Source organism: Symsagittifera roscoffensis, chromosome 5 (assembly GCF_963678635.1).
Source record: "Symsagittifera roscoffensis chromosome 5, txSymRosc1.1, whole genome shotgun sequence".
Classification (NCBI taxonomy): domain Eukaryota; kingdom Metazoa; phylum Xenacoelomorpha; order Acoela; family Convolutidae; genus Symsagittifera; species Symsagittifera roscoffensis.
The window spans coordinates 56,872,518-56,932,443 of NC_087066.1; the positions used below are offsets into that span (position 1 = coordinate 56,872,518).

Here is a 59,926-nt window from a genome sequence, read left to right on the forward strand (position 1 = left end):
ACGCCAAATTTCATTACATTATGACAATGTTAATTAAATAAGGTTTTCAAAATTGAATTTGAAGGGGGGACTGGAAAAGAGCTTAATTTTGGTACAAAATGGTCAGTTAACTAATAATTCCACCTTGCTTTCGTAATTTCTGTAAAATAAAAGCAACATGACATTTGAAAGATATTTGTGTTTCACTTTCAATCTTTTTCACTCACATGGAAACGCCGAGGTCACATCGATGTTGATCATTTTCTAAGTAGCCATCTTTGTCGATTATAACATCTGAAAGCTTTTGAAGTCCAAAACTCAGAAATAACATAAATCACTTGAGACTTATAAATCTCTGTAATTCAAATTGACATTTTTATTGCGCCATATTTTTGCCCCATTACGGCGTGGGCGCCAAATTAAATCATTCCAAATTGACGAGGTGAGCTATTTGCTCATTTTACGTTATCAGATGCAAGACATATCATTTTGTTTTACTTTATATGGCTTTTTGCTGATATAACCTAAAAACCAAAATGCAGAAGAAGTTGAAAATATTTTGCTTCACTCTCTGTAGCAAATAGTTTGGTTTCATGCAGAGAAATTGCAGATTTATGAACCAGGACGCCATCTTGATTGATAGATAGTACGTTGGCTTTATAGAGTTTGAAAAGATGTGATTTTGGGCTCTTTTCCACTTCCCCCCAGCTTTCAAAATATCGAGTTTTTTTATTGTTTTTGTGTTATTACGGCTAAATGCGTGAAGTTACGATGTAAAGTATGAAGAACAAATCTGTTCACAGTTGTTGATTTGTTCACCACGCCAAATTTCATTGCATTATGACAATGTTAATTATATAAGGTTTTCAAAAGTGAATTTGAAGTGGGGACTGGAAAAGAGCCTAATTTTGGTACAAAATGGTCAGTTAACTAATAATTCCACCTTGCTTTCGTAATTTCTGTAAAATAAAAGCAACATGACATTTGAACGATATTTGTGTTTCACTTTCAATCTTTTTCACTCACATGGAAACGCCGAGGTCACATCGATGTTGATCAATTTAAAACGGTAATTCAGCATTGGGTTTGAAGCATCATATTCCAGAGATATCTTGACCGTTTTAAAACCGTTTGAAGCTTGTTGGCGTCTAACCAAAACGAAGTTTGGTTTGATGTCAACAAGCTAATCTTAATCTGAACTATTTTAAAACGAATGCCTGTTACATTTTTGTCATCAGCAAACAGGAAAACTTTCGTTTTTTGGCAGCTCAGGATTAGATTATTATGTTAATTAAGGATAAAAGTGAACCTAATATAGACCCAAGAGGTAAACTTTCTTTAGTTTGAAGCATGATATTGAAATTGTTACTTCAGCTGATTGGATACATAATTAAAGACATGGCCAGTAGATTCTAAACCATACAAGCATAATCTATTAAAGATCTTTAGTTTCTTTTAGTCTGTCTGTTTATTTTTGTCGGCTTAGTACTCTTAGCTCGATAGTGCATCTTGATTCGAAGATGCTGTAACTCCCTATGCTTGAGACGACAAAGCGTGGGAGTTCTATTCCAGCTGAGACCTGTTTTTTTTTGCAATCAGAAAATATTGGCTAATTTAGATTTTTTGTCTCTGCTTAGTTCCGCAGAAAGGATTTTTTTTTTAAAACCTAGCATTCCCAAAACTCTTTGTAGAGTTTCTAATAGTGCAGGATTTTTCGTTCCGAAAACTTGGGGTTATATTGCATTTTAAATTGACAAAATGTTTTTCTGAATTTTTTTCCGTGCGATTTGCATAGTCATTCATATTTGTATCGTAAGTGGTGCGAAGCTCAGCTTCGCCTCTGTGTTAATTTTCTCTTTTGTCGCGCTAACGTTTCTTCTGCTCAAATGGTTTCGGTTTACGTAATGGTTTTCTATTTGATTCAAATATGTTGTTTAATTTACCAAAATAATCTGATTTGTGATTCGGTGTGATTTTTTCTAACTCAAAATTTCCACGCTAGTTTTTTCGGCGCAACGGTCGTGTACTCAATTATTGTGTGCTTAATTAAAGCTCGATAGCTGTTGTTTCATTACTTACTTAGCCTTCACAATTGTTGTTTTTGGCATCTTTTAACTTTTCCTCAAATTAAACCGCAATCGGGACAAACGTTAAAAAGTTTCATTCGATGATCTTTTCTTTTTTTTTTTCATTTCAATAGCTTTCGTCCTATCTGTTTTGGCTAGCCTCCGTGCTTGTCTGTATTTTGCTGCCTGTTGTTCGAAGCTTCGCTTCGCCTCTGTGTACCATTTCAATTAGAGAATTAACTTGACGTAAAAGTTTAAAACTTAAAAAGCATGAAGTATTTTAGTTTACTGCAATTTTTTGCCAAGAGGTTTACCGCTAAAACGTGATACAGTTTTGGCATGAGCAGGAAATGACGAGTGGTCGAGAAGTTTGGTACGTTTTTTTTGCGCTGGCTTTCTGATTAAATCTTTTTCGAGATTTGATTTTTATTCAATGTTAAATGAACGTTTACTTCAGGCCTTGATATGTATTGTTGTTCTAGTTTCTAGCCATTAACATTTTGCATGATATTCTTAAGTTATCTTGCTTCTTGGGCTCGTTACTTTCGCGCTCTGATTCAGCTTTTCTTATTCTCGAAAGCAATCGACTCGAAACTGTGAATTTGTTATTATGTTCTACAGCTAGAAGAAATAACTTGGTGTATAGTAACGGTGCATACAGCTAAAAAGGTTTATAATTGGTGCAGTGTCACTCCTGACAAAATTATAATCGAACTAATTGTCGATTTTTCGAAGAAATTGCTTTGGTTTTTTTTGGATTACAGAAATCGCAATTTGTTATTACACGTGTCAAAAATGATCAAATCAAATTTTACAAATATTGGCTTCCATTTCAGATAAAGCAAATCAAAAAATGAACAGATTAAATAGAATGAAAGCTCTCTTGATAGACTTAAATGGCATTATACACGTTGAGGACTCCACATTGAGGAAACCTCGAAGCAGGTTTTTTATTGCATTTGTACTGGCTTTCTGGTAAAGTCTCTTTTTTGAGATTTGATTTTTATTCAATGTTAAATGAACGTTTGCCAGGCAACAATATATATTTTTGTTCTTGTTTTCAGCCCTGAACAATCTATACTATTTTTAAATGCGTGGGATGCAAGGTCATAAATTTTTCAGTTATTTTTTTGAGGCCAAATTCAATCTGTTGTCTGTATACCTGCTTTTTCATTCAATTGGATTATGTCTGTTTACCCGTCTCCTAATTTTCTAACTTTCAATTTGGTTTCGACGATTCAGTTCAAAATAAAACTACTGTCAACCGGTTGTCTCCAATCTTTCTTTCTTGGTTTTCTATCTTTTTTTTCGAGCCTTCTTTCGATCTTTTTTCTTACCTTTTTTCTATCTTTTTTTGTCTTTTTTATCCTTCTTTTCGATCTTTTTTTAATCTATTCTTTCTATCTTTTTTACTAATTTTTTTCAGTCCTTCTTTTTCGATGTATCTTTTTCTATCTTTTTTTCTAGATTTTTTCTCTATCCTTTCTGTCATTTTTTCTCTTTTTCTTTTTCTATCTGTTTTTCGATCCTTCTTTTTCGATCTTTTCTGTCTTTTTTTATCCTTCTTCGATCTTTTTTATCCTTTTATTCTATCTTTTTTTTCGATCCTTCTTTTTCTATCTTTATTTATTTCATCAAATTTGAAATTAGCAATCTTGAATTTAAAAGTTTTCACAAAGTTTGATATTCTCAACCCTGTAGTGTCTTGCCTCCAAATTTCACTTCTCAAATTCTGGTAGGTTTTGAGATATGATGTTTTTTTTCTGAGACTACATGACTAAAAAACTGAGACTACATGATGGAGATTTTGAATCTCCAGCGTGTAGTTTAAAACTCTGGGGATACCCTCCGGGGTCGCGAATCTTGCCTCTGGATATGACTGCTCAAATCCTTATAGTTTTCGAGATTTGAGGTTTTTTAGGATTTTTTCAAAGAACTTAGATATAAAAAGTTTCAGAAAATTTGAAATTTCTATCTCTATAGTGAGGCTCTGTCAGTAGGGTATTCCCAGGAGTAGCGACTCTCAATATGATTACTCAAATCGTTGTAGTTCGAGATATGTTTTTTTTGAGGTAAGACGTTTTTTATGGTTTTTTCAAAAAGTGTCTTCTAGAAATTTTAAGTATAAAGGTTCTCAAAATTTGAAATTGCCAACGCTGTAGTGGGGTACTGTGAGAGTACTCTCAGAAGTTACCAATTTTGCATTGCGTTTTTTCATTTGCTTTTACTTTCCGAGATTTGGCTTTTTTGATGTCATTTTAAAATGTTTCAAAAAACTTCACAGAATTTTATGGTTTTTCAAAGTTTAAGTAAAAAAAACTTGAGTAAAAAGTTTTACAAAATTTGAAATTACCTTTCCTGTAATTGGGTGCTGTCAGAGTACTCTCAAAGAATGCAGATTTTTTTCCCAATATCTGCGATTTTTTTTTTATAATTTGTTAAAAACTCGAAGCGTCGGAGGTGCGTTACACGCTAGTGGTATTTATGTTTTCTAACAGTCAGTGATGATAGCTATTTCTTAGAAAATTGGGCGTGTCTTAGAAAAACACTCCGCATGTAACTTTACTGCTTTACACCTTATGCGTCACAACGTTTTAACAAAAACTACAAAGAGTTGTCTCCAGAAGCTTGTTGGGTTGCCTGTGGCCGAATGGTTTTCAATCCCAAGTTGATGACTCTTGCTTCGCTATTTTGGGCGCATAGTCTACACATGCTCAGAGCCCAACTTGGTTTCGAGAAAGCTGCAAAAACTGCATTTAACAATCTAACTTAAATAACTTTTTTTCAATAGTTAATTGTTAGTTTGTTATTTTCGAAAAAACATACAATTTGCCAACTCAACTTGTTAACGCAGACGGTGGTCTTTTCTTTTTAATTGTGATTCCTGCGAACCGCAAGAAGCTATCAGTAGGCCTTAGCAATAGGCTGTTTCGTTTTCACTCTTAGTTGCTTTTTATGATCTCTTGAACTATTCCCATTCCCGCTTTTGCAAATTGGAAGAAGATTCGTTAGTAGGTATAAAGTTTTCGATGCTTAACCGCGGAGTTATTTCATTATTGGCGTGGTGATTTGTTTCTGAGTTGCAAAGGGGGAGGGAAATAGTAATGAGATCTGTTTTTGTTTCTACTGGAACCCTAATTGTAACTACTCATTGTTAGCCGGGTGGGTCCCACTGTGATTGGGGGAGTCGGTGGGGTTGTGGCTCTTCTCACTCTCCAACTCCAGAACTCTTCGGCGTCTTCTCTCTTTTTCGATAGTAGTTTTTGTTTGCTCTGAATCAACACATCACTCTTTTGCAGATTCCGCTGAACACAGAATAAATTTCTACCAGTTTATGTTTATTTGCTAGTGCTTTAGTGTCTGTAGTACTTTCTGCATGCTAAGTATTGGGTAGATTTTTGTCGATTAATGTTCTGACTTTGTGAGACAAAACCTAAATGAACGTAGTGATTTCATTACGTTTCTGCCCCTCAATCTATTTGAATTTGAATTTGATGCAGATAAAATTTTGACACACATCATTTTGATCAAACAGGTTAAATAAATCTACATCAGGACTGCTATACAGGTAATTCAACCTTTCGAGTAGCATCCCTTTAGGTTACCTAGAAACAAACGGTAGGGCACTGAAATTAGGAGTTACCGATGGTAAAACAGCGAAAACATACTTTCATTGTCTATTATGTAAAGCCTACTGAATTTTTTAAAGATCGACATTCGAGGTCGGTTTTTTGAGGTCGGACAAATTTTCTGCTTGATGCTTGAGAGTAAGGCTTTCAAAGAAAAAAAAGCTTTTTGTTAATGTATCATTTTTTGAAACCCTTCGCCCCACACGAGGCGACATGTACAAAATGAATTTTTTGCGCCTTATAATGCTATGTGTCAATAAATTGTCTTGAATCGATTTAGTTCGGATTGGTTTCTGACCTGTGATCATCTGGACTCATGAAATTAGCCTGTGCCCTGAAAAATACATGCTTGAAATTGTTGGTTAATTATTTGTTGATTGCTGCTGAGCTTCAACGCTGCGGCATAAAGTGCTAAATCAGGAATTTATTGAAATGCTAATTTTTAACAAATTGGATTGATAAATAGGGACGTCGTTAGAGACTGTTTTGTTTTCAGATACAAAATGACTGAATCTGTTTGCGTAGTTTGTGAAGAAACTTTCCCGAACATCAAGCTCTATCGTTGCCAGAGCTGCTCTGAAAAGCAAGATAGTTCTGCAGCCATTGAGTTTCATTGCGAAGACTGCCTAATCTCACATATCCGGAAAGGTCATTCAATTGTCGATTCTAAAGGAAACGAACCATTAACTTGTTCTAAACACAGTTTTGTCTGCACAGAATATTGCAAAACATGTGACGTTCCGTTTTGTCTGAAATGCGTGAGAAATCATAGCAAGCACGAGCTTCAGCTAATGGAAGAAAAAGCATCAGAAGTGAAAGCTGAGGTGTTCGAGCTTCTGACGGAATTAGAGGTCAAGGAAAAGCCACTAAGGCTGAAACAAGAGGCAAATTTGGATGTTTGTCTCAAAAACCAGCAACTAGTACAAGACTTGAAAGAATTGGTCAAGGAAGAGTGCAAGAAACTGGAAGAGAAAATGCTGGAAAAAATTGAGGAAAAATCGAAACTGAACGAGGATAAATCAAATGACCTGGAAATCGTTTATTCCAAATTGTTGGAATTGCAGAAAACGACGCGAGAGCTGTTAAGTCAATCCGATCCGAAGTTGCTGCAAAATGTAGCGGCGACTGCTAATGATATATACAGTTTTGAACCGATTTACAATGATTCAATTACAAAAGAAAGCAAAATTTTTTCTTGTGATTTTGGAGATGTTCGTGAAATGTTCGAAGAATTATGGGATGAATTTGAGAAGCTGATAACTTTGTTAACGATACAAACCATCAGCGTTGAATGAATCTTCTCGTTGATCGTGATAGCTGGGGGTTTTGGGATACTGTTTTTGTATATTATGAGAATTATAATCATGTGCTTCTAGCTTACAAATGTTGTCATAATCTTGAATTAAAAATTAGATATCATCCTTTTGATCCGATTCGAAATCGTAGTTGTGGCTTTCAGGCATGTAGGGTGTGCTAGGGTTTGCTTTTGGGTGTGTTAGAATTTCGCCCGAATTTGCCTGTTTTGCCGAAAGGTCAAGAGATCCGTTGCCGAATTTACGTGTTGACGGTTGATGGTTCTTTTTATAAGTTGAAGTTTCATCAATTTGTCGATTAAGTTGGGTGCTAGGGATTTTAGCAGACCGGTTTTTTAGCAGAATCAGAACAATTATAAAGTGTGATGGCTAACTTCAAACGCGGCATCCGCTGCGCTTCAATTCAACACGAGTGTTATTGTGCGCGTAACTCTTTGTTCTGCCGCAAATTTAGACTGTTGTCTGGGGAGGGTTCTCATGCTTGAAGGACCGAATGCTTGAAAAATTTCAACCAATCAAAATCGCTAAGCGTTTCTATTGGCTTAATGCCTTTCTTACAAAATCGAAGTCAATATTAACAGATTGGTCTGCTAAACGATCGGCCCCCACTAAGTTGGAGTGAGTTTCGATGTGTTGGATTGATACTTTCTTTGTTGAAATCGATCGATTTTTCGGTGCTTTCATTTTGCAAAACACTTCCATCGTCATAGAATTTTTCAATACTTAACCCGCTTTCAAGTTGGTTTGTAGCAGAACTTTGTTGGCGATATATAATTGCATCATCGTCGAATTGTGCAACGGGTAAAAACTGCTGTTCACTTGTTTTTACGCTGCGTTGTCGGCCAATTTTTTGTCGGCTGTTTGAATGCTCGCTTCGAAGCATTTTGGGCTTTTAGTTTGGACGCCAGCGTTTTTGCTGTGAATTCTCGCAATATGTTTAGGAATTCGGGGAGGGTTCTCATGCTTGAAGGACCGAATGCTTGAAAAATTTCAGCCAATCAAATTCGCTAAGCGTTTATATTGGCTAAATGCCTTTCTCACAAAATTGTCAAAAAGTCAATATTAGCAGAAAATGTATTAAATCAGTGGAAAAAAAATCAAAAATCTTAAAAATTGCGGGTTACAACCGCAATACTATTCGGATAATCATCAAGATAAATGAGGACAAAATTATAGGAATTTTTCAGTCTTGAAAACTTATCTGCTGATTATCTAATCGGTTAATATTATTACTAACGCCCTGATTTATTTTCTTAATTTGAGATTTTCGCGATTTACTTTGAGATTTTGAATACTCAATTCTGATTGGCTGAAAGTAAGCTAAAATTAATTTCAAGCATTCGGTCCTTCAAGCATGAGGGACGCCACCTCGGAATTCCATTGCTGTTCGAATCGTCATTATAGCGATTCTGATTTTCGTCAATCTGGTTGTGGTGATGATTTTTTGATTCGGAAGCTGAAAAATCTGGTTTGGATTGCAAACTTCGAAATAGTTTCGAGTCATTTTCAAACTCGTTTCGACGTGATTTGTCGTAAGAACTAACAGGTTTCTCGGTTTCATTCAATTTTGGTTTTTCTTTCTCTTATGCAGGAGGATTTTTGTTTGAGTATCTATTAGGTGATGGTGACTTTGAACGTTGATTGTGGTTTAAACTACGACTAAAATTGTTTAGATTCCTGTCATGGTTTCCAATTGGTGTTTCGGGTGGATAAGATTTCCGCTCGTATGTTTTGGTCAGTGTTCTCTTTTGAAATGGAGAGTGATTATCTCCTAATATAGCACCTTCTTTTTCGCTCAAGTGTTTGTCCCTATCGTAGAGGTTTTCGATTTCAAGTCGACCCATTGAGATGTTAGGGCTCTGATGGCAAGCTGTCTGTTGGGTTCTCGTTTCGAATAGGGGTTTTCGGTCCTAAAAACATTTTTACGGATAAAAGTTGTTAAGACATTCAGACATAATAATTGAAATTATACTTCGTAACAAGCGACGAAAAAAAAGAATATTTTTTGCTTGTGATTGAAGCTTTTAAAACTTTCTTGGTCGCTATTTAGGTTTTTCTTCCAAAAGCTAAATTTTTGAAAGTGTTCCATGATAGTGTGAAGTTAAAAACGTTTGAAAATAGGGGCGAATCTAGGATTTTCTCTCGAGGGACGGATTTTCATAAAATTTTCGAAAATTTTGTCGACCTTTTTTTTAGGTTTTCACGACCAAATTGATTTTCTGAGCTCTCCCAAATCACAATGAAGACACCATTTTGACCAACGTTTTTGCGCCGCAGGCAAATTTTTGAAAAAACAGGCCGACAAAAGGCGTTTTAGGCACTTTTTTTTGAAAATTTTGACAAAAATTCGCGTTTTTTGGCGTGCGCCCCCAATCAAAATTAGCATTTTGGCGCCAAAGGCGCCTTTAGAAAAACTTTTGGGTAAATCAGCCAAAGAGAGATATCTCAAAATAGTACAAAGGGGGAACCCTTAGGGTCGGCATGGTGTCGAATCCCTAAGGGGGGGGGGGTGTCCGCCCTCCCCCCGAAATCCGCCCCTGTTTGAAAATATCGTTCAAGGTTTTCATTGGAAGATTGGCAGCAAATCTGATGTGGAAAAATGGGGAGAAAGCAATACGACAAAATTGAGTTAAAATTATCTTTAAAAATGTAACGAAAAATTTGAAAAATCATATTAGTAAAGACGAAATTGAATATAAAATTTTCAAAACACTTTTTAACTGGTAGCGAAAAAAGCTTTTCAGCCTCATAACTTTGAAAAAATTGTTTAGGAATATTTGCAAAATTGATATAAAATGAGACAGAAAATCGAATAACGTACCGTGAAGTCTTCGGTGCTTCTGAACAACTTCTCCTCCCCCTCTCACTGACTGGACCCAAATGTTCCCTCAAACACTCCTGAACACGTTTTCAGTTCTTCGCGTCTTGGCACTTTTCCTAGAGGTCAGACTTGTTGGATATCTGTTCCCGTTTTGCATGATCGCAGGCGCACTGTCTTCTTTATATGCAAACAGATGTCCTGTGCGTTGCTCCATTTCGCTTATTTTCGTGCTGCTATCTAAAAAAGCTTCATTTTTTGAACAGCTTTTAACTAACTATCTAACAATGGAAATAGTTTTCACAAAAAAGTCAATACCTCTATTTCGTGCCAGTATGTAATTTTCAATTTTAAGGCCACATTTTGTGAAATGAAGTTTTTTTTTACTTCATTTTAAGCTGATGCTATGCGCATTTGATGGCATTTTTCGTATAAATTTTTTAAATTTATTATATATTGAGGGCTTCACTATCTCGCCATATTTAAGTTTATTCAACGTATTATTTTTCCATGTTTAAGAAAAGAATTTTTTCAGGTTTAAGCTATATTGTATATTGAAATGGTTAAGATTTTTTTTTCGATTTTCCTGTTTGAATTCAAGTGTTTATTTCACCAAGTTTGAAAATAGCAACCCAATAGTAGGATGATGTCAGGAAGGATTTACCTAGGTGTTGACGAGATACGACAATTTTCGAGATTTTTCAAAAAAAATCTAGAAAACTTAAATTAAAAATAATTTCGCAAAATTTGATATTCTCAGCCCTGTAGTTGGGTGCTGTCAGCGTACTCTCAGGGGTTGCAAATCTTGCCTCCAAATGTGACGGCTCCAATCCTTGTAGTTCTCGAGATATGACGTTTTTTTTTATCGTTTTTTCAAAAAATTTTACAGAAAACTTAAACTGAATTTTTTTTAAATTTAAAATTTCTAACCCTGTAGTCGGGGGAGTACTCTCAGAGGTTGCGAATCTCTCGTTAAAATATGACTGCTCAAATGTTTTTTTTTTGAGGTATGACGTTTTTTATGGTTTTTCAAAAAGTGTCTTCTGGGTTCAAAAAAGTATAAAGGTTCTCAAAATTTGAAATTCCCAACGCTGTAGTGGGGTACTGTGAGAGTACTCTCAGAAGTTACCAGTTTTGCATTGCGTTTTTCATTTGCTTTTACTTTCCGAGATGTGGCTTTTTTGATGTCATTTTAAAATGTTTCAAAAATTTTCACAGAATTTTATGGTTTTTCAAAGTTTAAGTAAAAAGTTTTACAAAATTTGAAATTACCTTTCCTGTAATTGGGTGCTGTCAGTGTACACTCAAAGAAGGCAGATTTTTTTCCCAATATCTGCGATTTTTTTAAATAATTTGTTAAAAACTCGAAGCGTCGGCGGTGCGTTACACGCTAGTGGTATTTATGTTTTTTAGCAGTCAGTGATGTTAGCTATTTCTTAGAGAATTGGGAATGTAACTGCTTTACACGCCTTATGCGTCAAAGCGTTTTAACAAAAACCACACAGAGTTGTCTCCAGAAGCTTGTTGGATTGTCTGTGGCCGAATGGGTTTCAATCCCAAGTTGATGACACTTGCTTCGCTATTATGGGCGCATATGCATATTCTACACAAGCTCAGAGCTCAACTTGGCTTCGAGAAAGCTGCAAAAACTGCATTTAACAATTTAGCAAAGTCTCAAATTTTGAAGATGCAAATCCTGTGGTTGGAAACTTTGACGGTACTCTCAGGCGTTGCGAATTTTTCCTCAGAATATGAGTGCTCGAAATTTTTTTAGTTTTCAATATATGGCTTTTTTCATGGTTTTTTTTTTGAATTAGACAATTTCAATTTCTCAAAATTTGAAGTTTCCAACTATGTAGTTGGGTACTGTGTGTACTCTCAGAAGTTGGAAATATTGCGTACAAATGCGACTATTCAATTGCTCTAATTTTCCGAGATGTGACGTTTTTCTATCATTTAAAAAGTTTTCCACGAACTTAGCTATAAAAAAATTCACAAAATTTGTATTGTTTTTTAAAATTTGAATTAAGAAAACTGGAATAAGTTTACAACATTTGAAATTACCGACCCTGTTATTGGGTTCTGTTTGAGTTGTCATAAATTTGATGCACCGGAGGTGCGTTACACGTTAGTATGTATGATAACCTTAGGTTTTCTTGCTTTTTGGATTCGTTATTTTCGCGCTCTGATTCTGCTTTTTTCTATTCTCAAAAGCAACCGACCCGAAACTGTGATTTCAATCTTTTGTTCTACAGCTAGACGGAAGTACTTGGTATATAGTAACGGTGCATACAGTCAAAAAGGTTTATCGTTGGTGCAGTATCGTTCCTGACAAAATGTAATCGAACTAATTGTCGATTTTCAGAAGAATTTGGTTTTATTTTTTTTTGTTGATAACAGAATTTGCAATTTTTTGTTACGCTTGTCAAGAATTATCAACTCAAAAACAAAAAATCTGGACTTTCATTTCAGATAAAGCAAATAAAAAATGAACAGATTGAAGAGAATGAAAGCTCTCTTGATTGACTTAAATGGCACTATACACATTGAGGATACCTCGACACCAAACGCCATTGAAGCGGTCACTCTTCTGAAGCAGGCGGAAGTGCCTTTCCTTTTTGTGTCAAATACAAGTAAGGAGAGCAGGCAAGGCATTCTTAATCGTCTGTACCGAGTCGGGTTCGACAAAAAGACAATCGTATTAGATCAAATTTTTACGTCACTCACAGCTGCCAAAAACTACGTCGAGCAAAACGACGTTAAGTTATTCCCTCTCGTTTCTGATTCGTCATTGACAGAAATACCTACAGAATTAGTTCACAAACAAAAAGATTTCACACAGAAATCAGTTTTGGTCGGCCTTGCTCCTGACTCGTTCACGTTTGAAAATATGAATTATTCTTTTCGTCTTCTGACCAATCATGGCGCCGAATTAATTGCCATGAACAAAGGCAGATACCACAAAACTTCAAGTGGACTATCATTAGGCCCTGGGCCATTTGTCGAAGCTTTAGAATTTGCTTCGGGTACAAAAGCAACTGTAATTGGTAAGCCGTCGCTTAGTTTTTTCAACCAGGCGTCTAAAATACTTGGCGTTCAATTAGCCAATTGTGTAATGGTTGGAGATGATGCTAGAGACGACGTTTGCGGAGCTTTGGAGGCCGGAGTTGGCTTTGGTGTCCTAGTTAGAAGTGGAAAGTTTTTACATGGCGATGAAAGTTTCCTGAAAGATTTTGATGATGATTCGTATTGTGTAGCAGACAATTTCGCCGAATTCGTAAACTTATATCTTTCTCAAATAGAGTGATATAGCAATTAAGGTTTAATTAATTAATTCAATTATCGTGTCTGATGTTTTGAGCTATCTGATTTTTCTTGAAATGTAAAAACTTTCTTATTTTTAAAGTGAAATAGAATGTAGGAGCGGTTGCTCTATCTAAAAAAGAACTCGAAAAACTCATTTTTTCACTTGCAAAAGCAAGTGTTTTGTAATCAGGAGCTAGACTTTTTCCCCGTAAACAACTATTAGAAACAAAAATGAAAAAAAAAACTATTCCGGGTAAAACTATTTCGGGCAAGTTTAATTGCTTTTAATTTTGCCGAGTAGTTTGGCTATTAATTGCTTAGTTTTTATTGCGCATCCACTTTTTTCGGATGTCTGAATGCAAGTATAGAATAACGGATAAGAATTATTGTGGATGAGATTTATTGATGGATAAGATGGACAAGGTTTCAGTTTTTAATGAAATTCTGTTTATTTCATCTTCAAGCTTGCCTGCATCGCCGCGTCAAGTTTTCGGCTTGTTTTGACCAAATAGTTGGTACCGCATGGTGAAGTTCCAACAAAAGCCAATTTTTGCTGGGTCGTGCGTGGGCAATCTTCATTTGGTAGACCTTTTTGTTGCTGCCGATCCTAAAATTTGTCTAAAGCTCCCTTTGCGCCAATTATTACTAATTTGAAGAGTAGAAAGCGCGCCAAAAAACACGATTTTTTTGGGTCGAAACCCTCCAAAGTCTTAAAACGTCTTTTTTGCCTGTTTTTTTTCTTCAAAGTTTCGCCTGCGGAGCAAACAATTTGGTCGGAATAGGGTCTATATCATGATTTGGGAGAGCTTGGAAAACAATTATTATCGACCTAAAAAAAAAGGGTCGACATTTTCATATAAGTCCGCCGTCCCTCGAGAAAATCCTATATCCGCCTCTGCATATGTCGCTTTTAATTTCATTGTGTCCGAGTTTTTCCATGCCGGTTCTAAAATAGCCTTTAGTCTTTCTGTTACAACTTTGCTCATAAAACTTGCCTGAGAAATATTCCGAAATTTTATGTCCCGACTGACTCTTGTCTAGTCGGCTTAAGTAATTATTATCGACCTAAAAAAGGGTCGACATTTTCATATAAGTCCGCCGTCCCTCGAAAAAGTCCTAGATCCGCCCCTGCATTTGTTGCTTTTAATTTCATTGTGTCCGAGTTTTTCCATGCCGGTTCTAAAATAGTCTTTGGTCTTTCTGTTACAACTTCGCTAATAAAACGACCGTGAGAAATGTTCCGAAATTTTATGTCCCGACTGACTCTTGTCGAGTCGGCTTAAGTTTTTCGACTTGATTTTTTTTCGCGTCAGTTTCGTTATCTGGAAGTAATAACAGTGTTGTAATCGATTCTTGCGCGTATACTTGTTGTCATAAAAGTATAGCGATTGATTGCAGTGTGTACTTCTCAGTTTTGGATTTTTGGTAGGTTTTTGGTTCGTAATTTAAAAATCTTACTTGACGATAACTAAGCTTTGCCTGAAACCCTGCATGCTGGTATCAATAAGTTGATATTTTTTTCTGCAGTCAGTTTTAGTTTGAAAAAGTTCGGTTTCGTTTCTGTGTTATATTATGTGTCAATACGTGTACGCTCCAATGATTTTAATCCTAGTGGTCATGCACGGTATGGTACCCTGATACATTTAAACTTTTCCAACGAAAGAATATTTCTACGCACAATAGTCAAATTCTCTTCTATCCACGCAAGTTTGTCCACTCTGTATGGTTTTTTAGAATCTTTGATTCCATTCATAGCTTTTTGGATTTAGCAAGCTAATTGAAACGTGCAAAATTTTCGCAAACAATGCATTTCTTTCTGCTTCCTGACGTCTAGTTTAATTTTCTTGACTGGATTTTTTCGGCATCATTTTCGGCATCATTTTTCGGCATCCCGACTTGGTTTTATCGTAATTAGATCTAAACATGTTCAGAAGCTGTTCGACTTTCAGCCAAAAAAATGTTCTGTTTTATGTAAAGTTATGATACTACGCTAATTCATTAAAACTTTTTGCGAGGATTTTTTTTCGACTGCTTCGTTTCAGAAGAATTTCTATCAATTAATTTACTATGCTACAAATTTTGTTTTGTTGTGGACTATGTTGTATAATCTTTTTGCCGTTTCTCAACAGTTTTTTTGGCTTTCAAATATATTCAATTTTCATTTCTAAACTGTTTTACACTTGAAGTTGTTTTGTTCGAACTTTTTGTCATATTCCTTCTTGCATTTTTATGCAGCGTTCTTCAGTTTGTTCATATGAAATTGCAGATTTTGTAAAACTTGGATTATATACGGTTTGAGTTAATATTTCCGAATTTAGGTTAGCTTATTGTACTGCGAGAGCAAATGTCGTGTAAATAGGAAATAGACGTGTTTTTTTCCGTAAACAACTGTTCTTACAAACTTTTCTTCTTTATTCTTTTCTTCTCTTCTCTTAACATCATCCAGCTTCCTTCCTGCTTAGCCTATGGGCTAACTTTGTTGCCTCTACTCTCTAAACTCTGGATTCGAATCTCGATCGGACCTTGTTTTTTCATCATGTATGCAATTGAAAACTTTTTTTTTCGGTTTTAGCCTAGATTGAGTTTTAACACCATAAAAAGACTGATGCTCCCTACTTTATCTGTGTAAAATTTCTGCGACAAACGCTGATAGTGATTTCTCTTAACATTTTCTAATATTTGTTTCACCTTGCCTGCTTTTGGCGCAACTTTTACTTCACTTGCGAGAGCTTTTCCAAATTAACTTTTTTCCAAATTAACTCTCATATAAAATTACTCCTTTGGTGTCACTTTTGCCGTAAGCAGGATCTTGAGCATTGAAAATTTCATAAGTGTTCTCTGCTCTATCGTATGTTCTCTGCTTTTTTGTAGCTAGTGATTGCCGATGGGTAAGCGACCGTGGCACACTTTTAGGGATGGGAGACTCCAAATCTACGGGCGGGGTTCAACGCCGCACTTAGCATTAGTTTTTTTTAAAATTTGGTGGCATTTTTGCTTCATAGCATTGGCAATTTATTCGAATCTATACCTGCATCATTGGTGGCTAGCTTAAGCTAAATTTCACCAGTCTCTGGTGCAGATGCGAGAATGTCAGACACAATTACTAGTTCGAAGGTTCGAAGCTAACATAAATCAAAATCTTGCTTCAAATTACGACTACTCAAACGCTCTTAGTTTCCGAGATCTGACGTTTGTTATATCTGTCTACCCGTCTCCTAACTTTTTAACTTTCATCTATCTATCTATTATATATTTAAATGCGAGCGTCACTATCTCGCCATGTATAGGCTTTTTCAACGTATTATTTTTGCATATTTAACGAAAGAATCTTTTCACCTTTAAGCTATATCGTAAGTTTTTTTCGATTTTCCAGCTTAAATTCAGTATTTATTTCATCAAGTTTGAAATTAGCAACCTAATTGTGGGATGTTGTCAGAGTTTTCTGGTCTCCATATATGAATAACCAAATCCTTTTAGTTTACAAGATATGCAATTTTCGAGATTTTTCAAAAATTTAACTTAAAATTTTTTTTCTTTTTTTGAAATTTTCACCCTGTAGGTGGTTGCTTTCAGGGTACTCTCAGGGGTTGCGAATGTTGCCTCCAAATATGACTGCTCAAGTCCCTGTAGTTTTCGAGATATGGCGTTTTTTTGTGATTTTTCAAAATTTTTCAAAAAAAAATATTTAAGAAATTCCCAAATTTGTAGCAGAGTACTGTGAGGGTACTCTCAGGAGTTCCAATTTGCAAATCTTGTGTCCAAATGCGACTACTTAAATTCTCCAAGTTTCTGAGATGTGACATTTGTTATGTCTTTTTAACAAATTGTTCAAAGAACTTAGATATCCTAAATACATAAAATTTGAAGTTTCTATAGTCAGGCTCTGTCAGGGTGCTCCCAGGGATTGCAAATTTTGTCTCCAAATATGGCAGCTTAATTCCTTGACTGCTTATATCGTATTTTGCAATGGTGATTTTTTTTCGATTTTCTAGTTTGAATTCAGTGTTGATTTCACCAATTTTAAAGTTAGCTACGCAATAATGGCTTTGCTGTCAGGATTCCTGCAGAAGTTGCGAATTTGGCCTCTTATTATGAATCTCTTAGTTTACGAGATACGACGATTTGTCCCAAAAAAATTCAGAGAATTTAAATTTGAAAAAGTTCTCGAAGTTCGATATTAGCAACGCTGATGCCTAGTGCTGTCAGAGTACTCTCAGGGGTTGCAAATTTTGCCTCTAAATTTTGCACATTTTGCACGTTTTTAGTGATTTCTTCAATAATGTTTCAGAAAACGTAAAGTTGAAATTTTTTCAAATTTTGGTTACCTAACTCTGTAGTTGAGGGCTGTCAGAGTACTCTCAGGAGTTGCAAATTTTAACTTCAAATATGACTGCTCAAGTGTTTGTGGTTATCGAGATATGACGTTTGTTGTGATTTTTTCAAAACTTTTTCAGAAAACGTAAATTTTTTATTTTTTTCTATCAAGTTGGTTTCCTAATCCTGTAATTGGGGGCTGTCAGAGTACTATCAGGGGTTGCAAATCTTGCCTCTAAGTATGGCTGCTCAAATTTTTGTAGTTTTTGAGATAAGACGCTGTTTATGGTTTCTTCCTAATCTTTTTTCAGAAAAAACGTACATTTGGAGTTTCTCCAAATCTGAAATTCCCAACGCTTTAGCTGTCTACTGTGAGATTACTCTCGGGAGTTGCAAATCTTTCGTCCAAATGCGATTGCTCAATTGCTTTCAGTTTCCGAGATGTGAAGTTTTTTTGTCATGATAAAATTTTATACAGAATTTAGATATGAAAACTTCAAAAATTTTTGTGGTTTTTCAAAATCTGAATTAAAAAAGATTGAATAAAAAAACTTAATAAAATTTAAAATAACCAACCCTGTAATTGGGTGCTGTCAGAGTACACTCAAGGATGGAGATCTTGTTTCCAGTATATGCTGTTTTTATGAGTTGTCGAAAGTTCAAAGCACCGGAGGTGAGTTAAACGCTAGTTGCTTTTAAGAGCTTCAATTAATTTGAAAAGAATTCTCTATTGCCCGGTCTGATTCAGATGATTATTGTCGCTTTTACTGGTAGTTATGGTTGAGCGATGTATCATACAATTTTCCTTTCAATCGTCGCTCTCTGGGTTGTCTCAATAAATTTATTGCCTGTTTTTTTGAGTTTTCGCAGATTTTTTTTTAAAGATTACACTTCTTTTTGGGCCCAATTTTAGCCCTCAAGTTCACTGGAATTTCTTGATGCTATAAGGCTCTGCCTTTGAATCTAAAATACGGACAATTGAACAAGTGAAATGATACCGTTTAACCTCAAGTTAATGAACTGATTTCTTTTTAGTTTACAATGATTAATAATTGAAGTTGAAAACAAACCATTTAAGTCCTCAAGTTACTTAAATGTCTATCATTGAAATTATTTAGGCGTGGAACAGTTGGTATTTTCTTTGCTACATTCTTTCAAATAAAAATTACGTCAACTTTTCGAAACGTGAGCAACATGAAACTGCTGTTTGATCAGACTTGTGCAAATTATACCGAAAGCTGTTTTACAAATGGACCAAAGTTCATTTAACCATTAAGTTTACAATGGTTCAATATGACAAATTTTACGTTGCTTCTAAATTCTTATTTTGTTTGCTGTCCAAATAAAAACATTGACCTTACTGTCATAATTTAATGTGATGAAACTGAAACTATTATTTTAATACTGGATCATCCGTTTTATGCGAAAACAACGAAACAGCTGCGTTATTTATTTCGTTATTTGGGAACTGCAAAATGGGTTGCCTGGGCTCCTGTAAAAGCAAGCTTAAAAAGCTAAAGCTTCTCCTTTGGAAAAACTCTCTCATCGAAAGACGAAGAGTAAGTGTTTTATACCGAAAGCGAACATTCAACAGTGTTCCTATTTTAGCCACTTCTGCTCTGTAAAAGAACTGAAGATATCCTCGTGGACTAAAATAAACTCAGGTTCCTGCTCTCTGAAGGCCCTGTTTCTGGCGAATTGTTCAGAGTGCAATTACTATGATGCAAATTGTTACATCTACCGAGAGTAAATGATCTGAGGTGTGCCCCCCCCCCCCCTGAAAGTATGAATATTTGGTTTGAAGAACGTTCCAATTTTTTTTTCTGTATTTAAAGATCCAGTTTGTTCGAATATCCTCTATACCATTTCTAAACGGCCTGAAATTGTAAACAGCAGAGTTTTAAGGAAAAGTCACGCTGATCAATTTGATTTTTGCTGGATTTTCACGTCACCTGAGCAATTTTTTATACTTCGGTGATTCAAAAAAGAATTTACGCCGATGGGAAACTTTACTAGAGGACAGAAATTAGCGCAAATTCACGTTTTTACGTTTGCTTAAAATTTTCTTTGAAATTGGGTATTTTGGAGAATGAAAAACCTGAATTTGCGTTTTATTTTGTCTTTTAGTGTATGGTAGGTATTAGCGTATTTTGACGCCTTACCTCGGAATCAATTTAGATTCATTTCAGAAGAGCGCTGGATATATAAACAAAATACGGCAGCTAGAGCATTTGGCGCAAGGAGGATGCTTCATAATCCAGCAAGTTTGAGTCGACAATTGTTGTCATTTTCAAACCGTATTTGTGTAGGTATTTTTTACGATAAACCCGAATAAAGAATACTTTGTCGGAATCGGAATATTTTCTTACGCTTAATCGGAATAAAGACTTTTTGACGGGTTAGCCACTAGTTTGTCGGTTTAGTTTTCGAATTATGTGCTCCGTTTTGCCGAATTATGCGCTGCCTATAAAGCTATCGTGAATCTTATGTTGTCGTAACATGCATTTTTTGCCGAAAATTTTCGGTTGTTTCAGCTTATTGGCTGTCGGCTTTTTGGCTGCTTAATTGCCTTTTTTTCCTAAAAATGACCCCTAGATCTTTTGGTTTCAATTTTTTGACTGCTCAAAGTCAAAATCAACCACATTGGAACATCGTTGAGAAACTGTAAAAAATCTTTAAAATACATTTTTTTTTTCGTTTTTCTAGTTCCTTTTTCAATTGTAACATCGCTCGAATTTTTTTTTGCTACAGTGTTTATCGTTATGATGCTTTCATATTAAAATTGTACATCTCAAGTGGTGCGAAGCGCAGTTTCGCCTCTGCGTTGAAATACAAGACCTTTTTGTCAAATTTTGTGTGTTGGCGACCTGTAGCGTCGCTTCTGTGTCAATTGTTTAATTCCAGAAATTCTGCATTTGTCAATTTTTAAACAAATATTTTCATGATTTAAATAGCCGTAAATTCGTTTTGTATCTTTTTGTACTGTTTACTACCTCCATTTCTGCGTGACCAACATTAATTAATACTGTTTTTAGCGCCTACCTGCACTAAATTTGAGGCGAGTGTGCGCTGGAGAGATGCAGCGAAAGTTTTTAGTTTTGCAAAGGATTCAAAAGTGATTTTCATCCAAAGTGATTTTCATCCTGAGATGCGGAGGCTATTTCTTAATAGAGGTAATCTTGGGTTTTAGCAGAACTCTAGTACTTAAACATGTTTGGCTTGAAAAAATATCGACAAATTTTTGAAGAAGTTGATGCGAAGAAGCTCAGTCTTTTGAAGAATTTTTGAACAAGCTCAGTCTATAGCATCCCGTTGAATTGAATTGTTAATAATTTTTTGATTGTGAGAGCGAAATAAACTTGTTATTGACTGTTTTTAGGCACACATGGCAAGCTTCGTTTCGAAGTTTTTGTTGCTCTTTTTAATTCATCATTCTTCTTGTATATTAAATGATTGACCTCATTTTAACATAAAGCCTGAAGTTTAAGGTGCTATCGATCTCTACCTTTTAACATCATAGATCATAACGTCAAAGAATCATTCACGTCCAAGAATCACCATCGAATAGTCTAAATTCTGGAATATTCTAGAAATTTTTCGAAAAAATCCGAAATTCTTCAAAGAAATTGATATCGAACTTCAAAAGTCAAACGAAGTTACTTAACCTAAAACTGCTCTTTTCGACGTCGGATTTTAGCTTCTTACTGATTTCCACGCGTAAAAACCATATCCAAAAAAACTTATTAACCTATAAGCTGTAGTTTTTGACATAAAATTGTTCAAGGTAACCAATTTTGCCAACAGTTAGGCATTAAATATAGATTATTCATTTCAGACTGCAATGAATCTGTAAACTTAAAAAAATATGACAAAAAGTGGGTTGGCGTTGTTAAGCCTTGAAGTTCAAGATCATTTTCTTTGAAGAGTTTTGGACTTTTTCAAAAAGGTTTCTAGAATTTTCCAGACTTCTAGAATTTTCCAGAGTATTCGATGGTAGCTCTGAATGATTCTTAGACGTTCTAATCTAACCAGTTTAAAACGTTGTGATCGATAGCCCCTTAAATATTAGGCTTTATGCAAAATTATGTCATTTAGTTAATATTAAAAGAAGATAAATTTTCTGGAAATGGTGGAAATCAGTGAGAAGCTAAAATTCGACGTCGAAAAGAGCAGTGTTAAGTTATTTCATTTCGTTCAGATTCGTTGACCGAAAAGATATTGCCAACACTTCGGCATTAATTATGGAAACACTAACCTCCATGCTAAAAAAACGTACTTTCATTGAAGCTATTCGCTTTATGACATAACCTGAAATATTTCATATTTTCATCGCTTTAAAAGCTTGCTTAGAAAACCTTAAGCTTTTCATGAACCGTTTCGGTCTCTAAATTAACTTCTTATTCTTTCAAAGTTTCATAGCTTGCTTAGAAAAACTAAACTTTGCGAACCGATTCGATCTATAACATAACTTGACATATTTCAAAGTTTCGTTGCTTGAATTTATTGCTTAGAAAAACTTAAATTTTTGCAAACCGATTAGCGCTATGGAATAATTTGAATTATTTCAACGTTTCATCGCTCAAATAGCTTAATCAGATTTTTGTTTCATTTTTCGTGATACTATTCAGTCTATGAATTAACTTGAAATAATTCAAAGTTTCTTAGCTTGAAAAGCTTGCTTAAGGAAAGCTTGATTTCGCGCGGATCATTTTGCTTGATGAAACAGCTTGAAAGTTTTCAGATTTCAGTGCTTTAATAGCTTGCTAAAAAAACTTATAACCTTTTTGCGAACCAATTTGGTCTCAGAAAAACGTTGATTTATATCGAAGTTTCCTTGCTTGAACAGCTTGCATAAGAAATTTCTAATTCTTTGCGAACTGATTCCGTCTCTGAGATGACTTGATTTCATCGCTTAAATGGCTTCAATAGACAAAGTAAAATAATTTTGCCAACCGACTCGCTTTATGACATAATTTGACATATTAAAAGTTTCATAGCTTCAGCAGCTTGCTTGAAACTTGAACTTGTTGGGAAACAATTAGCTCCAAAAAACAGTTCAACGTTTTTCAAAGGTTTGATACCGAATTAGCTTGCTTAAGAAAAACATACTTTTTGCCGACGATTCGCTCTATGAAAAAAGCTTCAGAACAACTTACGTATTTCGCGAACTGATTTCGTCTATGCAATAATTTGAAATATTCCAAAGTTTCATCACTTGAATGACTTTAATAGAAAAAGTTCAATTTTTAGCCATCCGATTTGCTTCATGAAATATTTTGAAATCTAACAAAGTTTTGTTGAAATCGCTTGATTCACTTGGTTAACTAAAACTTTGTAAAATTTTTTTCGCAAACGTCTCCTTCCATGAAATAATTCAAAATGCTTCAAATTTTTATAGCTTCAATAGCTTGCTTAGGAACAATTTCAAAATTTTGCCAACGATTGGCAAGTTTTCATCGCTTGAATAGCTGGCATCAGAAAACTGATTAGCTGGCACAAAATGATTCGGTCTATGAAACAACTTGAAAATTTTCAAAATTTCATTGCTGCTTGACTTCAGTTGGTAAACTGAAAATTTTGCGAACCGAGACGTTTCCTGAAATACTGCATGTTTCTATAGCTTCAGTAGTCTGCTTAAGGACAACTTGAGCTTTTCGCGAACTGATTTGGTCTGAAATAACTTGAAATGCTTCAAAATTACGAAGCTTTAAAATCTTGCTTAAAAAAGCTGAATTTTTTGCAAACTGATTTGATCTGTGAAACAAATGAAAAATTTCGAAGTTGAAAATCTTGCATACAAAAATGGTAACTTTAAGCTAAACAATTCTTTCTAAAGTTACTTAAAATTTTAAGTACTTAAAAGTTACTTAAAGTTTCATAGTTTGAAAAGCTGCTAAAGAAAAACTTTATTTTGCGCGAATCGATTGCTTTATGAGATAAATTGAAATAATTCAATTTTTTGTTGCTGGATTCTCTTGATTGGAAAAATCGAAACTTAAATTCCTTTAGGAGTCATAGCTTAAATTTCCCGCGAACCGATTCATTTTTGAAATTGAAAAATTGTCAAACATATTTACATGGTTTAACTAGAATTTGTCCGAGGTTTTATTACTTGAAGAGCTTAATCAAAACAAAAACGAACCACAAACAAAAACGAACGTTTAGCGATTTGATCGATTATTGGAGACAGGCTTGCTAGTCATGTTTAAATAGTCTGCATTTTTATTAAGGTGATCTTAAAGAAATAGCACGTCATTTATGCCTCAGAATCCGCACAATTATTGCGCATTGTTACAGTGGGTTGCGCGTGCGTTGACCGAATCGAAATCAAATTTTTGGTTTCCTTTGAAAACAACTCATAGTTTGGCCATGGTAGCATTTTTTGCTCGGTCATTTAGTTTTTACCCTTCCAATTACCAGGGGTATTACAACCAGGGTACTAGACTTTTTCTTCTTCAAATTTGTTCACTGGATGACTAAGATTAGGGCTATTTTCGAATTCAGATGATTTTTGCTTCTCTATTTGATTCCTTAATTCAGTGGTACTGTATCTGAAGCTGAAATTGCAAAAACTTTTTCAGAAGAAAATTGATTTTCTTTTCAGCTGTTTGGATTTGATCCCTATTTTCGTCGGTGAACTTGTCGTGAGCTTTATTTAAAAAATGTTTTTCAAAAAAGTTTTTTTGCTATTTTTCAAGTCAAATTTTGAGCAGCGGAATAACAATGGTTGGTTTTTGGCTTTTCGTTTTTGTTTTATAAACATTAATTTTATTTTTTTCCGTTATAAAGAAACAAATTTGAAATAGAAGTCAATTTTTGGCTGCATGTCTTCTGATTAATTTGTTTTTGTCATAGTCTGCTTCGAGTCATTTTCTAGCACCATAGCATTTGATTGTAATTTTCCTTGTAAACTGATTCAATGTAATGGTACTTCAAATTTTTTGAAATGTCGCTGTAACTGTTGAAAAAATCCAAGTCCTATCGAAAATATATATATATTTTTTCAGTTTTGATCTGACAGTGTTTTGTCTCTAAAGGAATGTGGCGAGTATCGCATGGGAATCAAGGGTGTGGTTATTTCTTGTTGAAAAATTGTGACTTGTGCAATTAGCAAGCGTCATCAAATCGGAACGAGTTTTTTTCATGCTGACAATTTGTTTGACAGAATCAGTCAATCATTTGATAGCCTGCTTTTTTACACTAACAGCTAGCGAACGTAGTGTCATATTTCGAACTGTATATTTTTTCCCAACCAAGCTCGCAAATGAAAGTGCTCTTTTGGTGACACTTTTGCTTTATTTCTTGATTGACAACTTGTTTAACAAATTCAGTGAATTATTTGTTACTTGGCTTTGTTACACAAGCCCGCGAGCGACCGTAGTGTCATAATTCGGTTTCTACTTTTTTCCCAACCTATTTCGCAAATGAAAGAGCTCTTTTGGATCGCACTTTTTGCTTCAATTCATAGCATCGGCAATTTAATAGCATCGGTAGCTGCTCTATTGTTGACTAGTGTAAGTAAGTTTTCGAGTTACCGTGGCGCAGATGCGAGGAGGGTGCCTAATCTGTATCTCGGAGTTTCAATTCCGGCAGATAGCAATGGTATCCCTCTTGTCGGGTGGTATTTTTGCTGCATAGAATGGGCTATTTAATAGCATGTAGAGCTGCTTTACTGGTGGCAGTGTTAATTTAATTCCAAGTTCACGTGGTTGCAGATGTAGGACTTGAGGCTCCAAATTCTCACGTCTGGTGTTCGATTCTAATACGAGACAAAATCAAATTTTTTCTCGTTTTTTTTATTTCACTTTTTTCATGTAAGAGTTACTTTTTGCCGTTTTATTGTTCGTGTTCGCGAGTTTAGTCCACCTCTGTGTAATAAGTTCAAATCCAATTACTGTTTTGCAATATTTAGCTTAGAGTGAATGCCTTTTCGACTACGAAAGACGATGGCATTGTAGCCGAGTTTGGGCAAAACCTGTTTTTTTTCCGCATAGGAAATTTTCTGCTATTTGCGCTCTTACAATTCCATTATCAGACTATCTTTTATCAACCTACTTGTCGGTTTAGTTCCGGCAGCACGCACTTCTCTTGAATGATGAGCTTTTTTATGATTTGTTATATTATATCTAGCATTGATATTGGTTCAGGTAACTCGGATAGTTTTGGGTAATTTTATTTGGGCGTTCAAAAAATTCGGAATCGGTTACTTTTGTTTCAGTTTTTTTTCGACTCCATGCAATGTATGTTGTGTATATCGCATACTATCAAAATCAGACTCAATATTGATCCAAAAATGGTTTGTGGCTTTTAATTTGCTTGAGGACACATTTCAAGAATTTGCGACGGAATAATTAATCCCAGTTATCTTGTTTGGTTGTATTTATTTTAGTATCGTAAAACAACTCAGTCATAAAAGTTGAAGAAATGAAATTGAAGATCTATATGTGGATCTAAATTGACCTAGAAACATGTTATTTTTTTTATATATATATTATTTTGTATATATGTATATATTATTTTTTTTGGTATGTATATGTTCCTGATCCATTTTCGAACTGTCTGAAGGCTGCGTTTTTGATGTTCTGATTGAAGTGTTTTAAATGACCAATTGAAGTTGTGTTTTTTAACTCGTTTCTCGGCTTGAACATGCAAAATGAAATATTGCTTCTGAAAGATAATTGTTGTCACAACGTTTCTCTCTACACTTGCCTTTTCAACTACCCCTTTTGTTCAAAACAAAACCAAAATGTATATAAACGCATAATGGGGAAGAAGTTTGTATTCATGTGTGTTTTAGTTTTTTTGTTTACCACGCAAAATCAGGTTCCCCAAATAATCATCGTCTTGATTTTTTTTTTTGATTTTTTGTCTAATTTCGAGCGAGCAGGCTTGTTATAGAAAGATAGTCGCAGACTAGTAGTAAATCAGCCAATAATTTTCTATTCAAGCCCTAAAAAGATTTGTGAAATTAGTTTCCAAAGTTTTTTTAGCGTCATTTTGGTAATAAAATTTACAATATTTCTGCAAATTTTTTTAAGTCGGTCTATCATTTATCTGTTCGTTGCTTGTCGGCTGAGTTAGTTGAAGCTATTTTTGGTCTATATGAAAGTCGTTGCAATTTGTTTTATAATGGTACAGGAGTCAATTGTGTTTCTTTTTTGCCATAAGCAAACAGTCTACGGAGCTTCACATCAAAATTCTATTTAACTAATGATGCTAGTTCATTGCAAATTTTGGGGAAAAAACTGATTTTTTCTCTTTTTCACAATTAATTCCTTTGTCAATATTGACGTATTTTTGATGAACATGAAATCGGCCGTGGACTTTGGAAAGAATATGAAAAAATTTTTTACGTGTCTTTGAATGAAGAGAAGATAATCATTTACGTCGTCTGTTTTTTTGCAGTTTTTTATTTGTCCCGGTTCAAGTTTTGCTACTCGGGTTTCGTCTTTTGTTTTCTTGTTGGCTTCAATTGAAATTGTGTTCTGAAAATGGTTTCAATTAAAATAGGTGACCTTAATTTTTTTAACCACCAGTCCAATTGATCCCAGTGTGAGTCGCAAATTTCATTGCACAGTTTTCTGCAAACTTCTTTGCATTAATTAAACACCATAGGCTGTAACTACTTGAGCAAAAAGCATTCAATGGCAGTGTTGAATTTATTACTAGCAAAATAGTTAAAAAGTGTTGGTGGTCTAGTGGTAAAGGCCTTGCCTAAGAAGCAGCAGGTATTGAAAACTACCCTCCTCTATCGGAAGTTGTTGTTCAAGCAAGAAAATGTATGTTCTTTTTTGTTAAACCTTGATGACTGATTTCAGCCTCTGGTAATCTTGTTGGAGTTCATTCTGCCGGTGATCATTCCTTCAATTCTGGTGATTGTCCGATCATCAATATCTGTGACTGACTACCCTGACAGCACCGAGTATGAAGAGTTCCCCCTATCATTGGCTGCTTTTGTTCCATGGTTCATAGGCAGGGATTGTCACAATTAAATAGCAAGTCGTATAGCATTAAGAAAGAGACAAAAAATCTATCTCTTCGACCAATTTTTCAAAAAGATTAAAGTAGCGTCAGATTTGAGACTTGGAGAGGGCAGAAAACGGAATCTTGTTATCCACCAAGCGTCCTGGGATCAACATAAATAGATTTATAGTTGTGTGTGTGTGTGTGTGTGTGTGTGTGTGTGTGTGTGTGTGTGTGTGTGTGTGGGGGGGGGTGTCGGCTTACTATAAATTTATTTGCAGAATTGTTTTGTTCTACTGTGCCTGCAAAAGCATATGCGATTTGATATAAAGCACTGGTATTTGCCTTTTTGAAGACTTGGTTGAAATTGTATTAGTTTTGACTTCCTCGAGGTATTTAGTTATCGATTTTAAAAGTTCAGCCATTTGATTTGACGATCCCTTATGATAGGTTCGGTTTCTTCTCCGTTCCCGCCAACTGACGGCAATGGTTCCAACTTCAATTGCGACGCATTTCTTGCGCAATTCAATCTATCTAGCGCTAAAATTGCTTATGTCCCCGGAAACGATGATCTTGCAACAACTTATGCTAAGGGTGTCGTGGAAAGCTTGCCCTGTATTCTTGATGGTATAATACCTTACGACGACGAAACAACTATGGAAAACGATTTGTCTTTCAACGACACTTCTATGGACGGAATTCTATGTGCAATTGTTTTTGACAAGTTGCAAAACTCCTCGACAAGTTACAAAATTAGGTTCCCTTTCTCTCTAAGGTTGAACTCTGGGCTAGAAGACTGGGAAACGAATATTCTTTACCCGCAACAGACCCCAAACGGTCCTAGGAACCCTTTTGGCGCTGGAGCGACAAAAAATATTTCGAATTACTCTGAATCAGCGAACAACAGTCCGTTCAAATTTTTAACCTCGGAAGACTTTCGTGACTCTGAAATGTATTTAGACAGGTCTGTGCGTGATTTGAGTCAAGGCTTCTCTGTTCCGGAAGTGATCAATTTGAATTCTTTCGGTGGCTGGCCCAGCTACTTTCTGGAAGGTTTTTTGCCAGTTCAAGCAGCGCTGGATCTTTCAATCATGACTCATTGGGGAGTTAAAGACGCAGAGAAAATAGAGATCTTCTCGCGACGCTTCCCTTTTCCTCCATACATTAGTGACAACTTTGTTACCATCCTCGAAAGTTTTCTACCTCAGCTTTTTCTCTTATGTTTTGTCTTCATGACGTTCAATATTGTGAAAAGTCTGGTAGTCGAGAAGGAAAAAAGGTAAAATGTTGCATCTATATATATATATTTATATAACACTTTATTTGTCTTGATATTTTTGCAATTCTTCTTAGCAATTTTTCTTTTTTCATTTAAAAGCATTCTGATTTTTGCTATGGTATTTTATAACTGTGTACACAATTTAGTATACATTCCAGGCAATGTGATTGATCTTTATAAAGATGCACAATGTCATCTTAGCATGTTTTATCTACAAAAGGGTTATGTTTTTTTCCTAAAAAATGAACTCTAAGTTTTTTTACGAAGGCTTAAATAAAAAATTTTAAATGCCCATCTTCTTACCACTAAGTTGAATACAAACCAGGGAGGGTTGGGCTGGGGGCCGAAGCCCTCTCCCCTCAGGGATTCGACCCCTGCCGACCCAAAGGCTCCCAACTTAGTGCTATTTTGAGATATCTATAATTGGTGACGGACCCTAAAAATTTTCCATGGGCGTCGTCGGCGCTGATATATACTAATTTTGAGGGGGCGGGGGGAGGGGAGTGCGCCAAAAATGCGATTTTTGTTCAAAATTTTTAAAAAGTGCCTACAAACGTCTTTTTCGGCCTCTTTCGCAAAATTTTGCCTGCGACGCAGAATATTTGACCAAAACAGGGTATTTTTAGTTCTCTGGGGGCTCTGCAGTTGATGCAGTTTACTCTCTCCAATAAGAAATCTATTGACAATAATTTAACTTTGTTTTCAGGCTGAAGGAGTCGATGAAGATCATGGGTCTGGAGAACTACTTACACTGGACTGCGTGGTGTGTCCACTTCTCCCTCTTCACTCTGGCTGTGGTCTGTCTCACTGTCATCTTCCTCTGTGCCAAAATGAGCGAGTACAAGGTCAGCCCAATCACTTTTATTCACAACCTATATTCTGTGAAGTGAAAATATAGGAGTTAATTTTCGAGAAAACATGCCTATATACGAACAGAGAAGGTAACCTCTTTCTTGACGAAAAAGTTGAATTAAAGTCAAACATAAATTTAGAGGAGATAGTTGAAAGGCAGCTGCTGAGCTCTAAGATTAAAAAAGAAACAAAAATATAGGAGAGGAAAAGCTTAACGCCAAATTGCTTCTATCAATATAATTTTCAATTTGATGGGTTTCATCCATGCTGTTGTCAATGTCTAGATCATATACCAATTGAACTGGTAGATTGAGATACCGATTAAAAAAACATTAAAATAATGGAATTTTTTTTATCGATTTTATATAATTTTTTAGAAATCAAAAAATTAGACGACTGAATTATGGACGCTTTACTTAAATGAGTTTTCCTATTTTTGAGTAGTGTGTTATTTTTACTCAAATTGTTAACTTACACGAAATGTGAGCTTGTGAACGTACTGTTGTACGGTCTGTCAACTTTTTTTCCCTACCAAAATACATTTTAATACAAAGTTTTTGTGCACATTTCATCGAACAAAAAATTTTTAATGGAAGTTTTTCTATTTGAAGATACTAACGCGTCCTAAGCTCAAATTAAAAAAGTATTTCCCATACTACTCTTTTTCTAAAAGTTTTAGCATTTCTTTGATTTTTTTTTTTCAATTTACTGGACTAAATTATGCGCGTATTTATGCATTTATCTATGATGCTCTTATGCTGCTCTAATGCTTTGTTCTGTTCTAATGCTTATTCTATATAGCAATTTTCTAACATGTGTTTTGTCCGCTTTGTTATACGTCAAAACAGTTTTGTTGAAAAATTTTCAGAGCCACTAAAAAGCTTTGCATAACCCATCACTTATGTTATAATATGAGGATACTTTTTCTAACTAAGCTTGCATAAATTAAAGCTCAATGAAGAAGCTTAATTTCAATTTCAATATTTTAGTACTGCTCTAATGATATTTCTGTTAAGCAATTTTTCAGCTCGTGGTGTTATATACGTTTTGTTGGTGACTGGTGTTTGAAAAACAGTCAGGTGGTGTGGCGCAGTCGTGAAGACATAAGTCTCGAATTTTGCGGACTAGGGGTTCGAATATTGTGCGCGGAGATTTTTTTTATTTTATGTCAAATCATGTTTTAATTTTTTTTGATTTTTGATTTTTTTTCAAGCTGTCTTTTGCCTTATTTTGCTTGTGTTTGCGAAGTGCAGCTTTGTCTCTGTTTATCTTTTTGGCGATACTGAAAACGTTTGCTGTAAACCCTTATGAGCGGGGCCTTCGCAGCAAATTAATCGGATCAGGCAGACAGATCCTGAAAGCCAGAAGGATTTGCATGGTTTTTTAAACTCGATTTACGTTTTCAAAATAGTTTTTTTTAGCTTCGATTTTAGGGGAGAATATTTAAAAATTAAACTGCAATGAAATATGTTTTCTGCCAGTTTTTGATTTCCAAGGAACTAGACTGACTATGTTCAATCAATTTTAAGGGGTTAACGGGAGGAAGGGTCTTTAAATGGTTTGGAGAGTACGGTAAAAATAAATTTGGTCAACCAAAATAAAAGGTCGACGATATTTTCTTAAATTTTTGAAAACCTCATCACCTGCCTTATGTGCAGCGAACCTTTTATCTGTTGTTGCTTAGCCTTTAAAAGAACGATATGGGAAATACCTGGATGCTATGATAATGCTTTGAATAAATTCGAAAACCTACTATTGCGGAGAATTGATGCATATGCACTCATCTCAGACTCAGAAATAATTTGACAAATTTTAATCTCTGTTTTTTTTTGTTTCCTTATTCAGTTCATCAAAAACTTAGCAAGAAAAAATTCGTAAAAATCAATACTCATTTTGAAGAAATCAAGTTTTTTTTTAAAGAAAACTGGTGACCCTTGCGATAAGCAAGGGTAATGCAATCGGGTACTCGACTTTTTTCCCCGTGAACAACTTTGTCTAAAGGACTCATCTCCTGGACTCATTAATCTCCTGGTCTCTGTTGGAAGCTGTAACTGACATATTTTGAGCATGCTAGCAGTTAAAATATCCGTCCTAATCAAAATTTGCTTTTTAGGCTGGTAGTAACTTTACCAACTTGTTTTTTTTATTTCATTTTTTTACCTTTTCTTTTTATTCAGTTTAATAAATTTCGGTCTATATCGGCTTATGCCCTGATATCGAGTCACTTAATGAGCGAAAATTTTTTAGTGTGAGTGTGTGTTTTTAAAATCAGTTTTGAAGTCTTTTTAAAATTTCACTTTTTTTCTTTTTCCCGGTTTAATAAGTTTCGATCTATATTATATCGGTTTATTGGCCTCGTATTGCGCCGTTTGTTGAGCGAAAAATGTTTTTGTGTGCGTGTGTGTATTGAAGGGGATGAGGCTTTAACAGTTTTTCAATAGTTTTTAAGTCTTTTTTAAAGTTTCTTTTTTTTGTTAAATAAGTTTCGGTCTATTTTATATCGGCTTATTGGTCTGATATTGCGTCATTGATGAGCGAAAAACGTTTTTGTGTGCTTGTGTTTGTTGTGAAGGGGATGGGGTTTTATCAACTTTTTAGTTCTTATTTAAGTCTTTTTTAAAGTTTCATTTTGCTTGTTCTTTTTTTCGGTTTATAAAGTTTCGGCCTATATTATATCGGCTTAGTGGCGTGTATTGCTTCGTTTGATGAGCGAAAATTTTTTGTGTGCGTGTGTGTTTTGAGGGGGATGGGGCTTTAACAACTTTTTGTTAGTTTTTGTCTTTTGTGAAATGTTTTCGGCTTAAAGGGTTTATTTTCAGGTTTTTTTTCGGTTTTTTTATAGCTTGGTTAGTTTTTTTCTGATGCTTATTTTATCTTCTATTGTCGCGGTGTTTTTTGAAAATTATTTTTATTAATTTTTATAGGTTTCGGCATTTTTGAAATTTTTTGGATATTTTTTCGATTTGGCGGCTGTTTTGTATTCTATCGCAAGTGGCGCGAAGCTCGGCTTCGCCTCTGTGTTAGAACTTTTTATTTCCTATGTAACCGGCTACTGTTCTCAAATATTGCAGGCTAAAAAAGTTTTTTTTTTGAAATTGGCTTCTGTGAGCTACAACAGTAAAACAGTATTTTGTGTTAGGACACGCTATAATCATAATAATAATTGAACTTTGCAGCAGCAATTATTAGGAAAAGAGAATACTTTTGTGTTGTGTTTAGGTGCTGCCCTATTCGGACTGGTCGGTGGTGTTTGTGTTTGTGCTGCTCTACGGTCTCTCCTCCATGATGTTCTGTTTCTTCCTCTCCACCTGCTTCTCTAAGGCCAACTCGGCAGCTGTAGTCGCCACCCTCCTCTGGTTCCTCTCTTTCCTACCATGGCTCCTCATATCAACCAGGTAAACAAAAAGAGGCTGTTCGCAAGCTAAATTAAACATCCTTAAAGTGTTTCAATGGGAAGAGATGTTGACAAATCGCAAAGTTTCCATTTTCATAAAATGCATATGCATACACCAGGGGGGGGGGGGGGGGGGGGTTTGCGGACGCGCCCCTCAGGGATTCGACCCTCTACCGACCCAAAGGGTCCCCTTTTGTACTATTTGGAGATATACACTTTTGACTGACTGACCCTAAAATTTTTCCAAGATCCGTCTCTGTGTGCATATTTTATCGCTGAAATTTCTTTTTAATGGTATGACGAAAAATTGTGTTCAGAATAGTTACTTTGTTTGCCATATTTTATTCATTTGACTACGTTGTTTTTTTTAAAGATTGAACTGCAAATGTGGTTGGGGCGGCTAAGTTCAGTAAGTGGAAGACCTATGTTAACTTGACGCGTCTAATTTTTTTGTCACTGGAGTTTGCGAAGTGCGACTTGGCTTTTGTGTTTAGCTGTCATTTCAGTTGACTGCTGAGAAATTGACTTATCAATTGAGGATTTCGTCGTTTGTGTTTTCGAATTAATTTTTTTAAGAAATAACTTAATTTTTTTGTTGTTAACTTATTGTTTCTTAATTGGTGTTCTTGTTCTTAGCTATGAGTCACTGTCGGTGGGGTCGAAGATCGTGAGTTGTCTGTTGTGTAATACTGCAATGGGAATAGGCTCCTTCATCATCGGTCAATTTGAGGCCAGTGGTGTGGGTGCCCAGTGGAGCGTGTTGCATCAGCCGGTCAACAGCGATGATAACATATCACTGCTAAGTTAGTCTAGAAGATTTTAAAATCTACTATATCCGAATCAAACGGTTCTTTTTTGCGTAAGATGCTTGTACTAGTACAACCAGACATAATTCGAAGATGTCCTATATTTTACATTTTGTGAGTCAAATTATTGCAAAGGAACAACTGATATTTTTACGCTACCCAAAATTTGTTCTAAAAATTGATGTGCATGGTAATTACCCATTTTTCAATTACATTTAGTGTTTATCTACATTCTTCAATGGTTCACGCACAAACTCTATTTATGTCGGTAGGGGTAAAAGAGTCGATCAAGTTATCGATTTGTTCAAGCTGTTTTTGTTTGAATATTCAATTTGTCTACATTTTTTTAAATTTTAATTGATAAATTGACTTTTCGAGCAGTCCTGAATTATTTATAAGACCCCCCTATTTTGCCACAAAGTTCTGCGATGTGTCTTTTCATTTGGATGGTTTTGACCATACGAAGTTCCGCTTTTTTGGTATCAGTATTAATTAAACTAATTAATAGTGTATTAGTATGACTCTAGTTTTCAAACCTGCCTCGCAAATAAAAGTGCTCATTTGGTGGCACGTTTGCTGAAATCACGATCATTAGCATTGGAAATTTCATAGAATCTGTTGTCAGCTTGATTGGTGGCTAATGTTTGCTCATCGTTAAGCGCCCGTGGCTGAGAGGGAAGTACGTGGGACTCCAATTCTTGGGGGCGATGGTTCTAATTTGGCACAATGCAGAAGTTATACTAATTCGAGGCTTTTTTCCACTTTTTTTCTTCACTTTGTAAAGCTGCTTTTTGTCGTGTTCTCGCTTGTGCGATTAGCGGCTCTTTTCCAACGCCCCCACATATCAACTTCAGTTTTGAAAAACCATTTTAACGTTGTCATAATGCATTGAAACTTGTCGTGGTGAACAATTGTGAACATATTTTTTCTTCACTTTACAGTAATATCATGCGTTTAACAAATAATCATACGTACAGCAACTATTAAAAAAAGAAAACATGAAAGGTGGGGAGTGAAAAAAGAGCCCGAATAGCAATCGTTATCAACTCAGAATATAGATTTCTAAACTAAAAATGTAGTTCACGAAGTTACTGATCCACTTTTGCTGCTATCGTTCTGCATGCTCAATTTATTGAAAAATTAAGTTAAGCTACCGGCTACTAGTTCGAGTAACTACTGATTACCCTTGCGATAAGCAAGGGTATTGCAATGGCGCACTACTAGACTTTTTTTCCCGTAAACAACCTTGTTCACACTTCTAGACGATCTCCTCTTCTAGAGGATCTTCTGGTTTAATTCACTTGCAGGTTATTAATTAATTGCAATTAATTAGCAAATTAATTCAAAAAAGGTCCGTTTTTTTTCGGGTTCGTGGTTTTCGTCCTAGTTTCTGCCTTTTTTATCTGATAGGGTTTTACTGGTTTACTTTTTAAAGCATGGGTTTTGTTCCAATTTAAACAGTTTTTATTTTAACTGAAACTTCACAAATTTTTAAATTTACTTTCTTATCTTCACTTCTCTTCTTACCTTCCCTCAACCTTATTGAGGTTGCTTCCGCTTGGCCTAGAAGTAGCAGTTGTCTTTGTTCTCAAAGGTCTTAGGTTCGAGTCGTGGCCGGATCTTGTTTTTTTTTCAGTATCAAGGCAATTGGAAAAAAAATTCCGAGAAAAATGAATTGTTGGTTTTTCGTTTATTCGCTCAGGTCAGCTAAATTGCCACAACGGCTTTTGCTTGTGCTGTAGACAATTTTCCTTGTAGTTGCAAGTGCAAATGTTGTTCATTCTAATTTCAAGGGGGGCTTGAAAGAGTTTTTAAAAAGAATTCATAAAATCTTTTTTTTTCGTTTCGGTTGGTGTCTGCTCAAAGATGGTCGGCTTAGTTATCACATCACTGGTTTTTTTTGCTGTAAGCTACTTTTTTTTGTAGATTCAAATGCAATTGTTGTTTAAGGTGGGATTTAAAGCAATTTATTTATGAAATCATAATTTTTTCGGCTCAACTTGTGTCTGCGCAAAGATTTTCGGCTTTGTTTCTTCTCTTAAATTTTGTTCCGTTGCTGCTGATTTAAGGTTCAAGTGACTGGAACTTCTTTCGAGACATATGAAAGCTTATATGACCTAGTTTTTTTTCAAAAATTTCCTTTTTCGGCTTTTAATGTTTTTATTCCATGTTAGTGTTGTATCGCGAGTGGCGCGAAGCTCCGCTTCGCCTCTGTTTCGAATATTCAAACTGTTTCAGTTTATGGTATATTGATTGTTCTACTTATTTTTGCGTAATTTTGAAGGCGAAGAGATACCGATTTGGGATTATGTGTTTCAGGGTCGCAAAAAAGTTTTATGAAATTTTTTTACGATAATGTTTGATTTCGGATCAATAGTTTTCGACTCAGAGTTTTTCGCCTTTGTTGCCGCTCGGTAAGTGTTTTTCACTTTTTAAAGGCTTGTTATGAACTTCATTTGATACAAATATGAAGTTTTTGTAGCTGCAGTTTTTACTGTATTGGCGCAGATGCTAAGTCGATTGACGGTTATTTTCAACATTGGGGTTTCGATTCGTGCACAAACCAAAATATTCAAATTAGTTTTCATCTTTTTTTTTACTTTTTCGTTTTTTTTATCCATTAACGGCTAGTTTATGTTGTTTTCACGCTTGTTTGCGCAGTTCAGCCTCGCCTGTGTGTAATTTATTTTGATCAAAATATTTAGGCTTCATGATTTTTATAGTTAAAGGCTGTCTACGTAGTTTGCGAATTGTTCATTTGATTTAAGTGCATGCTTTTATACAATAACGTATATAGGAACATTCCAAGGTTTCGTTTTAGTTTTTTTTTTGTTTAATTTTAAAATTTACTATTTGGTTTTTAGGTACTCAGCTATAAATCTGTCGGCTTAGTTTCTATAGAACTTCAAATTTTACATGTTCTGCCTAGTTTGTAAATTTTGAGGACCCGTTTGTTTGCAAACAGTGGAAAATTTTTCCTTTCAAAACAAATGTCGGTTAATCGTTTGTCTGATCACTTTCTGTCGTTTTAAATGTCACAGCGTGGTTTTCCCTTTATTTAAGTTACCGTTGCTGTTTTTCATCGGCCTTCTCATTTCATATTGCATTGTTTCAAAGGAAATTAATTTTGGATCGTTTAATGTTTCCCGAGAGTGGGAGGCGTATAAGTTTCGATTTCAAAAACATAATAACTCAATGTTGTTCATTATAATTTTTACGTGTTCTGCTCAGCTGGCGTCTTGCCAAGTTGTTTCGACTGAGTTTCCGCTCAACAATTTTTTGTTGTCTTGCTGGTGCCCGTGAGAGGAGTGTTTGGCTTGTTACCCTTGCGATAAGCAAGGGTATTGCAATTGGGTACTAGACTTTTTTTCCCCGTAAACAACTTTGTCCACTTGATTCATCTGGACTTTTGAAACCTTGGTTCATATTGAGTTCAAATTTCTTACTGTTTTTTGCACACTTAGCCTGGGGGTAACGAATATGTCTGGGACCTTTCTCGGGTTCAAGTCTGACTAGGACCTTTTTCAAACGGTAAATCTTCCAGTGCCAGATCTAAGGCTCGTTTTTTTTTGCTGCAAACAGTTTTTACTGCAGCTGCTGTAAGTGCTTTAACATTTTAAATTTCTGGCCGAATCGAAATTTGTTTTTAATACTGGTTGTAACTTTACCAACTCGATCTGTCAATTTTTTTTTTCATTTTTGGTTTTTTTTGTCAGGTTAATAAGTTTCGGCTTAATTTATTTAATTTATATCGACCTAGTGGCCTTTTATTGCTTCGTTCAGGGATCAAACAAAGTTCGTGTGCGTGCCTGTGCTCTGAAGGAAGACCGCTTTTTTATTGACAAAAATGATTTTTTTGATTTTTTTTAAATTTTTTGTTTGATTTTAATCAAATTTGTGTCGCAAGTGGTGTGAAGCTCAGCTTCGCCTCTGTGTAAAAATTTTGAGCTTTAAATGTTTTAAGCTCAACATTTTTTGTGACAACAAATTATTTTCGTCTAACTGACTTCTAACTCAAATTGTTTCTGAACGCTGTTCAAACGCTCAGGATTGTATATCTCGACATTTTTATATCTCGATCTTTCCTGGCAAAAATATGAAGTTTTTGTAGATGTAGTTTTTTCCACGTGTTTTATTCGAATTTTTTAAATCGAAGTAACGGCTTTCTTCTGATTTTCTGTTGAGTTTGCACACATGAGAGTCCGATAAGAACGAATGATTTGTCATATCGAGACCCGCCGGCGGATCAATGTATGTTGAAAAACCAGATAAAAAATTTTTAGGATGATAGGATATGTTGAACAACCGGATATGTTCACGATGTTGAACAACCGAAACAAGAATTAGAACGATAGAAATTAAAAATAAACCAATTTTGATGTTAGATTTAAAAGACCTAAATATAGAATTAGGCGCAAGCATTTAATTGAGACTTGACTATGATTTGAAAATACGAGTCTCAATTAATTTTTTGTGCTGAACTCTATACTTTGGTCTTCTAAATCTTAAACATCCAAATATGTTTCGCCTTAGTTAACACATCCCTATACTTGTTTCGTTTAGAGCAAGAGCACGATTTTGGTACAGTTTTTGAATCAATAGATTGCATAGAGATCATTCCAAATTTTTCTAACCAAACTCTCACATTTTAGTGCTAAGTTTATACGTTAATTAAACAGCTGACTTGATTGTGCTATTTCCTTTTCAAAAAAGCACACTGCGAGACTGATATCTACGAATAAAGCTTGCGTGAAAGTAAGAGTGTCCAAGATCCCTTGAGTTTTAAATAACATTTTCTAGGTCTAACGATCTTTCTCGAAGCATAGTAGGTGCGAGTCAGACGTTAGATGAGAGTTATTTAATCTCATTTCAGGCATTCTTTTGATGCTGATGTTCGACATAGTGCTCTATGGGCTGTTAGCGTGGTACGTTGAGGCAGTGTTTCCTGGTGAGTTCGGCTATCCCCAGAAATTCTACTTTCCCTTCCAGAAGTCCTACTGGTTTGGGTCAGCTGACGAGCAGAATAAAGAGACGACGGAGGCTGAACGGGACTGCTCGGAGGCCTACATTGAGGATGAGCCAAAAGGAACTGAGAAGGGAATTGAAATTGTCGGCTTGAGGAAAGTGTTCGGCGAGAAAGTAAGTGTTCAGTTGAATTTTCAGGTCTTATCCAGTTCCTGACCCTTACATTACATTAAAATTTTTCAGTATAAACAAGTGAACAGTTTAACCTTTGTTTTCATGCAATTCGCCATTAGAATTTTTTTCACGGGAATCGAACCCATGTCAACAGCTTGGAAGGCTGCTATGCTACCACTACACCAACGATGCTTCTTAAGACGTTTTATTAATAATTCAGATTCCCAATTCTAGCTACGTCAGGCTCCAAGTTCTAACTCTTCAACTAATAGTTAACACGGTGCTGTCTAATTGTCCAATATGTAAAATTTGGAGCCTGGCGCAGTTAGAATTTGAAATATCAATTATCTGTTCAAGTGTGAATCAGGCATCGTTGGTGTAGTGGTAGCATAGCAGCCTTCCAAGCTGTTGACATGGGTTCGATTCCCGTACGATGCAGAATTCTTTGGACGTCATGGTAATTTTTTTTGCATTTTATCGAGTGTCTGGACTTTTTTCGGATAACACCGAACGAACCATTTTTGTCTCAGAATTAGAAAAATTATGTGGCTCTTTTTCCTTCCCCCCTCCCCACCTGCAAAATTTTACAAGTAAATTTACTGTTTATTTTGTTTGATTATTATGAAATTTGACGTACGGACTAATTAGGCCATGACAAACATGTTTGGTCTTCATAATTAACCTTCTAAACCCACTCGTTTCACAATAAAATTGATGCTCGTGTGAGGTGGGGGGAAGGAAAAAGAGCCAATTATGTTAAATCAATCAAAAATGCGAAAAAAATTGCATGAAATGTTTTTAAATTAGCTGCTTTTGTTTTATTGTCGTTTTTTGTCAGCTTCCGATTTTGTTACAAGCAGGTTGTTGTCGAATTTTATCTTAATCTACGCTCGAATTTTTGCTGATACGCTCACCTTTTTTTGGAAAAAATCACCTTATAGTGATCAGTTTTGAAAATGTCAAATGAGAAGGCAGGATAAAATGTCAAATGATCAGACAACAGTTTTTTACTGTTGTTTGGTGCTTAGGTTGCTGTGAACAATCTCCACCTGAACTTGTACGATGACCAGATTACTGTGCTTTTGGGCCACAATGGGGCAGGAAAGAGTACCACCATGTCCATGCTCACCGGTCTCTTCCCCCCTACCAGTGGAAATGCAACAGTCAACGGCTTCACACTCAAAGGTTGGCTTCCACTCATTGTTGGTTGGTTGAAGGTATGCATCAGAGGTGACTCATTGTTGGTTGGTTGAAGTTGAAGGTATGCATCAGAGGTGAAGGTATGCATCAGAGGTGCCGCGACTTTTCTGACAGAGACAGCTCAGTCAATTTCAAATTGAGACATTTCGGCCGAAAAAAAAAACAAAAAAGTTCGGGGGGGGGGGGGGGAGACACTTCAGCAAATTTTAAAATTTGCAACAACTTTTCTAAAAACTATCGATTACAAACGGTAGTGGTAAGAGCGCTCCGCTGCGATTACAATCGACATGAGAGGAGTAGTGCACGAGAAACAGTGTTTGCGGTCTCAATATTATATTGTCCGGAATGTCTCCGTCTGAGATGTCTGATTAAGGCTTTTAAGAAACCTGCTGATGTTTTCTGGGCGGTTTTTCCTTGAAGTATGGCATAATCCCGTAAAGCAGTTTTAATTGAAGAACACTATAATCTCTTCATGAAGTAACTATTTGTTCTTTTTACAGTACTTTTGTGCATATTCCGGAGTGTCCATGAACTAAGTGAAGACACTTGGTTAGATCGTGTGGTTTAATTTTAGGAAAATTAGGAGGAAAATGAAAAAATGTCGATTCTCATTTCCAGGCCAGCTGGGAAGGGTGAGGGAAAGTCTTGGCCTGTGCCCTCAACATGACGTCTTATTTGACAATCTAACAGTGGAAGAACATCTAGAGTTCTTTGGGGCCCTGAAAGGAGCGACTCCCAGCGAACTCAAGTTCCAGATACCAGACCTACTTGAACAGCTCCAGTTGGACAACAAGAGAACAGCCAAGTCCAAAACACTCTCAGGTATCGATCTAGTTTATTCGGAATTATTAAAAGTCAAACGAGTTTTGTATTTTAAACTGTATGATATTGTTGTTGTTTAAGAGTGATGAGCGTAGTGATTACTCTTATATAAGTCTTGGTGATTTTTTGATTTTTTCAGGAAAAAAGTCTTAAAATTGGTTCACGCTCAATTTGATTTTTTGCGGGTTGTCATTTAATTTTTTTAGTTGAAAAAACTTGAAAGAAGGGCAAACTCCACTGTCAAACAGCAAAAATTTGAAGGTCACAAAAACGTGATCGACTTCTAATTTCGAAAATGGAAATTTATTATCAGATTTCACAGCGAATTAAAAGTTTTATTTTTTTTACCCAGTGTTCTGAAATTGGGTTTGTTTTTATCAAAGAAGTGTCAATCGTAAATTGTTTTACAAATTCAAAAAGCTATAAGGCCATCTGTTTTTTTCTTCGAATTTCAAAAGATTAAGGATTTTTTTAAAAAAAAACCCAGTATTTTACTTGCGTTCATCACTCTTTTCCAACTGTCAAATGGCTTTGCTAGTTAGTTGCCACAGGGAGCGCTTCAAGCGAACGTGGCCCGAGTCTACGGAACATAGCTACTTCGGCCGGACATTGGGGTCTATTCTGTTAAGATAGGTAAAAAAAGGTGGAAGTAGTCGGATCCGAGCTGTGTTAACGTGCTCCTTGATGAATGGTGGAGCAGTTGCTCAGTCGAGGATAAATCAGGTGGGCCCAGCGGGAGAACTTTGAGAATGAGCGCGTCCTTGATTGCATTGGTTACGTAGTTTATGAGTATCTTTTTTAAAAGTGGTTTTAATTTAAAAACGAAGTTGTTTCGGTGAGTGTAATCGTAAAACGGGTTAGATAGGTCTTCTCAAAGAGTTATTGGTTGAGCTCTTTTAAAAATTGATTAAGAGTTAGGTTTGATTTTTCTGGGAGGAAAAATGAACCTATTATAGAAATGGAAGTGAAGGTACGATTTTAGAAAAATAATGGTTGGATAGACGTTTATGGTGCTGTTGTGCGGATTTTAGTTTGCATTCAGTGTGTATGTGATCTATGGAGCTCATCTTTTTGAACCCTGCCACAACACGTAGAGCTTTTTTTAAAAGGATTTGTAATTTGTTCATGGAGAAATTGCTTGCAGCTCGTGACCAAGCTGGGCTGGAGTATTGGTCTGATCAAGGATTTGAACGTTACAACTAATGTTTTTTTTTGTATCCATTTCGTCTCGGAAAGAGCCTCCAGGATGGTGTATTGTCGAAAGGAAGCCTGGCTTAATTGAAATATTTAAAGTAATAAATTTGAATTGATGATTTGATCGGTAAAAATGCCCTCTGGCGTCCTGAGGAATGTTTGAATTCCAAAGAGGTGAATGCGCATTAACGTCCCCCAGCAGTAAATTATAGTCTTTAGTGAGGTACTGTGCGAGTAACGTTTTATAGTCATTCAGGCTGCTGCTGCGCGTGGGAAAGTAAACGTTCGAGATCCGGAGACTTTGGATGTTAGCCTTTGTTTCAAAGCCCTAGCCTCCTAAATTCTGTCTTGGTTATAGTCTAGTTCCTCGTACATGCAAGGTAGATTCGGTATTCTCAAATTAGGGCTACGTTTCAGGGCTACGTTTCGTTGCAAATGAATTTTAGGATATTTGGATTTTTTATTACGTTCGAGTTTAAAGAACTATCGCTGCGCGGAGTTATAATTCACTTGTGGAGTGCTTGAGACGCGATGTAAGACGTCTAGTCAGTAGTGCGAGTAATTGGGCTTTGGGGAACTGGTTGTTGGCGTTAAAATGTTTGGGTTGTTGGTTACAAGGGGCGGCAGTTGTGAGTTTGGGAACAAAATGAGCAATTAAAGACTTAATGATGGTCTAAGATTGGTGAGCTTACTACATTTAGAATTGACTCATCAGCAAATGTGACCCCACATACTTGCATGATTTTTTTATACGACTTGTTTACATAGGGAGCAATAAAGAGTGTCGGGTTTGGGGTGTTTTCCGGAACAAAGTGACAAAAGTAGGATTAAGAGACGGAGCAGCCTGGCCGGCTTCAGACGCTTCTAACGTAAAAACCCGGGATTTGCAAGCAATCTGCACTCCACTGTTGTTAAGATAGGAGGTTGTAGTTGTGTCAATTACAGACAGGCGAGACTGTCCATTGAGTTCACTATTGGAAGGCGGCACATCAAGAATAAATCATTGATTAAAACAAGAATTTATTGCGAAATTTTACTAAATCGAACTGTTTAGATGTATCAAGAGCTCAAAAGTTGGGACCGGAGTTAATGTTGAATGTGATTAAACCTCACTAAGACCTTTAAATGTAAAGCAGAACAGTAAAAAATATGTTGAATATGTTGGTTCCAAATTAATTTCGATCCATCCAAGATTCCTGCCATCTAGGATGCAAGGTGTTACTTTTGTTTTCTAGGAGGCATGAAGCGTAAACTGTCAGTGGCTATTGCTTTGATTGGGAACTCGAAGATAGTGGTATTGGATGAGCCCACCTCAGGTATGGACCCGGCTGCACGGAGACTCACATGGGACGTCCTACTCAACAACAAGGTCAGTCGGGTTGTCATATATTCATGATGCAAAATTGCAGTAAAGAGAAAAAAAACTAATTTGCGTTCGGGTCAAGCTTAAGCAGCGGCACGGAATTTTGACGTACAGTGATTTGTTTTGAGCGGTCGCAGCAGAGAATTAGTTTGCTTCAACTTAATGTTTTTCATGGAGTAATTTTTCTACAGTTTCAGCAAATATTCTGGAAAAATTTTGCACGTTTATGGTGAAAACAAGTTCCACAATAAAGCATCAGCATACCTTTTTCTCTGAATGAAAATTGGTTTCCTCCGGTCAGTTTCGTAATTTACAGTTAAATTTACTGAGCTTCCTTGATATTCAGGGCGACATTGAAAACCCATTTTCACAGGGTAAAAGAGTCGATTAAATTCGTGAAGACTTTTATATAGGCCGTGAGTTAGTATTCAGGAAACGTCTCAAAAGTGTAAAGGTCACGAAAAGTTTATGAGTTAGTATTCAGGAAACGTCTTAAAAGTGTAAAGGTCACGAAAAACGTGATGGAGTTCGATTTTGGAAAGTGGATTTCAATTTTCAGATTTTCCAGCGGAATGAAAAGTAAACTTATTAATCCTGTTTTGTCAAATTGAATTACTTTTGTCAAAAAATATTCAGTGATAAATTGTTCTTACACCAAGAATTTTGAGACCGTATGTTTTTTACTTCGAATTTCTTGAGGTTGAAGTTTTTCAAAAAACAAGTCATTTTTTCCTGTTTTTCTTTGCGTTCATTGGCTCTTTTCCAAAGAGTCTGTTGGCTATGTTCTTTCATATGAACAATTTCACCGCAAATTTGATCACATTTTCATTGAAGTTCTCTCTTTTGTTGGATACCTAGTGCTTGCGAAGCGCAGCTTGGCCTGTGTGTATTACTTAGCGTAGACGGCAAATCAATTCGGCTTTGAGTTCTTTGCAATTTGAGCTTAGCTTATTTGAACTATTTTTTTTGATTGCCTTTGGAAGAAACATCTTGTAATTTTTAAGATCTTGAGGTGTTTTTTTAAGGAAAAAGTCAAACTTGTCCACGCTCAAGCTTACGTTTCGCGGTTTTACTTTCAATTTCTCTTAATTTATATGTGATTTCAATTTAAAATTGAAAAGCACGTCGCGCTCTCCAAAAACGAAAGTGCAAATTGTTCGGTGCGACAAGCAGTGAATTACTTCTTGTTTTAAGAATGGACTTGTTTTTTTTTTCAGATTTTATCTATTAAGAAATTACTTATTGACTCTGATGTAGCTAGTCTTATCCAGAAAAGAAAATAATTTTTAAAAAGTTTTTAGAACTCAAAGATCTTCAAAGTGGCGTTGTTTTTCTTCGAAACTTGAAAATTCTTCACAAAAATAGTCCTTTTTTTACAGATTTTCTGACTATTTATGTTTGAAGCAGGAATAAAAGAGAAACGTATCGCGGGGGGGGGCGGGGGGGGGGGGGGTGGTTTTTTGATAAATCTGAAAAGCTTCTTTTTGTCTCTTTGTTAGCTTAACGTTTCAGTTTCTGCGATTAATGAACGCAGTGAAGACTCCTATATAGTTCTTGCCGATTTTTGTCCCGACCCTTGAAAATGGGAAAGAACTTTTTTTTCGGGCGTTTTATTTTTTTTTGGTTTTTTTTCTTTTTGTTTTCCAAGCAAAATTAGGTACCACAAACAATCAGGCGACTGGGCTGAGTGATATATCATTTTAAAGCCCTTACAACCGTTTCTTAAACTATGATAAGAAACCGTGTCGAGAAAAACCGGTTTGAAATTTTCGGTTTTCCGTCTTATTTCGAGCGATTAAAGCGTGCAAGCAGTCTTATTTTAATTGCTTAAAAACTTACAATAGCTTAATTTAAAACGTAAAAACTTAGTTTTACTTTAGTACTGTTAGTTAACTTTGAGTATTTTAGCGCCTTTTTGGAATCAAGTTTTTCAAAAAACTGCAAAAAAAAACTTTTATTATGACTGTCGACTGTACCTAATCACCAGTTTTCTGTTCAGCTCTTTTCATCACATCAAGCCGAAAAAACGACAATTATTTATTTTGTAAAAACTTTGTTGTATTTTCTAAGACTATGGTCGGAACATTCTGTGCTACTTGCTCAGTAAGCAACTATCCTTGTTTTTTTTCAGGAAAAAGTCCTAAAATGCTCTAACAACTACAGATGCGCCTTCATACATATTAAAGCAATTATGAATACACTCTGGTTTATATGCGCTTTTTGAGTTCATTCAAATTCATCTGCTCAAAGCTAAATAAATTGCACTCTCAAAATACGAACGTGGAAGTGGCGCAAAGAAATGTAAACGATTTCTAATTTCGAAACTGTAATATAATTTTCAGATTTCCCTGCGGAATATAAATTTTTCTGATTAATCCAGTTTTCTGCAATTGAGTTAATTTTATCCAAAAAGTCAATCTTAAATTCGAATTGAAAGAGGGTAGTCCGTTTTTTTTTAAAAAATTTTGCTTTCAGTTTTCTTTTCCAACTCTCTGTTAGCTATGTTCTCTTTAACTTTGCGTATGTATGCGGAATGCAATTTCGCTAACTCGGAGAAGAAAAGTTCCCCTTATCCTGGAGAAAGAATAAGCTTTCAGTTCAGCTCTTTTTCGCATATTGCTTTTGGAGATTGTCTGAGATCTATTTATTCAATTGCGTTCGCTGGTTTGAGAAGGCCGAATCATAATGGATTTGAGAATGACCTATAAACTTGTGTGAATTGTGTAGGTAGTTTTGAAACAATTTTAGGCGGACCGTACAATAATGTTGACCACTCACTTCATGGATGAGGCAGATGTGTTGGGGGACAGGATAGCCATCATGGCCGAAGGGAGACTGCAGTGTGTCGGCAGCTCCATGTTCCTCAAGAGGAAGTACGGAGTTGGATACCAACTCAGCATCGTCAAGGTAGTTTTACTGGTGTCCTTTTTACCCTAGAAACCCACGATCGTTTTTTGACGCCATAACTTTTGTCGGTAAATTAGTTTATTTATTCGTTTTGCATGGATTGTGGATTAACGTATTTCGGGGAACTGAAATGGTGCGTCGTGCTAAAAGGAGAATATTTTTTGATTTTTGCAGTGAAGTCGGCTGTTGCAACACTTTTAAAGGAACGTTTCCGCATAAGCAATTTCCTGCTCAAAACTTCTTGTTTTCTTTTTGCGGGTGAATAAGAATTTTGGATCCTTGATAAACACACTACAACAGTTGCCATCATCATCTCTGGTTTTTTTAGAGTGAAGGCTGTGACGTGGAGAAAATCAAGAAGCAAGTTCAGATTCATGTTCCGTCTGCCTCAGTGGAGCGCAACATCGGCAGCGAACTCATGATCAATTTGCCCTCCAAAGCAGTCGATAAGTTCCATCCTCTTTTTGAACTTATGGAAAACGAACGGGAGTCACTGGGACTCGAATCGTACGGAGTCTCCGTCACGACCATTGAGGAAGTGTTTCTACGAGTCGGCAAACTTTACGACGACGAGACGACTCCGGATGCCGATGGAAGACACTACTCCATTTCAGGAGGGCCTCACGAGTCAAATGATGACTCGTTTTCACTAGACACGACAACTGTTAATTTCCAGTATAATGACTCAGCTGTGAAACAGACGTCGAGTCTTAAGCTTATCTGTCAGCAATTCCAAGCGACCTTTGTGAAACGTGTTATTCACTCGTGGAGAAACAAAAAATTGGCAATTGCACAAATTCTGATCCCAGCTTTTTGTGTGAGTGTTGCTCTACTTACGGCCAAAATTGCGCCCGATAATTTGGATCTTCCAAGCTTGGTCATGAATTTGAAAGACTACAAAAAGACTATAACTGTTTATTCCAGCGATCAAAATAGCTCGGTTTTGATGCGCGCATATGAAAGTATTGTAACGAACTCGGCTTTTGAGGGATCAACAACAATAAAGGCAGAAAGCGATGTCTCAGTAGAAATTATAAATCAGGCTATTGCTGATCTTGGGACATACAATACAAAAATGATGGTCGCCGCAGAATTTAGGGAAAAAAGTATAACAATGTTGTTCAACAACCAGGCCTACCATACAGCACCACTCTCTCTGAACTTGATAAATAACGCAATTTTTGCGGCAAACGAGATTGTCCACACAATTACTGTTGCAAACGACCCCTTGCCTCCTACCATTGAGGACTCGCAGAATGCAGTGGAAACAGGCGCGGCTATTTGGAAAGGTTTCAACATCGCTTTCAACGTTGCGTTCGGATTCGCCTTTTTAGTAGCAAGTTTCGTTCTTTTCCCTGTCAAAGAACGATCTACAAAATCCAAGCATCTGCAGTATGTCAGTGGATTGCAACCTTCGATTTTCTGGTTGTCTGCTTTTGTTTGGGATCTGCTAAATTTCCTGGCCTCGTGCATAATATTAATCATTCTGTTCGCAATGTTCCAAGTTGATGCTTACACCCAGGAACGATTGTTTTACGTGTTCCTAATCTTTTGCGAGTACAGCTTGGCTGCTCTACCTATGATGTACTGCTTGTCTTTTATGTTCCATGATTCTACTTCAGCTTTTGTCAGATGCACAACTGTCAACATCATTTTAGCTGTGGGGACCATGCTTACAGTGGTCATTCTACAAGCGCTCGGAAAGTTCGGTCCCTCGGAAAGCCTCGGATGGACATTTTTGGTCCTAATTCCCCAGTACTCGTTACCAATAGCGTTGGTTGACCTTTACACTAACTATGAGGCGAATCAACTTTGTAGTCAAAAAGGTTTGACTTACGCGGATTGCAAAGAAGATTTTGGGGATCAGATATCAAATAACTATTTCTCGTGGGAACGACCGGGAGTCGCGAGGTATTGCGTCTTTTATTTATTGCAGAGTGTCGCGTTTTGGATTATACTTATTTGTATTGAGTCTAATCTAACGCAGGTAATCAAAGGCAAAATTGCGAAATCAAAAGTGATGAATCGAAATGAGTATTCACGATTGCAGGATAACGAAGAACGATTAAGAATGGGATCCCTTCAAAACGGGAACCCTAAATCTTCACCTCAAGATAATGTCAAGGATGTTGATGTGACGAAACAAGAGAACTACGTGAAAGGAAATCTCATTGAAGCTATCGATTCATCAACACTAACAGTTGATGGTTTGTCTAAAACGTACTACTCCGGTGATTGCTGTTCTGGCGATGTCAGTATTGTGAACGCTGTCAAAAAAATGTATTTGACAGTTTCGCCCGCTGAATGTTTTGGACTGTTAGGTATTAACGGTGCAGGAAAAACCACAACTTTCCAAATGTTGACAGGAGATATTCCAATGTCGGGAGGAACTGCGTACATCAAAGGGCTGGACATCTCGAAGAACATCAAAAAAGCGCAGCAGATGATGGGATATTGTCCCCAATTCGATGCTCTCATAGATCAAATGACTGGTCGCGAGACGTTGCGTATGTTTGCAAGACTGCGTGGGTTAAAAGCAGAATGTATTGAACAGTGTATTGACGAGCTAATAACATTGCTAGACTTGACTCCTCATGCTAACAAGATGACCCGCGCTTATTCTGGAGGAAATAAAAGGAAATTGAGCACGGCCATTGCGATGATTGGATTGCCACCCCTAGTGTTTTTGGACGAACCCACGACAGGTACTTGTACAAGTTTTACCATAGCAAAAAGCTCAATTTTGTGATGCTGCTTGATGATTTCAGTTTGATTGTATGAAGGTTTAAAACGCCAGTCTCTTAAAATCTTATTCCTTTAACAATTTGAAAAAATCCTTTGTAAGCCAAAACCCCTTGTTGGCATTTTTCAATGTTGTGTGCCGGATTATGAAAAAGGAGGGCCTCGTTGATGATGCTTAAAGTTTTTTTGCAGGTATGGATCCTGGTGCAAGGCGTTCCCTATGGAAAGTGATTCTGCATCTAGTCAGATCCAACTCTCTCTCCATCATTCTCACCTCCCACTCGATGGAGGAGTGCGAGTACCTCTGCTCCCGACTGGCCATCATGGTCAACGGGGAATACCAGTGTCTCGGATCCCCCCAACATCTCAAGTCCAGATTTGGACAGGGCTTCACCCTAGTGGCTAAACTAGAGTACGATCCAACCGGGCAGTACAAACAACGGTCAGTCTAAATTGTCTTAGCTCAAGGTATGTTTTTAAGAAAGCTATCAAATTTTGGTTTCTTCGCCTCAATGCATAAACCAATTAGCATACGCAAATGAATTAGCTAATGCAAGTAGCCGATATAACGAAAACCAAAAAGGTTTTATTGCAAAATATTTCAAATATGAAAAATAATTGTGCAAAAATGCGTTGCTGTTTCTTTTGAAATCCTTTTAAATTTTCAATCATTTAAAATATTTTCAAATTTTATGGTAGTTTTTGTCCTATCTTCAACTTCGGATTTATACGGCTATTTTCAACTTTCTTCTTCTCCAGGTATCACGAGTTCATCGCGAGCACTTTCCCCAAAAGTGTTTTGAAAGACGAACATCAGACGATGATCCAGTACCAGGTGGTGCAACAAGCAGGAGCAGGCAAAGAAGAAGGTATTTTCATTACTAATTTTGAAAAAATATTACCCTTGCGATACCTTGAATGATCAACTTTAGTTGTAATTGTAAATATCATCCTCAATAGCTGACATGCGCAATTTCTTGAAAAATTACATAAAATTACTATCATGTAATTTTACCTGTAATTGGGTGAAGTCAGTTTCGGGCAAATATTTTTTTATTAGATAGTTTTTTGAAAAAGTTATGAATTCTTTTCGGATTCGTGGTTTCCGTACTAGTTTTCGTCGATTCATTTTCTGCTTTGATAAAAGTCATTTTTATTATATGGTACGGACTTTTATCGACTGAACTTCTAAAGCATTGGTTTTACTTTGATAAAAAATAGTTTTTACTGTAATTGAAGTTTCTGTCATTTGTGATTTTAGCCAGACTGATTTTGAATAGTTTCATATGTTTTATTTCGTTTTTTTTTCAATTTAACGGTTTTGGCTCATGAAAATTATTCTGACAACGTATATTGCGTAGTTTTGAAAGCAAAACTTGTGTTAATGCTTCTATGTGTTCCAGTTCGAATGGGCCTACACATTGATTGGCCTACACATTGATAACAGTTTCTCTTTCAAACCCCACATTGAAAAAGTTGTCAAAAAAATGTCAACGAATGTGTATTTGCTTTTGAAACTCAAACAGTTGGGGTACGACAAGAGTGAGCTGGAACTTTAATAAGAAGCTTTGGTGAAACCGCATATTTTTTACGGAGCGTCTGCTTGGGGAGGCTCACCTGCCTATCTTCTGAATAAAATAGATGCAGTACAGCACCGAGCGACACCAATGGAAATCATACAGACCTTCACTCCGGTCAAAAATTTAATTGCGGATTGTGATCGAAAACTTTATGAGCGTATAGTTTCTACACCATCCCATTTTTGAAAGTATCTTACCTCAGCGTACCTGTTACTCAGTTAAACTCCGTAACCGAATACCATGCAGTAGCAAAACACAGAAAGAAAAATACAAGAACTTGTTCCCTGACCGTCTCATTCGGCAACTCAACGACTGATATATAGCGAAATAGATGTATTTCTATTTTGATTTAAGTTTTTTGTTGTTGTTGTAAAGAATTATCGGCTTCGTTCTGATTTGTATGTTAGTATGTTTGGATTTGTATTTCTTGCCAGTTTTTTCCCCGAGGGGAATTTTTAGTTAAGGAAAAATCAAGACATGTTGAAAAAATTGCATGTTGACAAATAGATAGATCAATTTTTCGATACTTTTTCAAAAAAAGTTCTAAGGCTTTATCTCTATTTCTGTTGGTTAGCACGTCATTAATGTATGTGTTGTATTCCAAGTAATGCTATGCTTTGCTTCTCTGCTGTTGTAACTTTTTTTAGAGGTGCAGTTATTTTGTCTCGAAAGTTTCGAGTTTTTATATATTTTTTTTATATTTTTTTTCCATTTGTCGGTTCATCAGAAGTAATGATGGTCAGTAATTTTTCTATCGCAATTAGGGCAAAGCTCTTCTTCGACCCTGTGTTGAAATTTAAAAAGCCTTGCTTCTGTTATACGACTTTCTCTACTTTTTTTTACACCCGCGAGCTAGTGAGCGTAGTGTCATATTTCGAACTCTACTTTTTCCCACGTAATTCGCAAATAAAAGTTTTTTTTGTCGTGCCACTTTTGCTCAATGCATAGCACATGTAGCTTACTTTCTTTACATTCGCGAGCTAGTGAGTGTAGTGTCATATTACGAACTCTACTGTTTCCAACGTAATTCGCAAATAAAAGTTTTTTTCGTTCCACTTCGCTCAATGCTTAGCATATGTAGCTGCTTTATTATTGGTTAGTGGGTTAGTGTTAATAATCTTTTAAGCTACCGTGGCGCAAATGTGAGGGAGTCAGGTGTCCTATCTTTAGGTAGGACGTTCGATTCTGGCACATCGAAATAGTTTTACTTTTATTTGGTGGCAATTTTGCTGAACTGATTTGGCTATTTAATAGCATCTTTGGCTGCTTTATTAGTAGTTAGCGTTAGTATATTATTGAGCTACAGTGGCGTGTATACAAGGACGTGAGGCTCTTAACTTCCAGGATCCATTTTCCATTTCCGGTACAAGACAAAGTCTCATAATTTGTTCACGCTCAATTTGATTTTAAAGTTCTGTTTATTAATTCTTTTTTTTATATAAAGAAGGCAAATTCCACTACAGCAAAAGTGTAAAGCTCACGAAAAATTCATCGAAAATAGATTTCAATTTCCAGACTTCACAGCGGAATGAAAAATACTACTGATTCTTTTTTCTCAAATTGGTTTAATACTATCATTGCGCATTATCAAAATTTTGCACCTGACCAAAAAAATTCAATCATAAATAAATCACAAAAGTCGAAGAGCTTTAAGGCCGTATATTTTTTCTTGGAGTTTTGGAAGTTGAAGTTGTCCATATGCTCAATTTTTTTCCACCCCAACTCGCATATATCAGTGCTTACTTTCGTTGGAGTTTTTGTTGCATTCATAGCATAGCAACTTAAAAACATGTGTTATATCTATCCGTTTTATTGGTTGCTAGTGTTTGGAAGATTTGGACAAAAGGTTGTTTCACCTTTTTTGGTTGGTTTTTGGCTTTTGTTTGCGATATGCATCTTCGATTCTGAATTTAATTTATTATTAGAACTCATTTTGGTCTTTTTTGTTGCCTGTTTTTGCGAAAAATAGATATGCTTCTGATTTTTTTTTTAATTTAGTTTGTGATTGCTGGTAACAAATTTCGCTTGTGATTTTGAAGGCTTGGCGTATCAAGATGCCCTATCAAAAAAATGGCTAATTTCGGGTTTATACGCAAAGCTTGATTTATTTTTTCATCATCTTCTGAATTTCAAAAAATACCTTTCATTTTTTTTTAATTAGGATTTTCTATCAATACTTCCTGCTTTAGTCTGTTTGTATGAAAACAAAGTTTTTCACGGTTTCATCATAAATTTTCAAAGAATCTCAATGATAAGAGTTTTTGGAATTTAAGTTACTGATAATGTGGAAGAGTTTTCAAAAATTGGTTTCAGCGTGTGTTATTTTGATGCCATTTTAGCCAGTTAAATTAAGTTAATGAGTGCAATCACTTTTCCGCTCATAAATTTGGCTGTTTTTGTATCTGTTTTTGACTGCAATATTAAGAAAAATCAGACTCTAATGGCGCGGAAAAGAACTATGGAGGAGGGTTGTTTTCTTCGCTAGATTTTAGGTACCTCTAGAAAGCTTATAGTCAAATTGATTTTAGGTACCTCTAGAAAACTATAGTCGAAATGTTTTTTAAAAGTTTTAGTTGTTAAGTTCAGTGTTAATGAACGCAGTAAAGACACATTAAAATTGGCGTTGTTTGTTTTTTAGTTTTTTTTTTTTAAAAGTCTTTGAGACTTTGATTTTTTGTGTTTTTTCCAAATTTAGTTTAAATAAATTTGTTTTATGGCAATGCAAATTCTTGCAACCAGATTTTGGAAAACTATTCACGTTACAGGGGCCTGTTTTTTTAAGGGTGAATGAATAAAACAACATTATTTTTTGATTATTTACTTACGTTGGTCGCGTGGTTTTTCTGGGTAAATTTTTAGTGACTTTTATGGACCCATGACATCTATATTTTGGCTGCGCTAAGAATGCACATGATAACTTCAATGAAATTGAAATGAAAAAAAAATGAATTTCCAATTGTTTAAGTGAGACTGGTTGAAAATGGCGCAAAAAACGTCGGAAAGAGGTATTTTTCAGTTCTCATAGAAATACATTAGCTGTTGATACAGTTTGCGGAGGAAATTGAGTTAGTTTTATCCAAAGTGTCAGGCAGTATAGTTTTTTAAATTGCAAGAGCTCAATAGTTATATAATTTGCTGCGTTACGCTTGCGGTTAGCACGCATTATCAAATCGGAATATAATTTTTTTCGGGTTAACAACTTGCTTAACAGAGTTTTTTGAATCACTTGGTATCTTGGTTCATAATGAATTCAAATTTCTTAGCGTCTACGGCACACTTAGCCTGGAGGCAATGAATACGCCTGGAATGGTAAAGGTCCTGGGTCTGAATCTGACCAGGAGCTGTTTTTTTTTCAAACGGGTTCGTTTTTCAAAGTTCTTCGTTTCAAAAAATTGTCGGCTTAATATCTGTCTGCTTATTATTTGTCTGCATATGTTTTGTCGGCTTAGTTGCCACATCTTAGAATTTTTTGCTGCATGCAGTTTCCTCGTATGTTTTCATTGACTTCTGCAATTTGTAATTTTATAAACTTGACTTCGTATATTTTCCTTTTTTTTCGCTTAAAAAATTTTTCTGCCTAAATGATTTCGGCTTTTATTTTATCGGCTTTCTCGCCTAATTTTGGGTCGTTCGAGGGAACCATAATTTGTGTGATTTCCTTCGGATTGCACAAAATAATTCAAAGTTTTTCGCGAAAACAATTTTATTTTCGCTCATAAATTGTTTTTGAATGTTCATTAAACGCCATAAATGTGTTTTTTGGAACGTGTTTTCCGCAAATATAACATCACTCCAGACAACATCTAGAAATTTTTTAGTTGTGGTTTCTTCGAAAATTTTTTGGTTTTCTTTGGACTAAGAGGCTCTCTTTTGCTTTTCTGTCTGCTAGCTTGTAATTCTATCCTGTGTGTAACTCGAAACTTGAAATTTTAAAATTCATTAGTTCGTTTTTTTTTGGTTTGGCTAAGTTCATTAATGCTTTTCCAGCTGTTTGTTGCTATATGTATTTTTGTATAAGTCTTTGGATTTATTTTGATATTCAGGTAGTAGACTTAGATGGAGTGAGGTGTTCCAAACCATGCAACAACACAGGGACTTGCTGCATATTCAGGACTACAGTGTCAGCCAGACTAGTCTGGAACAGGTGTTTCTCAACTTCGCCCGCAACCAGGCCCAGTAGAGAAATAAATCAAACAGCAGCAACAAAAATATCAACTAGAAGAATATCAACAGGTAGTTTTTACAACAAAGCAATCGCCACAACAACAGCGTCCACAGTAGTGACAGCAATCATATTAGCAGCAACCACAGTATCGTCGTGGCATCCAATTCAGTCACGCAACCATGACTCATTCGATTCGTCTTGTATTCATGCTACCCCAGTTGTCTGATTGTCAAAATTCTGATATAACGAACAATTTTGAAAGTAGCTATTGCAAGTAATTGTTTAACAAATTAGTATATAAAAATAACTTGTTATGATCCAATTGCTCAGACAGAAGATGTGATGATTCACGTCTATTTCTATCTAAAAAACTATTGTTTTAAAATAGAAAAAAAACGTTTTATTTCGTGATTTGAACAATTGCTCAAAATTTATTGTTCATTTCAAATTTGTGCACAATTTCTGTTTCATGAAACCTTTTTGTTGTCCATATACAAGATATACAAAGTTTTTAGCTGATGTTGTAGTTGAAGTTCTTAATTCGCTAAAAAGGCGTTCTCGCAGTATTTCGTTTTAAATTTGAACCAATTTTTGAAAAGAATATATAGTCATAAACATATTTTCTGGTGCTAATGTATAAATTTTGAATCCTGTTTAACTTGATATAAATGAAGTTTTGAAATCGATTATGGTTTTTACGTCAAAAATTTGGAATTGATTTTTAAAATTTGATCTTTATTTCTTCTAAAACATACAGAAAACTATCCATCTAGTACCTGTTCTCATCTAGATCGACGTTTTGTTTTTCTTTTTTTTTCAGATAAAAGTTCGGCGGAAACTTAGGTTTTTTTTAGTGAAACACGATCAAATTTTTGTTTTCTCGCCTTGACTTGAATTTTTTCAATTTCACTTCAATTTCATAATTGAAAAGCCAGATTCAATAGGAAAATGTATAAGGGCAGAGTAGTTTTTTTAAGAAAATTGTTACTAAGGTTCTATTTGGCTTCTGTAGTGCCTTTAATTTCGTATGGTCTCCTTGTCTATGGCAGCACAACTAAAACAAATCTGTACAAAATTCATATCTGCCAGAAAAGAATTCTAAAAACCATCCTATTTAAACGCGATTTTGAACGTGTAACTTTGAAATTTAATGAGCTCAGAATCGACACAGTTCATGAAATTTAGGGGTCCCAGCTGTTCAAAGAAACAATTTTGCATTATTTAAGACTTTCACTAATTTATTATTTGAATATCAGTATTATTGGCAGTCGTAGAAATAAAATAAGTGATTTTGTGGAAATGGTATGATTTTTTTTCATCGTTGAAGACAAATGTTATGGAACATTCTCTTCCATGTAAAACATTGAAATGCTTCAATTTCTTGATGTTAAATAAATTTTTACTAATGAAAATGAAACGTTTTCAGATGATCAGTGTTCAAGGTTTTTTGATCTGCTCAAAAACAATTATATAATAGATAATGTTCAGCTGACCAATTTGTTTTTCTAATTTTTAATAGATGACCTTTTGTCGTTATTTAATTGTGATAGTAATTCCAGAGGGAAGCTACTTGTTAGGCTGAATAGCCTGTTCTAGCTTTCCTGATGCACTGATTGATTATGCTCTCATGATTTTCTGCCTTATCGAATGATATGAATGTTGAATATTGAAGGTCAAAGACAGTCCTGGGACTTATTCTTCAAACCACTCGTGTAGTGGGTTGAGTTTATGAAGTTGCAAGTTTTTTTTTGAGCAGCTCAAAAATTTTATACGGAATAGACAATTGTATCTTGAATAGGTCTTTTGGTTCTGAAAGGATCCTTATCAAAGTTTTTTTTGAAACTTAGAAAAAAAACTTTCTAAATGTGGACTATTTAATTGTGATAGTAATTCCAGAGGGTTTTTGAAGTGCGGACATATAGTCCAAATAGAATAGTTTAGCAGACTCTAAAATTGAGCTGCCTTGAAGGGTTTTTCAGCGCTGAATTTTTAACTGAGAAAAGGAATAAGCACTGAAGCTTTTACTGTATCTAATGTATTGTTATATATTGGAGGCTATGAGTTTCATTGCTGTGTGGAATAAAGACACACTGGCTAGTTGGCAAGAACAAGTATCTGAGCTGAAGTCAGTTAACCAAGCAAGGTAGCTTTCTTTTCGTCTACTATTTGAAGAGTTTTTTGTAGCTTTTCGCAAAACCGGTTGGTTGGAACTTACCAAAAATAGCTCGAAAATGGTTAAAAAATAACGTAGAAATAATTTTTTTCCATGGCGTTGCCATAATGTATTCAATTTTGTTTTTAGTGCTGCAGAAAAGAGTGTTCAGATTCAGTCTAATGGTCCCTGGTTGATGTCGTTGTTCTTTCATAGGGTTGACATGCTGACTGTCCGCAAACTACTTCCCTTCCTTTCCCAATCACTTTTTTCTGGGATCCTCATTGGTCGCTTTTTTAGAAGGAGCGTAGACTCACTCTTGTGAATGATTTACATGAGCTTGGAAAAAACTCAGTTGACTAAGAATAAGGCACATATTCGAGAAAGTTGTTCAAAAATGACACCCTGATTTGATTTTCTATAGAAATCATCAAATTTGATGCCCAAGTTATGGAGCTTGCCCAGTGGCGTGCGCAGAAATTTTTTTAGTGAGGGGGGGGCGTTTTTCAAAAAAATTGGAAATTTTCATGACTTTTTTTTTTGATCGACCAATTTTATTTTCTGAGCTGTCCGAAAATACTATAAGGACCCTGTTTTGTGAAACTTTGTCCTTTGTCAAGGCGTTTTTGGGCACTTTTTGAAAAGTTTGTCAAGGCGTTTTTGGGCACTTTTTGAAAAATTTAGATAAAAAAATCGCGTTTTTTCGGCGCGCGCGTTTTAGAACATTTTTGAGGTTGGTCAGCCAAAAATGGATGTCGTAAAGTTATACCAAAGGGGGGACCCTTTGGAAAAATTTGGCATCCAGATTTGAGGGGGGGGGGGGGGGGCGAATTGAAGGCAAACGCAGTAGCAACCCCCCCTTCGGCACGCTGCTGCGCTTGCCTTATGTTCTCAAATACTTCGACAAGGGTAAGCTCTGCCTTGGTTGCTTAACATAGCAATTAATGAATTGACGATTTTCTCAAAGTTTTGAGGAGTGTTCTCGCCGAGGCTCGGTCTAGATAAAAGTGGGCGCTATCTAGACTTCCTTTGTAGTTATTGCTCCTTGTCATGATAATAAATTTGGAAGCCACTGAATATATAGCCATACAACAGACTGATATTTCTTAAAAGTAATTCATTTACGGTCTTTTGGAAGTTTCATGCTTAACGCATTTTAGATTTTTAATGGCCATGTTAGATTTAAGTTCTTTTAATTTTTTCTTCGTTCAACCTGGATTCTCTAAACAACGTCTCGCGATCTTCGAAAAACAGATTGTCAAATCAGGCGGTAAAATTTCGGCTCAAATCGGAGATAACACGACTCATTTGATTTTCAACAAGTCCTCTCAGAGTCATGATATTTGGTCAAAGAAACTGGCAGCACTGGATTCTGATACACGAAATTGTCTAACCTTGATCGATTCTGAATGGCTGTCGAGTTGCTTGAAAACCAAGAAACTTGTGGACGAAAAAGCGTTTCTTATTAAAATAGATCTAAATAGGATAACAGCTGTGGATGACTCAGAAAATACGACCGCCGATTGTTCAGGTAAATCTATCAAATTATAATTTTAAATTTTTTTTTTGAGAATCTCTTTTAGTCACCTTATGAGTCAGAATTGGCAGCGGGTAATTGAATTTGATATCCTCGAGATAAGAATTCAATGAAATCATTTCGAGGCGAAGCCGAGTTATTTCTAGAAAAGTCGTGATTTTTTATGGAGTAGAAAGTGATGGCTCAGGATGAAGCAACTACCAATAAACAGATTTAATCTATTTTTTTGTCGAAACGCCGGAAAGTGAGTTTTGCTCCTCACCCTCAGAAAGGGATGACTTAGGTTGCGTTTTTATACGCGCATTTAGGAACTTCAACGAAAACTCGCATGGAGTCAGGTGTGGTACCACATCGACGCTCTTTGAATTGTTATTCTGATTCCAAAAAGAAGCAAGGAGGGCCGGTTGATGCCAAGTGGCACAGAATGTTCCGACCATATTTCAGTACGTTGTGTGATGATAAAACAATACGAACTCCTAGAAATTAGTGAATTAGGTATAAAGGAATCCACTGGTCTTCAAAATAAATAAGTAAAATGTAAAACAAAAAATTTTCGAAAAAATTGTTTTTGAATTTATTGCACTAAAAATTTTAAATAATCTTGAAAAACTTTTTTTACCGGAAAAAAGCTAAGTGAAGCTTTCAAAACTAACGGAGAAAAGAATTTTTTTCGAAACTGAGAAATTTTGCGATTTTTTCGGAATCCGAATCACGACGAGTTGGGCTTTAGTCCGATACTAGAGTTCTCCTTAAGATAAATAAAATTCACTGGAAAATATCTTAATAAGTAGACGGGTCCTACGCCATAACTCCCTCCCAATCATCAAGAGTGGTCGTATTAATTACGAGTGTTTTCTATTTCGAGGAAAGTTGCGCTTATTTTTCTTACTGCCCTGACTTAATTGCCCATAAAAGGTTGCATGAGAAATATAAGGACTACGAAGTGGATATCTGATTTTCTACTAATTTAAGCTAGCGTATGCCAATTTCTGTCTGTGATCTGAGTTTCATTTTTTTTCCTGTCAAAAAAATATTTTATGTATTTAGTATTTTTTCAGTTCGAAATATTTTGTGCTAATTGTGGATATCAAAACAATAAAGTTCACAATCGAAGGTAACTGTTGGTTTGAGCTTTTCAAAGGGTGTTTGAACCCACTTATATGCCTAGAAAGACTGATGGTATCAGGGGAAGCCCTGAAGGTTCCAACTGTCCCTTAGCTGGTCTCGAATAGTATTTGTTTAATAAAGTTTTGGTGAAATACAAATTTTGGGCTGCCAATATCAAAATTGAAATTCTAATATTTGAGTCCAAATATAATGACCCATGAGGTTTCCTCAATTCAGTTTGGAACGCTTTTGAGTGTGCGATAATTCGCGTTATTAATGCGTGAGTTGGAATTTTCAAC

At 35.7% G+C, this 59,926-nt stretch overlaps 2 protein-coding genes and 1 non-coding gene across 3 annotated transcripts; all 3 read left to right on the forward strand.

Annotated features, from left to right (window-relative positions):
• The first annotated feature begins 12,281 nt into the window (after positions 1-12,281).
• On the forward strand, positions 12,282-13,149 carry LOC134846371 (haloacid dehalogenase-like hydrolase domain-containing protein 2). Its single transcript, XM_063863691.1, has one exon. It carries the CDS (start codon positions 12,294-12,296, stop codon positions 13,110-13,112), a length of 819 nt encoding a protein of 272 aa, XP_063719761.1. The 5' UTR covers positions 12,282-12,293; the 3' UTR covers positions 13,113-13,149.
• Positions 13,150-18,463: 5,314 nt separating this feature from the next.
• On the forward strand, positions 18,464-54,893 carry LOC134845529 (phospholipid-transporting ATPase ABCA3-like). The gene is made up of 15 exons (XM_063862459.1): positions 18,464-18,984; positions 27,244-27,397; positions 27,839-28,667; positions 29,374-29,512; positions 32,739-32,914; positions 33,550-33,716; positions 38,593-38,858; positions 39,887-40,043; positions 40,677-40,880; positions 43,310-43,443; positions 46,186-46,344; positions 46,673-49,049; positions 49,279-49,528; positions 49,846-49,955; positions 54,710-54,893. Exons 1-15 carry the CDS (start codon positions 18,901-18,903, stop codon positions 54,844-54,846), a joined length of 5,343 nt encoding a protein of 1,780 aa, XP_063718529.1. The 5' UTR covers positions 18,464-18,900; the 3' UTR covers positions 54,847-54,893.
• Positions 39,226-39,296, forward strand: Trnag-ucc (transfer RNA glycine (anticodon UCC)). The gene has a single exon. It is a non-coding gene; the product is annotated as a tRNA-Gly (tRNA).
• Positions 54,894-59,926: the final 5,033 nt, after the last annotated feature.

Excerpts from the sequence above, each read along its gene's own strand:
- LOC134846371 (XM_063863691.1), top strand. The coding sequence starts at position 12,294 with ATGAACAGATTGAAGAGAATGAAAGCTCTCTTGATTGACTTAAATGGC.
- LOC134845529 (XM_063862459.1), top strand. The coding sequence starts at position 18,901 with ATGGGTTGCCTGGGCTCCTGTAAAAGCAAGCTTAAAAAGCTAAAGCTT. Across the intron at positions 40,044-40,676 it reads CAACGGCTTCACACTCAAAG|GCCAGCTGGGAAGGGTGAGG; the intron begins GTTGGCTTCCAC and ends TCTCATTTCCAG. Across the intron at positions 49,956-54,709 it reads AGGAGCAGGCAAAGAAGAAG|GTAGTAGACTTAGATGGAGT; the intron begins GTATTTTCATTA and ends TTTGATATTCAG.